Source organism: Gopherus flavomarginatus, chromosome 11 (genome assembly GCF_025201925.1).
Source record: "Gopherus flavomarginatus isolate rGopFla2 chromosome 11, rGopFla2.mat.asm, whole genome shotgun sequence".
Taxonomy (NCBI): domain Eukaryota; kingdom Metazoa; phylum Chordata; order Testudines; family Testudinidae; genus Gopherus; species Gopherus flavomarginatus.
In genome coordinates this window covers 19,998,558-20,067,564 of record NC_066627.1, presented here as the reverse complement: position 1 = coordinate 20,067,564, position 69,007 = coordinate 19,998,558, and the positions used below count along the sequence as shown (strand labels likewise).

The window sequence follows — 69,007 nt, the reverse complement described above, 5'->3', positions numbered from 1 at the left end:
GTGGACGGTTCAGGAACAGGAATGGGTCTGGAAGCTTGCCTGGTTTGGCTACGTGTAACCATTCCCACTCTCTTGGCCCGCCTCACCTGGTTGGCCAAGTCTTCCCCCAGTAGCATGGGGATAGGATAATTGTCATAGACTGCAAAAGTCCACATTCCTGACCAGCCTTTGTACTGGACAGGCAGTTGAGCTGTAGGCAAGTCTACAGCTTGTGACATGAAGGGGTAAATTGTAACTTTGGCCTTTGGGTTGATGAATTTGGGGTCGACGAAGGATTGGTGGATAGCTGACACTTGTGCCCCCGTGTCTCTCCATGCAGTAACCTTCTTTTCGCCCACTCTCAAATTTTCCCTTCGCTCCAAGGGTATTTGAGAGGCATCCGGGCCTGGGGATCTTTGGTGTGATGGTGGTGTAATGAATTGCACTCGCATGGTGTTCTTGGGACACTTGGCCTTGATATGTCCCAGTTCATTACACTTAAAGCATCTTCCATCTGATGGGTCACTGGGCCGAGGTGAGTTACTGGAGACTGGTGAGGTTGAAGGGTAGGGTATCTGTGGCTTTACTTGGGTGGTATGTGGGGTCTTTGGCTGTCCTCGGTTGTAGGGTTTATGGTCTGTGTGCCCCCTGGGGTAATCGTTCCCCTTGACAGTAGCTTTCTTGCTTTCTGCCAGTTCCATCCATTTGGCTCCAATCTCCCCCGCCTCAGCGATATCTTTGGGATTTCCATCTTGTATGTACCGTGTGATGTCTTCAGGAACACCATCCAAGAACTGCTCCATTTGTATGAGGAGGTTCAGTTCTTCCAAGGTTTGAATGTTGTTTCCTGTTATCCAGGCCTCATAGTTTTTTGCAATGTAGTAGGCGTGTTTGGGAAATGACACCTCTGGTTTCCACTTTTGGGTTCTGAAGCGCCGACGGGCATGATCTGGGGTTATCCCCATCCTGTATCTGGCCTTGGTTTGAAAAAGTTTATAGTCATTCATTTGCTGCTTAGGCATTTCAGCTGCCACCTCTGCTAAAGGTCCACTGAGTTGTGGCCTTAATTCTACCATGTACTGGTCTTCGGGGATGCTGTACCCAAGACAGGCTCTTTCAAAATTTTCCAAGAAGGCCTCGGTGTCATCACCTGCCTTGTAGGTGGGAAATTTCCTGTGCTGTGGAGCAATAGTTGGCGCCGGGTTGTTAGGGTTGGCTGGCACATGCAGCCCAGCTTTTGCCAAGTCCAGTTCATGTTTTTTCTGTTTTTCCTTCTCTTCATTTTCTTTTTGTTGTTTTTCCATTTCTTTTTGTTGTTTTTTCCATTTCTTTTTGGTGTTTTTCCATGTCTCGGCGGTGGGCCGCCTCTTCTTCTTCTTGCTTCCTTCTGTGGGCCAACTCATCTTCTGCTTGTTTCCTTCGGTAGGCCACCTCTTCTTCTTCTAGTTTTCTTTTGTGTGCTGCCTGTTTGATATGTTCTTCTCTTTCTTTCATCTCCATCTCTTTTTGTTTTATTTCCAGTTGTCGCCTGTGTTCAGCTTCTTTGAATTGGTCTTCGGCATCCATTTTTGTCTTGGTAGACATGGTTCCTGTTTTCTTGTGTTGGGGTGCCCTCCGGTGTTTCTCTTCTGAACTGCAGGCTCTCTGTTGCCTCCTGAAGTCTGCCTAGCAACAGTGCCTTTAGCTAATCTTCAATGTTAAGTAAACCTGAAAAACCACTTTATTTGCATTCATATAGTGCTGGTATGACTCTCAATGGGAGTGCTATTGTGTGACAAAAGACTGTTAATAGTCTGGTAATGGCTTCTTGCTTACCATGCAAGCCACAAACTGCCAGAGAGAGCAGAAAAAAAAAAATTCTCTCTGGTTCCCTTTTAAAACCAAACTGTTCCTCTCTGCTAAAAAGCCCTTAGCAGAGAAGAGAAAAATATAATATTCCTACTGGCTTCTGGATTCTGTCTAATCCCACCTCTGCCACCATATCATAACCTTAGTCCCAGATTTGGACCTTAGCGTCCAAAATATGGGGGTTAGTACGAAAACCTCCAAGCTTAGTTACCAGCTTGGACCTGGTACCTGCTGCCACCACCCAAAAAATTAGAGTGTTTTGGGGCACTCTGGTCCCTCTGAAAAACCTTCCCTGGGGACCCCAAGACCCAAATCCCTTGAGTCTCACAACAAAGGGAAATAATCCTTTTTCCCTTCCCCCCTCCAGGTGCTCCTGGAGAGATACACAGACACAAGCTCTGTGAAACTACACAGAGAGACTCTCCCTCTCTGTTCCCAATCCTGGAAACAAAAAGTACTTTCCTATTCCCCCAGAGGGAATGCAAAATTAGGCTAGCAATCCAACACACAGATCTCCCCTTGACTTTTTTCTCCCACCAATTCCCTGGTGAGTACAGACTCAATTTCCCTGAAGTAAAGAAAAACTCCAACAGGTCTTAAAAGAAAGCTTTATATAAAAAGAAAGAAAAATACAAATGGGCTCTCTGTATTAAGATGATACAACACAGGGTAAATTGCTTAAAAGAATATTGAATAAACAGCCTTATTCAAAAAGAATACAAATCAAAGCACTCCAGCACTTATATTCATGCAAATACCAAAGAAAAGAAACCATAGAACTTACTATCTGATCTTTTGGTCCTTACACTTAGAAACAGAAGATTAGAAAACAGAACTACTTCTCCAAAGCTCAGAGAAAGCAGCCAGACAACAAAGACCCCAGACACACAATTCCCTCCACCCAAAGTTGAAAAAATCTGGTTTCCTGATTGGTCCTCTGGTCAGGTGTTTTAGGTGAAAGAGACATTAACCCTTAGCTATCTGTTTATGACACCATGGCTGCATGCAAGCCGAATTCTGCTGCCCGGACCTGCGTCTGTGATCTCTAACACTAAAGCCGCAGGCACTCAATATTAAGATCCAAAATGCGACCTTGTACTGAAATCACATGTGCAATGTAATGTGAATAGTATTGTTCACCATAAAAGAGTGTAGCCATTGTTCTGTAAAATGTATCTTTTTAAATATTTCTCTCCCTTTTTTCCCTCCCTCCTGCAGCTGCAAATTTTTCAAGCCTCCCTACTCCATCTCGAAGGCTATCTCAGATAAGGCGGTGGGAAAAAAAAGACGCGAGACAAAATGTTCTCGGAAATCATGGAAGTGACCTGCAATGAAAGAGCTCATCTGAATGAGTGGAAGGACGTGGTATCAAAGTACAGGAAGAATGCCAGTGACCATGAGGGCAAGAGGGATGAACGTGAGGGCAGGAGGGATGCTCGAGAGGAGAGGTGACGGCACGAAGATCAAAGGAGGCAGGATGCAATGCTGGGGCTGCTGCGTGATCAAACTGACATACTCCGTCATCTGGTGGAGCTTCAGGAACGGCAGCAGGATCACAGAGTGCTACTGCAGCCCCTGTATTATCACCCTCCCTCCTCACCATGTTCCTTAGCCTCCTCACCTACCAGACGTGTAAGAACGTGTGGGGGGAGGCTCCGTGCACCCGCCCACTCCACCCCCGTGGACAGCCCAACCAAAAGGCTCTCATTATTTTTGAAATTTTTTGTAGTGACTTTTCCTTCCCTCCTATCCTCCTCCCAAACCCCACCCGGGCTACGTTGTCAGTTCTCTCCCGCTTTTTATAATCAGTTAATAAAGAATACATGATTTTTAAATGATAGTGACTTTATTTCCTTGGAAAGCAAGTTGTAAACGAAGCAGGAGGGTGGCTTACAGGGAATGAGTCAATCAAGGGGGCGGATTTTCATCAAGGAGAAAAACACAACAGTCACATCGTACCCTGGCGAGTGATTAAACTGGTTTTCAAAGCTTCTCTGATGCGCACCACTTCCTGGTGTGCTCTTCTAATCGCCCTGGTGTCTGGCTGTGCGTAATCAGCGGCCAGGTGATTTGCCTCAGCCTCCCACTCTGCCATAAAGGACTCCCCCTTACTCTCACAGAGATTGTGGAGCACACAGCAAGCAGCAATAACAAAGGGGACATTGGTTTGGCTGAGGTCTGAGCGAGTTAGTAACATGCGCCAGCGTCCCTTTAAACGTCCAAATGCACATTCTACCACCATTCTGCACTTGCTCAGCCTGTAGTTGAACAGCTCCTGACTACTGTCCAGGCTGCCTGTGTATGGCTTCATGAGCCATGGCATCAAGGGATAGGCTGGGTCCCCCAGGATAACTACGGGCATTTCAACATCCCCAACTGTTGTTTTGTGATCTGAGAAGTAATTCCATTTCTGCAGCCGTTTAAACAGAGTAGTGTTCCTGAGGACGCGAGCGTCATGAACTCTTCCTGGCCATCCCACGTTGATGTTGGTGAAACGTCCCTTGTGATCTACCAGTGCACACCATTGAAAAGTACCCCTTGTGATTTATGTACTGGATGGCCTGGTGCTCCGGTGCCAAAATAGGGATATGGGTTCCAGCTATTGCCCCACCACAGTTAGTTAATCCCATTGCAGCAAAGCCATCCACTATGACCTGCATATTTCCCAGAGTCACTATCTTTCGTAGCAGCAGCTTAGTGATTACTTTGGCTACTTGCACCACAGCAGCCCCCACAGTAGATTTGCCCACTCCAAATTGATTCCCGACTGACTGGTAGTTGTCTGGTGTTGCAAGCTTCCAGAGGGCTATTGCCACTCGCTTCTCAACTGTCAAGGCAGCTCTCATCTTGGTATTCTGGTGCTTCAGGGCAGGGGAAAGCAAGTCACAAAGTTCCATGAAAGTGGCCTTATGCATGTGAAAGTTTCACAGCCACTGGGAATCATTCCACACCTGCAACACTATACGGTCCCACCAGTCTGTGCTTGTTTCCTGGGCCCAAAATCGGTGTTCAATGGCTAGAACCTGCCCCATTACCAGCAGGATCTCCAATGCGCCAGGGCCTGTGGTTTGAGAGAATTCTGTGTCCATGTCCTCATCACTCTCGTTGCCACTCTGCCGTAGCCGCCGCCTCCTTGCCTGGTTTTGCAGGTCCTGGTTCAGCATAGACTGCACGAGAATGCGTGAGGTGTTTACAACGTCCATGATTGCTGTCTTGAGCTGAGCAGGCTCCATGCTTGCTGTGGTATGGCATCTGCACAGTTCACCCAGGAAAAAAGGCGCAAAATGATTGTCTGCTGCTGCTTTCACGGAGGGAGGGGTGAGGCTGTACCCAGAACCACCAGCAACGATGTTTTTTGCACCATCGGGCACTGGGATCTCAACTCAGAATTCCAATGGACAGGGGAGACTGTGGGAACTATTTGATAGCTATGGGATAGCTACCCACAGTGCAGCGCTCCGCAAATCAACGCTAGCCTCGGTACATGGACGGACACCGCCGAATTAATGTGCTTAGTGTGGCCACGTGCTCTCGACTTTATATAATCTGTTTCAAAAAACCGGTTTCTGTAAAATCAGAGTAATCCCGTAGTGTAGACATACCCTGAGTGACTAGGCAACAAAATGGCAAATGAAATTCAGTGTTGATAGTGCCAGGGAATGCACAGTGGAAGACTTGATCCCAATGATAAATACAAACTGATGGGATTTAAATTCAGCTATTACTGCTCAAGAAAGAGATCTTGGAGTCATCATTGATAGTTCTCTGAAATCATCCGCTCAATGTGCGGCAGAAGTCAAAAGAAGCTAACAGAAGTAGGAAATGGATAGGTAAGACAGGAAATTTCACAGTGCCACAGTATAAATCCATGGTACGCCCACATTCTGAATACTGTAGTGTGTGCAGTTCTGATCTCAAAAAAGATATATTAGAATTGGAAAAGGTATAGAGAAGGGCAACAGAAATGATTAGGGGTATGGAACGGCTTCCATACAAGGAGAGATTCAGTTCCAGCTGAATAAAGTGTGTTAAATTACTGAGCAAGCAATGGGATTACAGGTATAATTGGCGTACACAGGGCATTTGCTCTTGCACCTTGTGCAATTCTAAGTTAAAGGTTGATCATGTTGGAATGTACCTGTCTTCTGAGATGGTGTGATACGATGTATCCTGGGTGTCTGGAGCATATGAGGCTTTGTCTTCTATCTCTTCAACTGAAGCCATACTTATTATTTTTTGCCTCTGGAGTGCATCGTACTTTTGCACAATAGCTGAATGAGGTCAAGGTTAGTGAATGTAGAAAGCTCTATTATAGTCAATTTACCTGTTGCTTTACTGAAAACTGGACTGCTTGACTTCAGAATTTTTGTACCTTGGCAGGAAAGTGAGTCAGGAATCTCCTTCAAGGAACCATTCTTTGATGTTCCAGGCAGCATTTGAGGCTGGGACTGGTACCTATTATTACTCTCCTAGTAGCAGACCATAATGGTAGCTTGAACACAGGGCCGGCTCTACCATTTTTGCTGCCCCAAGCAAAAACAACCACCACCACAGTGCTGCTTGAACTGCCGAAGCGCAAAAAAAACAAAAAAACAAAAAAACGCTTTGACTGTGTTGCCCCAAGAATGGACAGAAGGCCGCCCCTTAGCATGTGCTGCCCTGGGCTCGTGTTTCTTCTGCTGGTGCCTGGAGCCGGCCCTGCTTGAACAGCACCTTTGCCATCTACGGTATCTTCAAAGAAGTCTAAGGGTATGTCTACAGTACGAAATTTATTTGAACTTATTCTATTCGAATTTTCAGAAGCGATTTTATACATTCGGTGTTGTGTCCCCACTAAAGTGCGTGATTTGGGCGGAGTGCATCCACAGCACTGAGGCTAGCATCGAATGTCGGAGCGGTGCACTGTGGAAGCTGTCCCACAGTTCCTTCAGTCCCCGCCACCCACTGGAATTCTGGGTTAAGCTCCCAGTTCATGATGGGGCAAAAACATTCTAGCGTGTGTTTCTGGGTGTGTGCCGTCACTCACTCCTCCCTCCGTGAAAGCTACGGCGGACGCCATACTGCCAGCAGACGGTGCACTGCCTGTCTCCTGGTACTATGAGTCCACCTCGCACGTCCTCTCTTCTTTCTATCTACTCTTTTATCTAACCATTTCCCGCCTTTTTTTGGCTACTGTAAACCAAGCAACACAGCTTCCGCTGCAAACTCTGCTGTCCCGCTCTTGCAGCACTAGCTAATTTCTCCATGTTGTCTGTCCTGGGCTCCCGTGGAAGCTACAGAAGGCAACAGTTCCCCACCGTTTTTTGGCCATCGTGAACTGAGCTGCACAGCTTCCGCCACAAACTCTGCTCTCCCGCTCTTGCAGCTCTAGCAAGTTTCCCAACTCCGTGAATGTTACAGAAGACAATCATTTACCGCCTTTTATGGGCCATCTTGAACCGAACAGCTCTCCTACCTTTCGCGCCCTTTTTCCAGGATTACCCGTGCAGGCACCATAGAGCAGCAAGCATGGAGCCCGCTCAGATCTCCGCTGCAGTTTTGACCATTGTAAATACCTTGCGCATTATCCATCAGTATGTGCAGTACCTGTAAAACCGGACAAGGAAGCGGCAACAGTGCGATTACTATACTGATGAGGACATGGACACAGACGTTCCTAGAAGCACGGCATGTGGAAATGGGAGATCATGGTGGCATTTGGCCAGGTTCATGCCATGGAATGCTGATTCTGTGCCCGGGAAACAAGCACAGGCTGGTGGGACTGCATAGTGTTGCAGGTCTGGGATGATTCCCAGTGGCTGTGAAACTTTCGTATGCGTAGGGCCACTTTCATGGAACTTTGTGACTTGCTGTTCACTGCCCTGAAGCGCAAAGACACCAAAATAAGAGCAGCCTTCACAGTTGAGAAGTGAGTGGCCATAGCCCTGTGGAAGCTTGCAACACTCGACAGCTACCGGTCAGTCAGGAATCAGTTTGGAGTGGGCAAATCTACTGTGGGGGCTGCTGTGCTGCAAGTAGCCAACGCAATCATTGACCAGCTGCTATCAAGGATAGTGACTCTGGGAAATGTGCAGACCATTGTGGGTGGCTTTAATGCACTAGGGTTCCCTAACTGTGGCAGGGTGATAGACGGAACGCATATCCCTATCTTGGCCCCAGCACACTGGGGCAGCCAGTACATAAACCACAAGGGGTACTTTTCCATGGTGCTGCAAGGACTGGTGGATCAGAAAGGACATTTCACTGACATCAACGTGGGAGGCCGGGAAAGGTGCAGGACGCTTACATCTTCAGGAACTCTGGTCTGTTTGCAGGAAGGGACTTTCTCCCCAGACCAGAAAATTGCTGTTGGGGATGTTGAAATAGTTATCCTTGGGGACCCAGCCTACTCCTTAATGCCATGGCTTATGAAGCCATACACGGGCACCCTGGACAGTAGTAAGGAACAGTTCAACTATAGGCTGAGCGAGTGCAGAATGGTAGTAGAATGTGCTTTTGGATGTTTACTAATTCGGTTAGATCTCAGCACAACTAATATTCCAATTGTAATTGCTGCTTGTTATGTGCTCCACAATCTCTGTGAGAATGAGGGGGAGACGTTTATGGTGGGGTGGGAGGTTGAGGCAGCTCACCTGGCGGCCAATTTTGCACAGCCAGACAACAGGGCGATTAGAAGAGCGCAGCAGGGCGTGCTGCGCATCAGAGAAACTTTGAAAGCCAGTTTCATGACAGGCCAGGGTACAGTGTGACAGTTGTGTTTGTTTCTCTTGAAGTTACCTGCCCCCTATATATATGAAAGGAAATAAAGTCTAAATTGTTTAAAAACTGTTCTTTATTATTTGTTGCACAACACAGTGAGAGAAATCAGAAGGTAGACCGGGGGAGGGGAGGGGAGGGGTATTGGGTTAAGGGGGAGGAGGAGGAGGGAAGGACACATCCAGAAACCAAATCAGAAGTTTGCATATGCCAGCTTTCTGCTGCTTGGGCGATCCTCTGGGGTTGAGTGTAAGGGTCCCCATATCCTCCCCGCTCGTGTTCTTGGGCATTTGGGTGAGGAGGTATGGAACTTGGGGAGGAGGGAGGGCGGTTATACATGGGCTGCAATGGCAGTCTGTGGTCTTGCTGCCTTTCCCGCATTAGTTCCACCATACAGCAGAGCATGTCAGTTTGCTCCCCCGTGAGCTTAACCATAGTGTCCTGCCTGTTCTCATCATGCGCATCCCTCCTCTCTTTGTGTTCCCGTAATGCTTTACGGGACTCCACAATTGTTTGCCTCCAGGCATTCAGCTGGGTCCTATCAGTACGGGAAGACTGCATGAGCTCGGCAAACATGTTGTCCCAAGTTCGTTTTTTTCTGCCTTCTAATCTGGACCAGCCTCTGGGACGGAGTATATAGGGGCTGTGTTGAAACATTTGCACCTGCAGGAGGAGAAAAAGGGAGAGTAGTATTTTAAGATACATTTCAGAGAACAAAGGGGACACTCCTCAGTGAAACAGGCAAATCATAGTATACAGCACATGTTCTTTCTGTACAACTTAGCATTTTGCTTCTTATACGGAAGTGCCTGCCACTTTGGTGTGAGTAAGCCATCACGCACAGCTGGGCAACAGAATTCAGCTTGCAGGCAGCCTAGGGGCACACAGGGTTCTGCTTCTTCTACATTCATTTCAATGCTTTCAAACTGCTGGGCCCCCTTTCCCATAGCAAAATATGCCTGGTGGGTTTGCCATATAAAAGGAGGGCCTGCGGGCTCTCTAGGATGATTGCTTGACACAGCACTCCCCCCACCGTGTGGCTCCGATCAGGCTCTGAGCTGGGATGAGCCCTTTAAACTAAACGGAAACAGCCCAGCGTGGCTGGGTTTCCGCCCCCACCCCCGGCTCTAATCAGTCTCTCACTCACCAGAAGTACCTTTTAACCAGTTACCAATCCATGAGAGAACCTTCCCTCTTATCCCATGACTGCTTATTTTGCTTAAGAGCCTTTGGTGAGGGACCTTGTCAAAGGCTTTCTGAAAAATCTAAATACACTATATCCACTAGATCTCCTTTGTCTGCATGCTTGTTGACCTCCTCAGAGAATTCTAGTAGATTGGTGAAGCATGATTTCCCTTTACAAAAAACACGTTGACTGTTTCCCAACAAATTATGTTCATCTATGTGTCTGACAGTTTTTTTCTTTACAATAGTTTCAACCAGTTTGCCAGATACTGAAGTGAGGCTTACCAGCCTGTAACTGCTGGGCTCACCTCTGGAGCCCTTTTTAAAAATTGGTATCACATCAGCTATCCTCCAATCATTTAGTACAGAAGCTGATTTAAATGACAGGTTACAGATGACAGTAGTCCTGCAATTGCATATTTGAATTCCTTCAGAACTCTTGGGAGAATACCATCAGGTCCTGGAGGTTTATTACTGTTTAGTTTATCAATTTGTTCCAAAACCTCTCCTAAGGACACCTCAATTTGGGACAGTTCCTCAGATCTGTCACCCCAAAAGAATGGCTCAGGTTTGGGAATCTCCCTCACATCCTCAGCAGTGAAGTCCGATTACTTGATATGAAGACTAAGGCCCAGACAGCTACGTGATACCCGCACCGGTATCTCTGCCTGCATAGAGAGCAAACAGCCCCCTTCCGCTCACTGGGTAACAATGCACAACTAAGGCAGAAACAGGACTCATACAAAATTTACAAAATATTCCCACGTTGTCACATTTCCGTAACACTTACGTCTCCATTGTCAACAGGCCTGCTTGGGCTCAGGCTCTTTCTGGGTTGTCCCTGGACAGGGCTGCTCTAAAGGGACTGACCACTGCCACACAGACGCCATAAGCTGTTTACTGATTCAAATCACAGACCGGGCCAAACTCAGAGGCGAAGCACAAACAGCTTCAGTTGGACCCCTGTCCCTCAGTAGGGTGCCTCTGCCTTTCTCACCCAGAGTGCCTGGGGTGGGAGCAAGTCCCAGGTGATGTATTTCACACTAGCAAGAACCTGGAAGTGGTGTCCAACAGCATTGAACAGGAAACTACTTTAGCTGACACTTCCTTACACCTGCCACTTCAAACAAAACTCTTGCTGCTCTCCTCACTTGTAGTTTATTCCAGATTATTTCCCCTCTGAGGTCTGAGCTATGTTGTCTCCTGCTTGGGGTGAAGGTCCCTGGGGGAGACAGGTCCCAGCTGTGGGCAAACCCTGGGCAAACATTCCCTGGCAACGTTTTCTGGTAGGCCCAGAGAATAGATCATGCTTTTTTTACAGATGCATGAAACGGGGGAGGGGGGGTCAGGGTGTGATAGAAAGAGAAGCGGGGGTGGGGGCTGAGAATTCCTACTCTGGGGTGGGGGGAGACCCCTAGGCTGGGTGTAGTGTGCGTGGGAATCCCTGGTCAGGGCAGGGTGAGTGTGTGTGCGGGGGAGGGGGGGAGGGAATGTCCCTGGATAGGACGGGTGGGTGGGGGTCCCTGGATCGGGCAAGGTCTATGTGGTGACAGGGAGGATGAGGGACTACCCACAGGTAGGGGATCCTCTTGTGGGGCTGATGTTGAGGATTTCCCCAGGGTGGTGGTATGGGGCCTCCATGCAGGGCTGTAGGGGGGGAAGTGTTGGGGGCTCCCCAGGTGGAGTTAGGGCTGGAGGTTCCTGGCTTGGGGTGCATTGGGGGTGCGGAGGCGGAATCAGGGTTATTCCCGGGGCAGGGATGCCTGGAGGCGCCGATCGGGGTCCGGAGGACCCCAGGCCAGGTTAGGGGTGTCCCGGGCAGATTGGGGCTCTGCGGGGGTCCCGGTCCGGACATGCCTCGGTCGCGCGGGGCTCGGCTCCGCTGCCGGCACCGCCCGGCTCCGCCTGCGTCTCGGCGTCCCCCTTAGCGGGGCCCCGTCCTGCGTGAGCGGCTCCAGTCCAGGCCGGTGGCCGGAGGCGTCTAGCGGGACCGAGTCGCTGCGGCCCATGGGGGGCCGAGCCCCAGCGCCCGGCACGGGGAGCAGCCCGAGTCCGAGCGCGGAGAGCGCACGGGGCGCGCCATGGTCAGTATCGCCGCCCGGCCAGGGCCCCCGGGTACCGCCCATCCAACTTAACCTGGTCAGGGCCCCCCGGGTACCCCCCATCCAGCCCCTGCCCGGCCAGGGCCCCCGGGTACCGCCCATCCAACTTAACCTGGTCAGGGCCCCCGGGTACCCCCCATCCAGCCCCCGCCCGGCCAGGGCCCCCGGGTACCGCCCATCCAACTTAACCTGGTCAGGGTCCCCCGGGTACCCCCCATCCAGCCCCCGCCCGGCCAGGGCCCCCGGGTACCGCCCATCCAACTTAACCTGGTCAGGGTCCCCCGGGTACCCCCCATCCAGCCCCCGCCCGGCCAGGGCCCCCGGGTACCGCCCATCCAACTTAACCTGGTCAGGGCCCCCCGGGTACCCCCCATCCAGCCCCCGCCCGGCCAGGGCCCCCGGGTACCGCCCATCCAACTTAACCTGGTCAGGGCCCCCCGGGTACCCCCCATCCAGCCCCTGCCCGGCCAGGGCCCCCGGGTACCCCCCATCCAACTTAACCTGGTCAGGGCCCCCCGGGTACCCCCCATCCAGCCCCTGCCCGGCCAGGGCCCCTGGGTACCGCCCATCCAACTTAACCTGGTCAGGGTCCCCCGGGTACCCCCCATCCAGCCCCCGCCCGGCCAGGGCCCCCGGGTACCGCCCATCCAACTTAACCTGGTCAGGGCCCCCCGGGTACCCCCCATCCAGCCCCCGCCCGGCCAGGGCCCCCGGGTACCGCCCATCCAACTTAACCTGGTCAGGGCCCCCCGGGTACCCCCCATCCAGCCCCTGCCCGGCCAGGGCCCCCGGGTACCGCCCATCCAACTTAACCTGGTCAGGGCCCCCCGGGTACCCCCCATCCAGCCCCTGCCCGGCCAGGGCCCCCGGGTACCGCCCATCCAACTTAACCTGGTCAGGGCCCCCCGGGTACTCCCCATCCAGCCCCCGCCTGGCCAGGGCCCCCGGGTACCCCCCATCCAACTTATCCTGGTCAGGGACCCCCTTACCCAACTCCTGCCTGGCCAGGGTCCCCCGGGTACCCTCCATCCAACTTAACCTGGCCAGGGCCCCCGGGTACCCCCCATCCAACTTAACCTGGTCAGGGCCCCCCGGGTACTCCCCATCCAGCCCCCGCCTGGCCAGGGCCCCCGGGTACCCCCCATCCAACTTAACCTGGTCAGGGACCCCCTTACCCAGCCCCTGCCTGGCCAGGGTCCCCCAGGTACCCTCCATCCAACTTACCCTGGTCAGGGCCCCCTGGGTACCCCCCATCCAGCCCCTGCCTGGCCAGGGCCCCCCGGGTACCCTCCATCCAACAGAACCTGATCAGGGCCCCCCAGGGAACTCCTCATCCAGCCCCCACCTGGCCAGGGCCCCCGGGTACCCCCCATCCAACTTAACCTGGTCAGGGCCCCCTGGGTACCCCCTTCCCAGCCCCTGCCCGGCCAGAGCCCCCATATAGCCCCCCATCCAACTTAATCTGGTCAGGGCCCCTTGGTTATCCCTCACCCAGTCCCTGCCCAGCCAGTGCCCCCGGGTAACCCCCACCCATTGTCCTTCCCCGACAAGGTCCCCCTGAGTACCCCCATCCTTCCCCCAGTCAGGTCCCCCTGGGTACTCCCCACCCAGCCCCTACCCAGCCAGGGCCCCCAGATAGCCCCCATCCAACTTAACCTGGTCAGGGCCCCTTGGATATCCTCCACCCAACCCCCCTACCTAGCCATGGGCCCCCGGGTATCACCCATCCAGTCCCCTCTCGGCCAAGGCTCACTGGGTGCCCACCCCTCCATCCCTTCGGCCTGGCCAGGGTTTCCCGGGAGCCTCCCTCCATAGGTGCTGGAACTAGGGGTTCTGTGGATGCTGCCACACCCTCTGGCTTGAAGAGGTTTCCCTTATATACTGGGTTTACAGTTTGGTTAAATGGCTCTCAGCACCTCCACTATAAAAATTGTTCCAGCACCCCTGCCCCCTCCACTCCTTCTGCCTGGCCAGGGCTCTGTAGGTACCGCCCATCCACCTCTCTTCTCGCTAGGACTCTCCAGCTATCAGGGGTCCACCTGCCTCCCCCCAACCTCCCCCCGGCCCCATCTATCCCAGGATTTCACTCTATTCTCTGGTTGTCCTTGCTCCTGTCCCACACACAGGGAATGTCAAGTGTTGGGAGGAGACACTCCTGTGAGCTGTGTTTGTATAGGAGATGGATGCGGGGCACTGGAAGGGGTTCATCTGTCTGGCTGATAGTGAGTCACTCTGGTGGGGGCTGGGTGGTGGGGTTCACCCTGGGGCCGGGGTCCCTGGCTGGGCACTGTCAAGGGGAAGCTTGCAGTACAGGGGTCCCCATCTGGGCCCTGTGTGGGGAAGCCCGCGTCACCTGGAGTTCCCATCTGAGCACTATCACAAGGAAGCTCGCAGCACTGGGAAGTTGCGTGTCTCCATCTACAGTAAAGATTTCCTTCTCCAATTGCCCCACTCATGGCCAGCGCTGTGGGAAGCAGGGGGCTGGGGCACTGTGGGGCTGTCCTGAGTGGGTTATGGCGATGGGGCTAGATGGCCAGGGGCCAGTTCTCCAACTCTAACTAGTGCCTGCCCTGTGGGGGACAGAGGACTGAGGTGATGTCTAGGCGGGGCAGACTCCCTCTGAGTTGGATATGGACTTAGGGATAGATGCCGAGTGCTGGTCCCTGCCCTTATGGGGCACTGGTGCCGGCTAGTGGGGTGTGAGGAGCAGAGTCTAGACAGAGCTCTCCCCTCCCCGTGGCAGTTTCCTGGCCCTGTGCGCTGCGGAAGGAATGAGCTCAGTGCTGTTAATGGCTTGCAGCTGGTGCGGGGGCCTGAGCTCGGCTCCCAGCCCCCTGGCCCAGCCCAGCACAGCTGCGCTCTTGCGGTCGCTAGCTCGGACTGGGCTTGGCACCCCTGCGTGGGCAGGGCCCTGGCCCATAACAGGAGCTGTGCTGCTTAGTACTGGCTGCACAATGCTGTCCCATGCCTCAGGGCCTCAGCTGGGCCAGGTCTGGGAAGGGAGCTGTGCACCAGGACTCCTGGGTTCTCTCTCTGAGCTGAGAGGCGGTGGGGGCTAGTGGGTTAGAGCTGGGGGTCTGGGAGCTGTGCACCAGGACTCCTGGGTTCTCTCTCTGAGCTGAGAGGCGGTGGGTTCTGGTGGGTTAGAGCTGGGGGTCTGGGAGCTGTGCACCAGGACTCCTGGGTTCTATCTCTGAGCTGGGAGGGGAGTGTGGCAAGTCTTTAGGGCAGTGCTGTGTCGCCCTTCCCCACAGGAGCCCGAGCCAGTGGAGGACTGTGTGCAGAACACGCTCTCAGCCCTGTACCCACCCTTTGTGGCCACAGCACCCACGCTGCTGGGGCAGGTGTTCGAGGTAGTGGAGCGGACGTACCGGGAGGATGCCCTGCGCTACACCATTGAGTTCCTCATACCTGCCAAGCACATCCTGGCACGCATTCAACAGGAGGCCTGTGTGAGTCTGTCTGTGCCTCCATCTGTCCATCCATATGTATGTGTGTGCACAGATGTGTGTCTGGCACGGTACAGGAAGGTGGGGGTGTCTGTGGGCCCGGCGTGTTGAGGGACATGTGTCTGCGGGTTGGGCCCGGTGCATGAAGGGATGTGTGTCTGTCTGCAGGCCTGATTCGTGGGGGTGTCTGTCCGCGGGCCCGGCTGCTGGAGGAGGCGGGCGGGTGTCCGTCCGTGGGCCCGGCGGGTGGAGCGGGCGGGTGTCCGTCCGTGGACCCGGTGGGTGGAGGGGGTGGGCGTCCGTCCGCGGGCCCGGCGGGTGGAGGGGGCGGGCGGCTACAGGCCCGGCACCTAGCTGCAGGCCCAGTGCATAAAGAGGTGCATTTGGCCTCGCAGGCACAGGACCAAGTGCCCCAGGTTGTGCTCCCCCCTGACTCTGTCTCTCTCTCCTGTCAGGCCCAGTACAGCGGGTTTGTGTTCTATCATGAGGGCTGGCCGCTCTGTCTGCACGAGAAGGTGGTGGTGCAGCTCAGCTCCCTGCCCTGGCAGCAGCTGTGTCCTGGTGACTTCTACCTGCAGGTGACCCCCTACCTGTCCCGCGCCCCCCGCCTGGTGCTCAAGTGCCTGTCGCCAGACGGGCGCAGCGTGCAGGAGCTGCCGGTGCTGCCTGACGCCTACCCCTTCCTCTTCACTGCTGAGTGGCTGAACGGCATCAACAAAGACCGGCGGGCCGGGCGGCTGGAGCATTGCCTGCTGGCAGCTGAAGAGCGGATTCTGCGCCTGCCCTGGACTGAACTCATCTGCCCGCAGTTCGTGCACCAGGGCAGCTTCATGGTGGGGCGGCGTTGCCTGCCGGGACCCAGCCCTGAGGTGCTGGGGGCTCGCAGCCCTGGGGACGGGCGCCACTCAGGCGGGGAGAGCCAGGAGGCAGAGGGTGGGGGCCTGGAGGGGGAGTACGTGCAGCTCCTGGAAATCAGCCCGCCCCGGCACAACGCCCCCTCAACCCCAGTGTCCCCCAGTTCCCAGAGCCGTACCCTGCCTACCCGCAAGGGCCAGGGCAAGGGCCGCAACCGGCGCCACCGTGCCTGGCTACACCACAAGCCCAGCCGGGAGGAGACTCTGCCCAGGAACCGGCCCCGCAGAACCTGGGAAGGGGGGCGGCCAGGGGCGGATCCCGGCCAAGCAGGGCTCCTTCGGGGCTGGGACCTACAGAGGCCATACGGGGAGACTGGAGGGCTGAGGGCCAGCCAGGGGGATGGGCAGGATCGGGGAGGCCCTGTACACAAAGTGGCAGCACAGAGTCAGGGCAAAGAGGGGCGTCTCCCTAGGGAGAGATGGTGGGGAAGAGGCACTGGGGAGAGGGCAGGGGATCCCACCCTGGGGGATGAGCAGCAGGGTGGGGACCCTCCGGAGGGGTGGCGGGGAGGGGATCCCAGCCTCAAGAAGGAGAAGTGGGGCAGAGACTCTGAGGTGAAGAAGCGGGATGGGGTCCCTGGGGAGAGGCAGCAAGGAGGGGATTGCAGCCTTGGGGAGGTGCAGCGGAGCAGGGACCCTGAGGAGAAGCAGCGAGATGGAGTCCCTGGGGAGAGGCAGCAAGGAGGGGATTGCAGCCTTGGGGAGGTGCAGCGGAGCAGGGACCCTGAGGAGAAGCAGCGAGATGGAGTCCCTGGGGAGAGGCAGCAAGGAGGGGATTGCAGCCTTGCGGAGGTGCAGCGGAGCAGGGACCCTGAGGAGAAGCAGCGAGATGGAGTCCCTGGGGAGAGGGAGCAAGGAGGGGATTGCAGCCCAGGGGAGGTACAGCGGAACGGGGACCCTGGCCCCCCAGCCATCTCTCCCCAGCCCAGCACTGTGGCTGAGGTGCAGGGGCTCAGTGAGGGAGTGGGGCAGGCGGCAGGGCGAGCTGCATGGCCTAACCCCAGGCAACGGGAACAGAGCCAAGGCCTTCCAAGGCCGAGCAGCCCCCAGCCCGAGGCTCTCAGCCTGGACCTGAGTCCAGCCAGAGCAGAGCCACCAGGAGCCAGGACTAGCCCCCAGCAAGGAGCCGTTGGGGACTCTGCTCCAGGGCTGCCACACCGGTCTGCCAAGGGCAATCGCAGGAGGAGAAAGTGGGGAGGGAGTGGCTGCCCCACCAGTGTGGATTGGAAGGAGCCTGGGTCTCCTGGGGCAGGGGTGGAGGACTCCCCGGCTGGCACCAAAGAGGTGGGTATCCCTGCTGGCACTGGACTCCCTGTTGTCCCCACCCCAGGAGAGGGGGGTGTCCCCCCCAGCACCAAAGAAGAAGGCAGCCCCTCTGGCACCAAACAGCCTGTTGCCACCACCCCAGGAGAAGCGACTGTTCTCCCCAACAGCACAGAGGGGGGCAATGCCTCTGGCACTGGACTCCCCATTGCCCGCACCCCAGGAGAAGGGGCCATCCCCCCCAGCAGCATGGAGCCAGACAGCCCCTCTGGCACCAGACTCTCCGTTGCCCCCACCCCAGGAGAGGGGGCCATCCCCCCCAGCAGCACAGAGCCGGACAGCCCCTCTGGCACCAGACTCTCCATTGCCCCTACCCCAGGAGAGGGGGCCATCCCCCCCAGCAGCACGGAGCCAGACAGCCCCTCTGGCACCAGACTCTCTGTTTACCCCACCCCAGGAGAGGGGGCCATCCCCCCCAGCAGCACGGAGCCAGACAGCCCCTCTGGCACCGGACTCCCCATTGCCCCCATCCCAGGAGAGGGGGCCACCCCCCCCAGCAGCACAGAGCCAGACAGCCCCTCTGGCACCAGACTCTCCGTTGCCCCCACCCCAGGAGAGGGGGCCATCCCCCCAAGCCCAGAGGAAGAGACTTGTGCTGACTGCCCTGGGCTGGGGGCCCTCACAGCTGCCCTGGCAGAGGCTGCTGTCCCCACTGGCGCAGAGGAACAGGTTGCCCCCGAATCCCTGGAGAGGACGGAGGCTGTTGGTGCTGGTGCAGTCCCATTTGTGGAGAGTGCTTTGCCCCTCACAGGGGGTGCAAGAACCAGCTGCCCCGTGGAATCCCTGCCCCCCACCTCGGCCCCTGTGGGGCAAGATGTAGACTGGGAGCTTTTGCGCTCAGGCATCTTCCAGCTGACAGGTGAGTGCCTGGGCCTAAGCTGGTTAGCGGCTAGGTACATGGACGGGGGAGGGCTGGCACCCTGGAGCCTGGTGTAGCAGCACTGCCACCCTCATGTCCTTCCTGTCGCCTTGAAGCGGGTCACTCTCCTCCTCTGCTTGGGCCTGGTGCCCTGTCAGCCTAAGTGCACTGAGGGAGCTGCCTGGGCCCTGGACAAACCCGGCGTCCTGGAGCCGGCCAGGCCAAGGACAGCCCAGCGCTCGTGCGGTGCTGATGGCCGGATGGACTGGGGCCCAGCAGAGAGGGCGCTGGCTGGCAGCTAGGAGGTCCTGGGGTCTGGAGCTGCTTTGGTCTTGGGCAAAATGTGCCCAAGGGGCCTGGAGTCCCTTGGCTTGGGCTCCTGAGTTGCACCCTTGTGCTTCTTGTTCATTCTTTCCGTCCCTTCCCAGGCAGCCTGGCCTCAGGCCCTCCTTTACAGGCAGATACAGTAATGTGGGTGCAGCCCATGGGGCACAGGTCAGAGCTCGGCGCTCAGCTACTGGGGCAGTTGAACAGAGCATGCGAGCCCTGTGTGCCACGCTGTGCTGGCCATGCCCCTCTGCCCAGTGCCCCACGTGGCATGGGGCTGGCAGCCTTGGAGAGCTGTGACACGGGAAGGAGGCCGTGGCTGCCTGAGGGAAAGAATGCTCCTGGGTTCAGTGCAGTGGCCTGGCTGTCTGGGGCAGGGGTTTTCTACAGCTGGGCATCTCCCAAGGGGCAGAGCTAGAGTGCCTGGCACCGCAGGGGAACAGAGCAAGGGCGGGGGGGGGGGAATGGGGGCTCCTGCTGGGTGGGGAGTGGAGAGTCCAGTACAGCAGGGAGGGGTCCTGTAGGGATCATGGAGGAGCATTTTCCTCTGGGATCCTCTGTTCCCCTTTGTGGGGTGGTGGGGGGAGAGAGACTCCCCTTCTGCCACCTGCTAGCTCACACCAAGCACAGGGGAAGACCCCAAGCAGCCGCTCTCCTTGCTTGGCCCAGCTTCTGGGAGCACAGAATAGAACTGCTCACTCCCACCGCCCTAGGGCTGCCCTACAGCTGTCTTCCCTCTGCCTGCTCCTGGGGTGTGTGTGTGTGTTTGTGTCATGGGCCCTGCCCCGGCTCACGGCCTCCTTCAGCCTACCTTGCCCCTGCAGGCGGAGTAGACCGGATGGGAAGGGCCTTGCTGACTGTCACCCCCCAGCCCCCAGGGGAGCCGGCCCCAGCCCAGGGGGAACTGAGCCAGGCCCTGCGGTACCTGCATTCACTGCTCAGGTAATGCCAGCACCAGGGAGACCCCAGTCCTCCCACATCCATCCCCCTCCATCCCTACACCACCTCCCCCATGTATCCCTGCCAACCCCTCCCAGTGCAGGGGGAGCTGAGCCAGGCCCTGCGATACCTGCATTTGCTGCTCAGGTAACACCGACAGGGAGACCCCAGCCCTCCCACATACATCCCCTCCACTTTTAATGTCTTCCCCCACACTAGCTCTTTCCACACAGCCCGCACTCCTCCTTCCCCCACAGACTCATCCCCACGTCTCACACCGTCCTCCCTACATAAACCCCCATGCTCCCTACACCAACCCCACAACTGCCCCATGCTGCACACCTCACCCCGTCCCCTACTGGGGGTGAGAGCTGTCACCCCATTAACCCCTCACTGTCCTCTCCCCTGTAGGAAGGAGCAGCAGGAGCTGGGGCTGACGGTGCTGCTGGATCTGCGGCAAGGGGGGGCTCTGCCCCCCCACCCCCCTGCACTGCTGCCAGCCCTGCAGGAGCTGCAGGTACTGCCCCAGACAGACCCCCCAGCATTGCCACCTCCACCTGCACAGTCCCCTTCCTACCCCCTCTAATGGTTCTCTGGTTCTCCCCTCCACTGACCCCCAGTTCCCCCGCGGAGCCCAGCCCTGCCTCACCACCTCCTGCACGGCTGCCAATCCTGCAAGCACCCAACACAGCCACCCAGCTTCCCCTGCAATGACCCCTCCCCCCCTTGCTTGCCTCCCACATGGTACCATGCTGCTCCTCCTGCCCTGCCTCGCGGCGCATGGCTCCCTGCCTACAGCCTGCACTGCCCCGCACATGGCCCCATGCTGCCCCTTGCCCCACAGTAACTCCTCCCCCCCATGGTGCAAAGCTCCCCCCACTGCCTGCACTTTCTATGCATGGCCCCTCCCCAGCCCTGCAAGGACTCCAAGGAACACCTTTGCCCCCTGCCTGCCCCCCTCCCCTGCCCTGGGCACTGGGGTGGCAGCCTGATTTCTTCTCGCCTTGCAGGAGGCTTCACCAGCTCCTGTTAGCCGCCTGCTGGTGCTGGCCCCACCGGAGGGCGAGGAGCTGCCCCTCATTCAGGTAGAGGCATCAGGGTGGGGTAGAAAGGACTGACAGCACCTGAACTAGAGTGAGGGTGCTGGGAGGGTGTTGGAGGGATTCCCTGCCTGGAGGGGGAAGATAATGGGAGGGGTTTCCTGCCTGGCAGGAGCAGCTGGGAGGGTGTGTAGGGGGTTTCCTATGGGGGGATAATGGGAGGGGGATCCCTGGCCGGTAGCAGAGGGGTGGCAGGTTTTCCCCTAGCTGGGGGAGGCAGTGGGGATTCCCTGCTTGGTGACGCCCTGCTCCTTTCCCCAGGAGGCACTCGTGCTCTCCCCAGGCGACCTGCCCCAGTTTGTGGACCCGGAGCAGCTGCAAACGACTCTGGGCGGGACCCTGCAGCACTCGCAGACCCAGTGGGTAAAGATGTGCCAGGTGAGAACTAGGAGTGACCCCCATAGCCCTCCAGCACCCCTGCAGCACCCCAACACCTCCACAACCCCCACCCCCTGCAGCAAACTGTGTCACACAGCCTCCCATGTAACTAGGGGTGGCACATTTCCCCCCACAGTACCCCTGGCTGAACCCCAGTCCCCTTCCCGCTATCTCCTCCAGGGGTCTGTGTCCCCCTCGTTGCCCACTGTCTCTCCCTGCAGGCGCTGGAGCGGCTCTGCGGGCTCTGCCAGGGTGTGATCCAGTCGGTGCAAGTGGCCAGTGCTGAGTTGGAGGCATTGGAATTGGCCGAGAGTGACGAGGTACGTGACACCCCTATGCAGCTCACCTCCCCCACACTCTGGGTCCCCTTGCAGCTCGGTGCCGCTTGGCCCTCATAGAATATCAGGGTTGGAAGGGACCTCAGGAGGTCATCTAGTCCAACCCCCTGCTCAAAACAGGACCAATTGCCAACTAAATCATCCCATCCAGGGCTTTGTCAAGCCTGACCTTTAAAACCTCTAGAGATGGAGATTCCACCACCTCCCTAGGTAACCCATTCCAGTGCTTCACCACCCTCCTAGTGAAAAAGTTTTCCTAATATCCAACGAAAAAGTTTTCCTAGTATCCAACCTAAACCTCCCCCACTGCAACTTGAGACCATTACTCCTTGTTCTGTCATCTGGTACCACTGACAAGAGCCGAGCTCCATTCTCTGTGGAACCCCCTTTCAGGTAGTTGAAAGCAGCTATCAAATCCCCCCTCATTCTTCTCTTCTGCAGACTAAACAATCCCAGTTCCCTCAGCCTCTCCTCATAAGTCGTGTGCTCCAGCCCCCTAATCATTTTTGTTGTCCTCAGCTGGACTTTTTCCAATTTGTCCACATCCTTCTTGTAGTTTAGGGCCCAAAACTGGACACAGTGCTCCAGATGAGGCCTCACCAATGTCAAATAGAGTTGAATGATCACATCCCTCAATCTGCTGGCAATGCCCCTACTTAAACAGCCCAAAATGCCATTAGCCTTCTTGGCAACAAGGGCGCACTGTTGACTCATATCCAGCTTCTCGTCCACTGTAACCCCTAGGTCCTTTTCTGCAAAACTGCTGGCTACCCATTCGGTCCCTAGTCTGTAGCAGTGCATGGGATTCTTCTGTCCTAAGTGCAGGACTTTGCACTTGTCCTTGTTGAACCTTTTCAGATTTCTTTTGGCCCAATCCTCTAATTTGTCTAGGTCCCTCTGTATCCTGTTCCTACCCTCCAGCGTATCTACCGCTCCTCCCAGTTTAGTGTCATCTGCATACTTGCTGAGGATGCAGTCTACGCCATCGTCCAGATCATTAATGAAGATATTGAACAAAACTGGCCTCAGGACCGACACTTGGGGCACTCTGCTTGATACTGGCTGCCAACTAGACATCGAGCCATTGATCACTACCCGTTGAGCCCGATGATCTAGCCAGCTTTCTATCCACCTTATAGTCCAGTCATCCAGCCCATACTTCTTTAACTTGCTGGCAAGAATACTGTGGGAGATTGTATCAAAAGCTTTGCTAAAGTCAAGGAATAACACATCCACTGCTTTCCCCTCATCCACAGACCCAGTTATCTCGTCATATAAGGCAATTAGGTTAGTCAGGCATGACTTGCCCTTGGTGAATCCATGCTGACTGTTCCTGACCACTCTCCTCTCCTCTAAGTGCTTCAGAATTGATTCCTTGAGGTCCTGCTCCATGATTTTTCCAAGGATTGAGGTGAGGCTGACTGGCCTGTAGTTCCCTGGATCCTCCTCCTTCCCTTTTTTAAAGATGGGCACTACGTTAACCTTTTTCCAGTCATCTGCGACCTCCCCCGATCACCATGAGTTTTCAAAGATAATGGCCAATGACTCTGCAATCACATCCGCCAACTCATTTAGCACCCTTGGATACAGCGCATTCAGCCCCATGGACTTGTGCTCATCCAACTTTTCTGAATAGTCCTGAAGCACTTCTTTCTCCACAGAGGGCTGGTCACCTCCTCCCCATGCTCTGCTGTCCAATGCAGCAGTCTGGGAGCTGACCTTGTTCGTGAAGACAGAGGCAAAAAAAGCACTGAGTACATTAGCTTTTTGCACATCCTCTGTCACTAGGTTGCCTCCCTCATTCAATAAGAGGCCCACACTTTCCTTGACTTTCTTCTTGTTGCTAACATACCTGAAGAAACCCTTCTTCTTACTCTTAACATCTCTTGCTAGCTGCAACTCCAAGTGTGATTTGGCCTTCCTGATTTCACTCCTGCATGCCTGAGCAATATTTTTATACTCCTCCACGGTTATTTGTCCAATCTTCCACTTCTTGTAACTTCTTTTTTGTGTTTAAGATCAGCAAGGATTTCACTGTTAAGCCAAACTGGTCACCTGCCATATTTACTACTCTTGCTACACATCGGATGGTTAGTGCCTGCAATCTCAATAAGGATTCTTTAAAATACAGCCAGCTCTCCTGGACTCCTTTGCCTCTCATGTTATTCTGCCAGGGGATCCTGCCCTTCAGTTCCCTGAGGGAGTCACAGTCTGCTTTTCTGAAGTCCAGGGTCTATATTCTGCAGCTCTCCTTTCTTCCTTTTGTCAGGATCCTGAACTCGACCATCTTATGGTCACTGCTGCCCAGGTTGCTTCCCACTTCTACTTCCCCTTCCAATTCTTCCCTGTTTGTGAGCAGCAGGTCAAGAGGAACACAGCCCCTAGTTGGTTCCTCCAGCACTTGCACCAAGAAATTGTCCCCTACACTTCCCAAAAACTTCCTGGATTGTCTGTGCACCACTGTATTGCTCTCCCAGCAGATACCAGGGTGATTAAAGTCTCCCATGAGAACCAGGGCCTGCGATCTAGTAACTTCTGCTAGTTGCCGGAAGAAAGCCTCGTCTACCTCATCCCCCTGGTCTGGTGGTCTATAGCAGACTCCCCCCTTTACATAACCCTTGTTGCTCACACTTCTAAACTTAATCCAGAGACTCTCATGTTTTTCTGCAGTTTCACACGGGAGCTCTGAGCAGTCATACTGCTCTCTTACATACAATGCAACTCCTCCACCTTTTCTGCCCTGCCTGTCCTTCCTGAACAGTTTATATCCGTCTATGACAGTGCTCCAGTCATGTGAGTTATCCCACCAAGTCTCTGTTATTCCAGTCACATCATAGTTCCTTGACTGTGCCAGGACTTCCAGTTCTCCCTGCTTGTTTCCCAGGCTTCTTGCGTTTGTGTGTAGGCACTTAAGATAACTCGCTGATCATCCTGCTTTCTCAGTATGAGGCAGGAGTCCTCCCCTCTTGTGCTCTCCTGCTTGCGCTTCCTCACAGGATCCCACTTCCCCACTTACTTCAGGGCTTTGGTCTCCTTCCCACGGTGAACCTAGTTTAAAGCTCTCCTCACTAGGTTAGCCAGCCTGCTTGCGAAGATGCTCTTCCCTCTCTTTGTTAGGTGGAGACCATCTCTGCCTAGCACTTCCTGTGACTCCCTTGCTCCCCAGCCCCGCTACAACTGTCCTCTCCTCCCCTTATAGGTCTCCTGCCACCTTATATTCCCACACTGTCACGGAGTCCCCAGGCGATGCTCTGGAACTGCTCCCCACAAAGCCAGTCAGGACTCTGGGGAGCCTCCTCTCCCTTGGAACAGATTTTCCAGGGCAAGAAGCTCACACGTCTTCACCTCCTGGGTCTTTCCTTGGAGCATTCAGCATCCTCTGCCCCTCCGTGCGCTTCCCACAGCGAGCCCACCCAGGTGGGGTCCTGGGGAAGCTAGAGAGTCCTGCCCCCTCACTTTGCAGTCAGACGTGACGCTCAGCCAGCCAGTAACACAGAGGTTTATTAGATGACAGGAACACAGTCTAAAACAGAGCTTGTAGGTACCATGAACTGGGCCCCTCGGCCAGGTCCATTCTGGGGGCAGTGAGCCAGACCCCCACGTCTGCACTTCACTCCTCGTCCCCAGGCAGCTCCAAACTCCCAAAACCCCTCCAGCCCCACCTCCTTTCCCGGGCAAGGAGGTCACCTGACCTCTTTGTTCTCCCACACCTTTAGCATCCTCTTGCAGGGGGAAGGGCCTGGCCATTAGTTGCTAGGTGACAGAGGGTTGGCCAGGAACAGAGGCCCCCCCACAGTATTCAGAGGGAACGTTAAGAACATTCCTAGTTCGTCACATCTCTCCCCCCTTCGAGACCGAACTGAGTGAGGTCACTTCAGCCAGTGACCTGGGGAAGTTCGAACCCACCAACGTTCCCATGGATGCCCCAGCATCTCTCCCATTCCTTGGTGTGAGTTATACCAGGACAGTCCAGTTTTGCGCCCTCCCTTAGGTCAGGTGTGCTTGATGGCACTCGCAGGCCGCACGTGGGAAGGTTTATGCGGCCCAAACCCTTTTGCCACCCTATGTCCCTGGGGTTCAAACTGGGATTGGGTCTTTTCCCAGCACTCTGGGCTGCGATTCGGGCTCTCTTGGTTAAGAGCTCCCATCTTGGCCTTGGCCTTTTCTGGGCTTAGGCAGCTGCTCCCCACCTTGTGGCCCAGATACAACACCTCTGCCATCCCCACTTTACACTTTCCAGCTTTTACCGTCAGTCTCACCTCCTTGAGGCAGCCCAGCACCCTCTTCACCTGGGACACCTGTTCCTCCCAGGTCTGGCTAAAGATGCACATGTTATCAGTGTACCAGGGCCAAGTTCTCCACTCCCCTCAGCTTATCTAGAAACTCCTCAGGCGTAGGCATGGGGTAGGCATCGGACATCGTGATGGCTTTAAGCTTCAGAAGGTCCCCACTAAACCAGATCATCCCATCTTCCTGGGGGACCAGCCCCATGGGTGAGGCCCATGGGCTGTAAAACGGCTGGATCACATTTAAAGCCAGCAGGTCCTTGACCTCTCTCTTCAGGTTCTGGGCTGCTTTCCCAGTGACTCTGAATGGGGAACACCTGATGGGGAGATTGGCTCCCACCTCAGGGAAGAGATCCCCCAGGGGGTTGTGATGATGTGGTTCTGGCGGGACCCAACTGAGAGTGCCAATTCAGGATGAATTGCTCAAACAAGGCAGTCACAGCCTAAGGCTGGGGTCTTTCCACCTCTAAGGCAGACCAAACCAGCCAGACAAAAAGGACTTCGGTTTCACCCCACTGGCCAACCACAAGTCACACAAGCAATTTCCTTAGACACTCCAGTCTCCCAGTATCACCACCAGTCCCACTCGTCCTGGGGAAGAATGGTTATGAAAACCAACACCCCAATAAAAGAAAAAGGTTCTCTCAATTCCAAAGAATCAAGCCCCAGACCCAGGTCAATATACACATCAGATCTAACCCACAAATCATGCTGTTGCCGATCCTTTAGAATCTAAAATCTAAAGGTTTATTCATAAAGGGAAAAAGGTAGAGATGAGAGCTAGAATTGGTTAAATGGAATCAATTACATACAGTAATGGCAAAGTTCTTAGATCAGGTTTATAGCAGTGATGGAGTAAACTGCAGGTTCAAATCAAGTCTCTGGAGAACATCCCCAGCTGGGATGGGTCATCAGTCCCTTGTGTAGAGCTTCAGCTTGTAGCAAAGTCCCTCCAGAGGTAAGAAGCAGGATTGAAGACAAGATGGCGATGAGGCATCAGCCTTATATAGGCTTTTCCAGGTGTAAGAACACTTCTTTATTCTTACTGTGGAAAATTACAGCAAAATGGAGTCTGCAGTCACATGGGCAAGTTCCTGCACACCCTGCTGAGTTACAAGGCATATCTGCCTCCTCTCAATGGGTCAGTTGTGTAGCTGATGGTCCTTAATGGGCATCAAGCAGGCTAGGCAGAGCTAACACCAACTCTCTGGAATTTTTCCCAGAACTACAGCACAAATTTGAAATACAGACAGTATACAGCCAATACTCATAACTTCAACTACAAAATGATACAGACGTACAGATAGCATAATCATAACCAGCAACCCATAACCTGGTCTTAGACACCTTATATGTCCCCCTTTACATAAGATTTGGTGTCACTACAGGACCTTGGTTGCAAACCATGTTCTATATGGTCCCAGTTTATATCAATAACGTCACAGGGGTCTTCCCTCTTCTTCTCCCAATCTTCCCCTTTCAGGTCCAGCGTCCCCTCACTCTCCTCCCATCCAGCAGCATGAATGGGAAGAACCTTGTGGATTCCTGGGGCACCACCAGCTGCCTCCGGATTCCTCGCAGTTCTGCTTCCCCTTGGGGAGCTCATTCCCGGTACAGGAATCCCTTCTCCTGCAGGACTCTGTCGCTGCAGCCTTCCCCAAGGGGGTTTGCAGCGCTGTGGCCAGCAAGTTCCCTCAGCTTCTCCAAGGAGGGATCCTTGCGCAGCTCAGTCTGGAATTCAGCTGCTGGGGAAGGGAGTGGGACCTGCTCCCTCTCGCTGGCTGGGCCTGGGGTCACAGCCTCCCTGAGCCCTGTCCCTGGTAGCTCCCTCCCTGCTGTGTAATTACTTCCCAGAAGCACATCTGGACCAGGCAAACCTGGTTGGCAGCCAACCTGCCCTGCCTGGGTGTCCCCCCACTCAGCTGGGGTCTCAGCTCCCCCCGTGCTCAGCGCTGCCCTTGCTGTCCCAGTGGGGCAGGCAGCGAGCTCTCTGCTCTGGTCACAGCATCAGAGCCAGCGTCAGCTCCGGTGTGCAGAGGGGCAGGGAGCCTCTCTCTCTCCCGCTCCGCCCCAGGGGGCTGGTTACAGGTAGGCAGGTATCCTGAGCCCAGCAGCCCCTCCTCCCTGCCAGCCAGATCTTTTGCATTTTCACTGACCATTTCCATCCTAGCCAATTGGTTCTCTGGATTTAAATTCAAACCCTTGGCCGTTACAGGAGCAGGGCCTGGATCCTGTCCCAAAGAGACAGGGTCAGCCCCCAACTGGAGAACCCCAACGACCAGCCAGCCGGACCCCTCCTGGGTCTGCACAGGGATCCGGGCCATAGGCAGGGCGAGGGGCTTCACCCCAGGTCCCACAGCCCCTCAGCATCTGCGGCTGCACCACCACAGTTCTCTCTGTTCCAGGCTCTCGCCACCCCACGCATGTCTCCCCACTGACCCCTGGGAAGCCCCCATGCCTCTCCGCTCCACCATCACCAGTCCATGCTGTTGCTGCTTCTCCTGCAGCTTTTCCTCAGGCTCTCACTCTCTCGGGCTCTGCTCCAATCCCATCCTTCTCCGATCCCCTGATGGGGTACCCAGTCGTGAAGACCCTCATCTGGTTGGGGACCAGACTCTTGGGGATGCCTGGCTGCTGCTCCAGCTGCTCCCAGATCCTCTTGTGGCCCCATCTGGGTCAGGAATCTGCTCCTCAGAGCGGTCCTCCTCCTCAAACTGCATAATTAACTGTGCCTTGGTGAACTTCCCAATGCATAACCCTCTCTTTGTGCACAGGATCACAATGTCCTTCTTAAGGAGATGGTGATAGGCCATCACTTCACTGTTCCCAAGTTGCTCTGGACTCACAGGCCTGTGTGCTCTTGGCTCCTCCATGGTTTCCAAGAACCCCTGGTGTGCCAGCCCTTCTCGTGATCACCACCTCTTTGCCAAGGTCGAGCTGCAGACTCCTCCGCCCCGGGACTGTTCCTGCAATCCCCAGGGGAACCCTGCTACTGCAAAAATCCTTCTCTCTCCCAGGTTTGAGCGGCAAGCTCCTCCGCCCCTGAGACTGCTCGCTGCAGTCCTCAGGGGGACCCTGTTACTCCAACAGTCCTTCTCGCTGGTCACATACTCCCAGAGGTTAACCGCCCCCTGAAACTGTCTCTCTTTGAGCCTTCAGCACGCCTGGTTCTCATTATCCCCTCTTTGTTTTACTGCTCCCCAGTCACTTATTGCAAGAAGCGCCATTCACGGGGTGTAGCACATCTCACCTCTGCCACTAGTTGTCACGGAGTCCCCGGGCGATGCTCTGGAACTGCTCCCCACAAAGCCAGTCAGGACTCTCGGGAGCCTCCTCTCTCTTGGAGCAGACTTGTTCAGGGCAAGAAGCTCACACGTCTTCACCTCCTGGGTCTCTCCTTGGAGCATTCAGCATCCTCTGCCCCTCCGTGCACTTCCCACAGCGAGCCCACCCAGGTGGGGTCCTGGGGAAGCCAGAGGGTCCTGTCCCCCCACTTCGCAGTCAGACGTGACGCTCAGCCAGCCAGTAACACAGAGGTTTATTAGATGACAGGAACAGGGTCTAAAACAGAGCTTGTAGGTACCACGAACCGGACCCCTCAGCCGGGTTCATTCTGGGGGCAGTGAGCCAGACTCCCACGTCTGCTCTTCACTCCTCATCCCCAGGCAGCTCCAGACTCCCAAAACCCCTCCAGCCCCACCTCCTTTCCCGGGCCAGGAGGTCACCTGACCTCTTTGTTCTCCCACACCTTTAGCATCCCCTTGCAGGGGGAAGGGCCTGGCCATTAGTTGCTAGGTGACAGAGAGTTGGCCAGGAACAGAGACCCCCCCACAGTATTCAGAGGGAACGTTAAGAACATTCCTAGTTCATCACACAGGTAGCCCTCCAGACCTCCCTGGCTCTCCCCTGTGACTCTCCTGCCCCTGCAGGGCCCCCTTGAGCTTCCTGCGGAGGCTCTGGGCTGGGCCAGCTGGGTGGGGGGCTCTAGGCTTAGTCAGCAAAGCAGGGGCCTCTGGGCCAAGCTGGCTGTTCAGGGGGGCTCTGCCCTGAGCTGGGCTGGCTGGGCGGGGGGCTTTGGGCTGGCTGTTTGTGGGGGCTCTGGACCAGTCCATGATGGCTGGGCAGGGGCTCTGGACCAGACTGGCTGTTTGGGTGGCTCTGGGCCAGGCCAGGCTGGGCTGGAGGCTTTGGGCCAGGCCAGGCTGGCTGTGCGGGGGTGTGTTGTATTGCTCACTGTTATGTGCCCGCAGGCGCTTTCTGTGCAGATCTCTGGGCACAAGGATGCCATGCAGAAGCTGCTGTCAGACCCATGGCTGCTGGAGTTGCAGAGCACCGGGGGGGCCCTGCTGGCTCGACTTCCCCCACCAGGAACCTGCAGGTGACCCCTGTCCCACATTCCACACGGGAGGGGAGGGGAGACCAGGCCTAACAGTGGGAGGGGATTGGGCCCGACATGCGGGTTGTCCCCACAGCCTATGCTGGGGGATGGCCTCTGTGCCGGAGTTCACCCGTTGTAGTTGGGAGAGGTGGTCTCTGCCCCCTTTATGCACACACTGGCCTGAGAAGCTTCCCCATACCCTGTGGCCTGGCGGAGTGAGTAGGGGGTGACGAGGTTGGCGGCGTGGTGATGTGAGAGGCAGGGAGTGACATGCTATTTGCTGTCCCCAGGCCACAGTGTGGGGGGCTGGTGGGGCGGGGCGGTGGCTAGATGGAATTGGCAGCATGGGGGTGGCTGGGCAAGTGTGGGGTTGGCAGTGGGGGGGGTGCATGGGGTTGGGGGTCGGCGTGTGGGGCGGCGCATGGTGAAGCAGTATGGCATGAGGGGCAGCGCGTGGGGCAGTGCAAAGGGCAGCAGTACGGCATGAGGAGCGGCACGTGGGGCTGGGGGAACGGCACATGGGGCAGCGGTGTGGCACGAGGGGCTGCGTGTGGGGCGGCGCATGGGGCAGCGGTATGGCACAAGGGGCGGCACGTGGGGCAGGGAGAACGGTGCATGGGGCAGCGGTACGGTGCGAGGAGCGGCGCGTGGTACTAGGGGCGGCGCGTAGGGCAGCAGTACGGCATGAGGGGCGGCATGCGGGGCTGGGGGAATGGTGCATGGGGCAGCGGTGTGGCACGAGGGGCGGCACATGGGTCAGGGAGAACGGTGCATAGGGCAGCGGTACGGTGCGAGGGGCGGCGCGTGGGCAGCGGTATGGCACAAGGGGCGGCACGTGGGGCAGGGGGAACGGTGCATGAGGCAGCGGTACAGTGCGAGGGGCGGCACGTGGTACTGGGGGCAGCGCGTAGGGCAGCAGTACGGCATGAGGGGCGGCACGTGGGGCAGGGGGAACAGTGCATGGGGCAGTGCTATGGTGCGAGGGGTGGCGTGGGGCAGCGGTATGGCACAAAGGGCAGCACGTGGGGCAGGGGCTGATGTCCTTTCCCGTCCCCAGTGCCCAGGCCGCGAGGGCTGCCAGCTTGTATCAGGAGGTGGACGATGCCATTCATAGGCTGGTGCAGCTCAGCAATCGGCGCCTGGGGCAGCTGGAGCAGGAGAGGGGCTGCCGGCAGCTGACACAGGTACTACCCCTCTGTTACCTTCCCCGGTGACCTTCCCCCCTCACTGCCCCCCCCACTGTGCTGCTGTGTGTTTCACCTTCCTCCCCACCCCGCGCCCAGAGCACTGACAGCCCCCCCCACCTGACAGCCCCCATACCTGCTGCATGCTGCCCCCACATGCCTCATCTACCCCATGCCTGGCACTTTGACACTTCCCCCATGTGCCCCTCCCTATCTGGCACCAAAACTTTTTCTGTCCTCTGCCACCCCTGTGCCTGGGGTTCTGTCTCCCCTCCCCAAGATCCCCTCCCAACTCCCGTGCCCAGCAGTCTGGCAGCCCCCATGTCCGCTGCCCCGCCATGCCTGGAGTGCTGACCCCCACATGCCTGCCCCCTTGCCCCTTCTTGTTGCTCTCACCCTCTGTCCTGGCAGGCTGTGGGCTGGCTGGCTGACCATGGGGAGCAGGCGCTGGCAGGTTTCACCCCCATGGAGGTGGGGGATTCGGTGTTGGTCGTGGAGGAGATGCTGATGAAGTTTGATGCTTTTCACACCCTCGCCAAGGTGAGACACATCTCTCACCCACTTGAGGGCTGCAGGGAGGGATCCTGAGGAGAAGAGTGTGGGTGGGGCGCTGCATACTGGGAGGGCACTGCCTGCTTCTGTGGGGCACTAAATATCAGGGGGTGCCAGCTCTGCAGGGCACTCTGTACCGGGGGGCTGGCATAGGTTCTGCAGGGCAGTATGTACCGGGGGGCTGGCATTGGCTCTGAGGGGCGCTCTGTACTGGGGGGCTGGCATTGGCTCTGAGGGGCGCTCTGTACTGGGGGGCTGGAATAGGCTCTGCGGGGCGCTCTGTACTGGGGGGCTGGAATAGGCTCTGTGGGGCGCTCTGTACTGGGGGGCTGGAATAGGCTCTGTGGGGCGCTCTCTACTGAGGGGGCTGGAATAGGCTCTGTGGGGCGCTCTGTACTGGGGGGCTGGAATAGGCTCTGTGGGGCGCTCTGTACTGGGGGGCTGGAATAGGCTCTGCGGGGCGCTCTGTACCGGGGGGCTGACATAGGCTCTGTGGGGCGCTCTGTACTGGGGGGCTGGAATAGGCTCTGCGGGGCGCTCTGTACTGGGGGGCTGACATAGGCTCTGTGGGGCGCTCCATATTGGGAAGCTGCATTGGCTCTGTGGGATGCTCTGTACTGGGGGGCGGTATTGGCTTTGTGGAGTGCTCTGTACTAGGGGTCTGGCATAGGCACATTGGCTCTGAGGGGCGCGCCATAGTGAGGGTGGGGGGATTGTGTGGGTCTGCGGGGTGCACTATACACAGGTGGGAGGGTGGGGGCGCGTTGGCTTTGAGAGACATGCCATACTGAGAGTGGGGGGATTGCATGGCTCTGCGGGGTGAGCTATACTGGGGGGGCGCGCGTTGGCTCTGAAGAGCGTGCCATACTGAGCGGGGGGAGTGCATTGGCTCTGCAGGGTGAGCTATACTGAGGGGGAGGCAGGTTGGCTCTGAGGGGTGTGCCATACTGAGTGGGGGGAGTGCGTTGGCTCTGCGGGGTGCACTATACCGAGGGTGGGAGGGTGAGGGGTGCGTTGGCTCTGAGAGGTGTGCCATACTGAGTGGGGGGAGTGCGTTGGCTCTGCGGGGTGAGCTATACTGAGTGGGGGGAGTGCGTTGGCTCTGCGGGGTGAGCTATACTGGGGGGGGGCGTTGGCTCTGAGGGGTGTGCCATACTGAGGATGGGGGAGTGCGCTGGCTCTGAGGGGTGCACTATACCGAGGGTGAGGGGTGCGTTGGCTCTGAGGGGTGCACTATACCGAGGGTGAGGGGTGCGTTGGCTCTGAGGGGTGCACTATACCGAGGGTGAGGGGTGCGTTGGCTCTGAGGGGTGCACTATACCGAGGGTGAGGGGTGCGCTGGCTCTGAGGGGTGCACTATACCGAGGGTGGGAGGGTGAGGGGTGTGCTGGCTCTGAGGGGTGCACTATACCGAGGGTGGGAGGGTGAGGGGTGCGCTGGCTCTGAGGGGTGCACTATACCGAGGGTGGGAGGGTGAGGGGTGCGTTGGCTCTGAGGGGTGCACTATACCGAGGGTGGGAGGGTGAGGGGCGCTTTGGCTCTGAAGGGCGCGCCATACTGAGGGGAGGCACTTTGGCTCTGAGGGGAGCACCATACTGAGAGTGGGGGGCTTGTGTGGCTCTGCGGGGTGCACTATACTGAGGGTGGGAGGGTGAGGGGCGCGTTGGCAATGAGGGGACGCACCATACTGAGGGTGGGGGGCACGTTAGCTTTGAGGGGTGCGCTATACTAAGTGTGTGTGGGGTGTTGGCTCTGTGGGGCGTGCCATACTGAGGGTGGGGGAGTTGCGTTGGCTCTGTGGGGCGTGCTATACTGAGAGTGGGGGAGTTGCGTTGGCTCTGTGGGGCGTGCCATACTGAGGGTGGGGGAGTTGCGTTGGCTCTGTGGGGCGTGCTATACTGAGGGTGGGGGAGTTGCGTTGGCTCTGTGGGGCGTGCTATACTGAGGGTGGGGGAGTTGCGTTGGCTCTGTGGGGCGTGCCATACTGAGGGTGGGGGAATTGCGTTGGCTCTGTGGGGCGTGCTATACTGAGGGTGGGGGAGTTGCGTTGGCTCTGTGGGGCGTGCTATACTGAGGGTGGGGGAGTTGCGTTGGCTCTGTGGGGCGTGCCATACTGAGGGTGGGGGAGTTGCGTTGGCTCTGTGGGGCGTGCCATACTGAGGGTGGGGCTTGCGTTGGTTCTCTGGGGTGAGCTGTATTGAGGGTGGGAGAGTCCAGTAGCTCTGCAGGGCGTGCCATAGCGAAGACGGGGGTGGGGGCGGCTGCATCGGCTCTGCAGGATACACCATGCTGAAGCTGGGGGGCACACCATACTAAGGGGGGGGCTCTGAGAGGCACGCCATACTGAGGGTGGGAGAGCATGTTGGCTCCGAGGGGCGCGCCATACTGAGGGGGGGCACGTTGGTTCTGCGGGGTGCGCCATACTGAGGGTAGGGGGTTCATTGGCTCTGCGGGGCACGCCATACTGAGGATGGGGGGTACATTGGCTCTGAGGGGTGCACCATACTGAGGGTGGGGGGGCGCATTGGCTCTGCGGGGCCCACCGTACTGATGGGGGGTGGTGCGTCGGCTCTGCGGGGCACATTGTTTTTGGGGGAATCGGCTCTGCAGGGTGTGACATACTGAGGGTGAGCAGGCATTTTGCTCTCCTGTTGCTCTATGCTGTGGGGTGTGTATTTGGGTCTGTGGGCTCCCTGTATTGGGGTGGGTAATGGGTCTCTGCCGGGCACTCTGTACTGAGGGGATATCTGCTCTGCAGGCAATATCTTACTAAGGGTGGATGGGAGCTGGCTCTATGCTGTGGGGTGTGCATTGGGTCTGTAGGGGGCTCTATAGTGGGGGAGACATGGGCTCTGCAGGGTGCTCCATATGGGGTTGAGGGGGTGCATTGACTCCGTATGGGGGTAAGGGGGTGCACTGACTCTGCAGGATGCACCATACTGAGAGTGGGAGAACACTGGCTCTATGCTGTGGGGTGTGCATTGGGTCTGCGGGGACTCTATACTGGGGGGACGTGCTCTATGGGGTGCTCCGTATGGGAGTGGGTGGGAGTTGCGTCTGTGGTGCGTCAGCTCCGTGGGGCACTCTGTGCTGGCGGGTGTCTGGAGTGTAGGAGGGACAGCACTGCCCGATCTCCTCCTCTCTCTCCCAGGAATGGCTGGCCCGGGGGCACGAGGCTCTGCATCTGGCTGGTGACAGGGACCTGGCAGCTGAGGGGCAGCAGCTGGAGAGCTTTGAGCGCCGGCTGGAGAGCTGTGCGCACACCATGCACAATGCCCTGCGGCTGCACCGCTTCCTGCAGCAGGTGCCAGCCGCTCAGGCATGCCCCCTCTGTCTGTCTGTGCCTGCCCCCTCTGTCTGTCTGTGCCTGCCCTGTCCCTCCTTTCCCCTTTAGCATCCAGCTTAGTTCAGCCCAGGAGGTGTTCCTGGCAGAGGGAGCAGACCCCACATCACAGGCAGCCCAACCCCACTATCCATGCCAGAGGCGGGTGTGGATGCCCCCAGGGCAGCGTCACACATTGGAGTGGGGGTGATTTCCTGGGTCCGTTTGTTGTTCCTGCCCATTTCCATTGCAGGGCTGTCCCCGGCTCCCCATCCCCCCCTGTCCTCGACTCCCCATCCCCCCATGGCCTGCATCACTCTGACCCCAGCGCCCTGTCCTTCCTGGCCTATGTCACTCTGACCCCATCTCTCCCACTGTCTCTCGTAGGCTCAGGACTGGGCCCTGGAGGGCGTCCGGCGCCTGTCGGCCATTGAGGACAGCGCAGGGCCAGAGATGGTGCTGGGGACGCTGGGCCGGTACTGCCAGCAGCATGGCGAGATCTCGGACAGCGCCTTCCAGGAGATGCATGGGCTGGCAGTGCAGAGTCCCTGGGCACTGCGGGAGTTGGGGCGCTGCCGGGCCCGCTGCCAGGAGCTGGGGCGCCTCCTGCAGCGGCGGCTGGAAGTGGCATTGCAGTCTGGACCCCAGCCCCGGCGCCGGGCTGACAGCACCAGCGCCTCCTGCTCACCGCAGCGCCCCATGAGGGGCCTGGGCACCGGCCTGGGCTCCTCCCGCAGCCTGAGCTGCTTGCTGCCTCCACCGGGCAGCCTCTCCCCTGGCCTATGTGAGGTGCCCTCTTGCCACTCACTAGCATCCTCCAGGGGCCCCATGGAGAACAGTGATGAAGAACGAAGCCCCCCTCCCACCAGCTCCTCCACCGCTGCCTTCTTTCAGGCACCCACGCTGCCTCTGGGCACACTGCCCCCCTGCCAGCATCCTGCAAAGGGTCCCCCCAGCACGCAGAGGGCACTGAGCGAGCCCGGCCCTCCCCGCCCCAGCGTCCTCATTCGTGGACTGGAAGTGAGCAGCCAGGAGGTAGTGGACCGGACCTGCTCGCCCCGGGAGCACGTGATGCTGGTTCGCAGCAGCGCCCAGAGAGCCGAAGCGCCGTGGGGGGGCACGCCCAGCACTGAGCGGAAACACCGCCTGGGGTGAGTTGCTCTGGAGGAGAGGTATTTGCACTAGACCAGGACCCTAGGGTTCTGGGCACTGCCCCCTCCCACGACTGCCACCCCACATACGCACTGGGACCCAAATACCCCACACATCGGGACCCATTGCCCCATCTGAGAGAAGTGCGCCCTGGCACCACCTGTTGGTGCCCATAGAGTGGAGGGCCCATTGGCACCTGTGAGGGTGTGGGGGCACTGGGGCGCAAGGCCCCTCAGTACCCATGGGAGGGCTATCGATGCCCATGGGATTGAGGGGAGTACCGGGCTGGGTGACCCATGGGTGGCACATAGGGGAGCCCCAGGGCGGGAGGCTCGTCAGCACCCACAGGGTAGGGCACAGGGCCCCTCACTGATGCCCATCCCCTCTCCTGCCCAGCGCCCAGCAGCGGCTGGTGGCAGAGCTGATTGCGTCGGAGCAGGAGTATCTAGGCTGCCTGGCTGAGTTGCTGCCCCAGGAGTCGGGGTGCCAGGAGCTACCCCCCGAGCTGAAACGCGAGTGCGGTGCCTTGGAGGGCACCCGTGACCGGCTGCTGGGCTTCCACCGGACCTACTTCCTGAAGGAGCTGCAGGGCTGCGCCAGCCATCCTCTCCGTGCAGGGGGCTGCTTCCTGCGATATGTGAGTGTCCAGCCCCGTGACCCATCTGGGGACCCACACTCTCCCCCCGGAACTCCCCTCTCCCAGGCACCTCCCCGCACCAAGGCATGAGTGCTGCTCGCTGGCACCCCCGTCGTCTCCCCAGGAGATGCCCGCAGACCCTTGCAGGGGCCCATAGCCCATCTGCCCTGGGATGCTGCTCTAATTGCATTTGCCCTGCCCTTCTGTGTCTCCCCCGTGTGCCCTGTGCTGTGGGGAGGTGGTGACATTGAAGTTGGCTCTAATTCCCCTGTCACTCTCTGCGCCAGGCGGACCAGTTCAGTCTCTATGCCCTCTACGTGAAGAACCGGCAGAAGCTCGATGCAGCACTGGCCTCTCAGCAAGCTGCCCACAAGGTACTGTGCTGCTTGCGTGTACCCATGGAGAAGCTCAGAGCTCTGGGAGGGGAGTGGGGTTTAGTGGTTAGGCAAGGCAGGGCTGGGAGTTTAGGACTCTTGGATTCTATCCTGTCAAATGTAAAAGTGTAATTGGACAGGCCAAAAAGGAATTTGAAGAGCAACTTGCAAAAGACACACAAACGAACAGCAAATCTTTTTTTAAGTCCATCAGATGCAGGAAGCCTGCCAAACAATCAATGGACAATTGAGGTGCTAAAGGAGTGCTCAAGGCAGATGAGGTTTCAGAAAAGCTAAACAAATCCTTTGCATTGGTCTTCGCTGCAAAGCATGTGAGGAAGATTCCCACACCTGAGCCATTCTTTGTAGGTGACCAATCTGAGGAACTGTCCCAGGTTGAGGTGTGAGTAAAGGGGGTTTTCATAGAATCATAGAAGACTAGGGTTGGAAGAGACCTCACGAGGTCATCTAGTCCAATCGCCTGCTCAAAGCAGGACCAACCCCAACTAAATCATCCCAGCCAGGGCTTTGTCAAGATGGGCCTTTAAAACCTCTAAGGAAGGAGATTCCACCACCTCCCTAGGTAACCCATTCCAGTGCTTCACCACCCTCCTAGTGAAATAGTTTTTCCTAATATCCAACCTAGACCTCCCCCACTGCAACTTGAGACCATTGTTCCTTGTTCTGCCATCTGCCATCAATGAGAACAGCCGAGCTCCATCCTCTTTGAAACCCCTCTTCAGGTAGTTGAAGGATGCTATCAAATCCCCCCTCACTCTTCTCTTCTGCAGACTAAATAAGCCCAGTTCCCTCAGCCTCTCCTCATAAATCATGTGCCCCAACCCCCTAATCATTTTCGTTGCCCTCCACTGGACTGTTTCCAATTTGTCCACATCTTTTCTGTAGTGGGGGGCCCCAAACTGGACACAGTGCTCCAGATGTAGCTTCACCAGTGCCGAATACAGGGGAATAATCACTTCCTCGATCTGCTGGCAATGCTCCTACTTATGCAGCCCAATATGCCGTTAGCCTTCTTGGCAACAAGGGCACACTATTGATTCATATCCAGCTTTTTGTCTACTGTAATCCCCAGGTCCCTTTCTGTGGAACTGCTGCTTAGCCAGTCGGTCTCCAGCCTGTAGCAGTGCAGTTTTGAAACAAATTGATAAATTAAACAGCAATAAGTCCCCAGGACCAGCTGGTATTCATCCAAGAGTTCTGAAGGAACTCAAATGTGAAATTGTAGAACTACTAACTGTGGTTTGTAACCTATCGTTTCAATCAGCTTCCATACCAGACAGCTGCAGAGTAGCTAATGTATCACCAATTTTTAAAAGAGAGGCTGCAGAGGCAATCCTGGCAATTACAGGCCGGTAAGCCTGACTTCAGTACCGGGCAAACTGGTTGAAACTGTAGTAAAGGACAGAATTATCAGACACATGGATGGACATGACTTGTTGGGGAAGAGTTGTTGGACATGTTTTTGTATAGAGAAATCATGCCTCACCAATCTACTAGAATTCTCTGAAAAGGGGCAGAACCATGTGGAAAAAGCGTGATCCAGTGGATATATTGTACTTGGCCTTTCAGAATGCCTTTGACAAGGTCCCTCACCAAAGGCTGTTATGCAAAGTAAACTGTCATGTGGTAAGAGGGGAGGTCCTCTTATGGATCAATAACTGGTTAAAAGAAAGGGAACAAAGGATAGGAATAAATGTTCAGTTTTCACTGTGGAGAGAGGTAAATAGCAGCGTTCCTCAAGGATCTATACTGGGATCAGGGCTGTTTAACATATTCATAAATGATCTGGAAAAAAGGATAAACAGTAAGGTGCCAAAATTTGCAGATGATACAGAACTACTCAAGATAGCTAAGTCTAACACTGACTGTGAAGAGTTACAAAGGGATCTCACAAAACTGGGTGACTGGGCAACAAAATGGCAGATGAAATTCAGCATTGATAAATACAAAGTAATGCACATTGGAAAACATAATCCCAACTATACATACAAAATGATGGGGTCTAAATTAGCTGTTACTACTCAAGAAAGAGATCTTGGAGTCATTCTGGATAGTTCTCTGAAATCATCCACTCAATGTGCAGCGGCAGTCAAAAAAGCAAACTATTAGGAAAGAGATAGAAAATATAATATCATAATGCTACTATATAAATCCAGGGTACACCCACATCTTGAATACTGCGTGCAGTTCTGGTTGCCCCATGTCAAAAAAAGATATATTGGAATTGGAAAAGGTACAGAGAAGGGCAACAAAAATGACTAGAGGTAATGAACAACTTCCATATGGGGAGAGATTAGAAAGACTGGTACTGTTCAGTTTAGAAGAGTGATGACTAAGAGAGGATATGATTGAGGTCTATATAATCACGAATGGTGTGGAGAAAGTGAATAGGGAAGTGTTATTTACTCCTTCACATAACACAAGAAGTAGGGGTCACCTGATGAAATTAATAGGCAGCAGTTTTCAGACAAACAGACTAGAGTAATTATTCCCACTGTGCATAGTCAACCTGTGGAACTTGTTGCCAGGGGATGTTGTGAAGGCCTAAATATATCTGGGTTAAAAAAAGAATATCCTCCATGAACTTATCTATCAATGACTATTAGCCACGGTGGTCAGGGATGCAACCCCATTCTCTCAGTGTCCCTAACAGAGAGTCTCTGACTGCCAGTAGCTGGGACTGAGTGACAGGCGATGGATCACTCAATAACATTCCTTCTGAAGCACCTGGCACTGGCGCCTTTCAGAAGACAGGATATTGGACTAGAGGGACCATTGGTTTGACACACTGTGACCCTTCTTATGTCCTTATCCTCAGCTCTGGGATTTAGGAGTGGGATTTAGTGGTTAGAGTGAGGGGGTCTGTGAGCCAGCACTCCAGGGTTCTAGCCCTGATGCTAGGAGGGGAGTGGTGCTAGTGGTTAGAGCTGGGATCTGGGAGCCAGCACGCCTGGGTTCTAGCCCTGGTGTTAGGAAGGGAGTGGGTCTAGTGGTTAGAGCTGGGGTCTGGGAGCTAGGATTTATGGGTTCTGTTCCTTGGTCTGGGCAGCTGTTGGGATCTGGAATCCCCAGTGATGGTGCAGTAGCCTGGCTTGTGGGCTCCATGCTCAGCTCCTCTCCTCCCCCCAGACAGTACACAGCAGCCTAGAAGGTCCCTGGGAGGACACAGCGCTGGCAAGTGCCCTGCAGAGGCCCCTGGAGCAGCTGGAACGCTATGGGCGCTTTCTGGAGGAGCTGCTGCAGGAGACGGACCAGGAGCAGGCGTCAGAGCGCGAGGCCTTGCGGGCAGCGCAGCAGCTGCTGGAGTCCCAGGTGCAGCATGGCAGGAACCTGCTGGCCATGGAGCAGATCCGGGGCTGTGAGGTGAGTATAGGCAAGGGCCATCCCAGCATGCACTGCTGTGTCTCCGGGGGGATGGGACCCTGGGGGCGTGCTCAGCATGTACTACTCCATCCCTAACTGAGCAGATGGCTGGGGGCTCTCCCAGCATGCACTGCTCCATCCGTACCCGAGGGGGCGGCAAGGAGCTCTCCCAGCATGCACTGCTCTGTCCCTGGGGGGTGGCGAGCCTGGCCCAGGAGAGGTTGCCCATTGCCCGCGGTGTCTCCTTTCCCTGCAGCTGGAGTTGAAGGCGCAGGGGCAGCTGTTGCACCGGGACGAGTTCACTGTGCTGCGTGGGCGCCGCAAGTGCCATCGGCATGTCTTCCTCTTCGAGCAGCTGCTGCTCTTCAGCAAGCGCAAGGGTACCGAGGGTGGCTTGGACGTCTATGTCTACAAGCAGGCCTACAAGGTGCGCTGCCTTCCCCTGTGGGATCCCCTGCCCCTGCCTTGTTCCCCCCACCCCACCCCACCCCATGGAATCCCCTCCCCCTGCCTTGCCCTGCCCCATGGATCCCTTCCCCCTGCCATGTTCACCCCGCTCCACCCTGCCCCATGGGATCCCCTCCCCCTGCCTTCATTCCCTCATTCTGCCCTGCCCCATGGGATCCCTGCCCTATCCCACCCTGCTCCACTCCAGGGGATCGTCCCCGCTGCAAAAGGCCTTCAAGGTGTGCTAGCTCATCCCACCCTGCCCCGGGGGACCACCTCCCCTGCCCCATAGGATTCTTCCCCTAGCACTACCTCCCCCATGGGTCCCCCTCTGCACTGCAAACAGGCCTTCAAGGTATGTCTCATCTCCTGGCCATGTTGTCTGCCCCCCAGACAGCAGATATGGGGCTGACGGAGAACATCGGGGAGAGCGGGCTGCGATTTGAGCTCTGGTTCCGGCGTCGCAAGCTCCGTGAGGCCTACACGCTGCAGGCCTCCTCACCCGAGGTGAAGCACAAGTGGACCAGTGCCGTGGCCCAGCTGCTGTGGAGGCAGGCCACGCTCAGCAAGGGTAGGTGGGGATGGTATGGGGGGACATAGGATGAGATCCAGGGCTGCAGTGAGATGGGGCGTGAGGGATGAGGTTGTTGGGTTAGTACCTGGGCCCTGGCATGTCAGGATGGGGGCAAGGGGTAACCTTCATTGTGATGGGTTGTGGGAAGCAAGAGGACACGGACACTAGCGTAGCAAGATGAGGAGGTGGGATCGGTGGGGGGACATGGCTCTTGGTGTAACGCATGAGGACATCTGTGGGCCTTGTGACAAGGTAGGGGAGAGGATGCGAGGCATGGGCCCTGCTGAGATGACCCTTTTGGGACTGCCATCTGATGTGCCTAGACTACCTCTAAGCCCATTTTCCCTGCCAGCTTGGGACTTCACTACCTTGCCTTGTTTGAGCCAGACACGCTTGCCTGCTGCAAACACTGATCCAAGTCTGAACCACGTCCCCCACAAGCTGCAGGCTTAACTGAAAACAGCTTAAGAAGTGCTCCTGTCTTCAGCACCCAGATACCCAGCTCCCAATGGGATCCAAACCCCAAATAAATCCCTTTTACCCTGTATAAAGCTTATACAGGGTAAACTCATAAATTGTTCACCCTCTATAACACTGATAGATAGATATGCACAGCTGACCTGCCCCCCGCACCCAGGTATTAATACATACTCTGGGTTAATTAATAAGTAAAAAGTGATTTTATTAAATACAGAGAGTAGGATTTAAGTGGTTCCAAGTAATAACAGAGAGAACAAAGTGAATTAGCAAACAAAATAAAATAAAACACGCACGACTAAGCCTAACATAATAGGAAACTGAATGCAGGTAAATCTCACCCTCAGAGATGTTCCAATAAGCTTCTTTGACAGATTAACCTCCTTCTAGTCTGGGTCCAGCAATCACTCACACCCCTGTAGTTACTAGCCTTTGTTCCAGTTTCTCTCAGGCATCCTTTGGGGTGGAGAGGCCATCTCTTGAGCCAGCTGGAGACAAAATGGAGGGGTTTCCCAGGGGCTTATATAGCCTCCCTCTTGTGGGTGGAAACCCCTCTCTTCCCCTATGTAGAATTACAGCTACAAGATGGAGTTTTGGAGTCACATGGGCAAGTCACATGTCTATGCATGACTTCATTCTTTATAGGCCAATGCCATGTTAGCCCGAATGTTCCCAGGAAAGCTCAGATGTGGATTGGCGTCTACCAAGGTCCGTTGCTGGCCAAGTACTCCCAATTACTTGAATAAACCCTTCACACTATGTTGACCAAATCTACCTTAGGTGCTTTCTACAGCAAACACTTTAAACACAAGCATAGAGCCAACGCTCATAACTTCAAATATAAAAATGATCCATGCATACAAATAGGATGAATGCATTCGGTAGAACATAACCTTTGCAAAGATATGTTACATGGCATATGTAGCATGAAACATATTCCAGTTATGTCATGTTTACATTCATAAGCATATTTCTATAAAGCATTATAGGGTGCAGCGTCACAGGGTGGGGAGGAAGGAGGAGGATGGGACGGAGGAAGTGGCCCCGGCAGGATGGGATCTGGGGGGAGTGGGCCCCATTGAGATGGGGTGGGGAAGGAGGAAGGGGATGGGATGGAGGATGTGGCTACTGGTGGGATGGGATGCGGGGGTGAGCCCCATTGTGATGGAGTGGAGAAGGAGGAGGGGGATGGGACACGAGTGGCCCCAGTGGGATGGGATTGGGGGGTGGGCCCCGTTGTGATGGGGTGGGGAAGGAGGGGGATGGGATGGGGAGTGGCCCCGGCGGGATGGGATTGCGGGGTGGGCCCTGTTGTGATGGGGTGGGGAAGGAGGGGGATGGGATGGGGAGTGGCCCTGGCAGGATGGGATTGGGGGGTGGGCCCTGCTGTGATGGGGTGGGGAAGGAAGGGGATGGGACAGAGAGTGGCCCCAGCAGGGTGAGATTGGGGGATTTGACCCATTGTGTGTGGCCGTGTTGTGACATCTCTCTCTGTGTCCTGCCCAGAACTGCGCACACAGGAGATGGTCTCCATGGGCATCGGGGACAAGCCCTTTGTCAGTGTCCAGGGCCCCAGCCAGGCCCTGCTGAGCAACCTGCTCACAGGCAGAGGTAAGGGGGGCTGGGTCACTGGGGTGCCATGGGCTGTGGGGCTGTCATCATGGCAGGGTCACTCTGGGGGGGTCTTGGGGGCATGGCAGGGAGTCTCCCGGGGGGGTGTCTCTGAGAGCAGCAGGGGCGATGGGGGTCTCCTGGAAAGGGGAGGGGTTCTTAGGCTGTCTCTCTGGGGGCAGGGTTGGGAACAGTCTCTCCCTGGGGAGCTGTCTGTCTCTGGCGGTAGAGAGGTGTCTCCTTTGTGGGCCTGGGGGATCTCTCCCCTGGTGCTTTCTCATCCCCTCTCTCTGCAGCTACCCGCACCCGTGCCTCGGTGGCCCTCTCTTCCTTCAGCCCCTGGGTCGGGGCTCCATGCTCCCCGCCAGCTGCCACGTCATCCCCCCGCCCTGGCCCTGCCCCCCTGGGCCTGTTCTGCGATGCCAGCCCTGTGCCCCCTACGGCAGGGCGCTCCCCTGGGGCCTGCTCGCTGCCAGGGCACCTGGAGGAGGAGGAGTGGGAGCTGGACGTCAAGCACATCCCCCGCGGTGAGCCTGCAAGACGAGGGGGGTTGCGGGGGTGGTGTCTCTGGGGAGCTCGGTGGAACCGTGGGGGGCAGCTGGCTCCATGGGGAGGGTACATGTTGCTGGCACCTGGCATTCAGGGAGGCGTGACTGCTTCAAAGGGGCAGCTGGGCTTGGGGCTCTGTGGGGCCAGTGCGTGGTGGGCTGGCTTTGTGGGAGACACATGGGGGGTCTCTGCCTCTCCCCCGCACTGAGGCTGCTGGAGCAACGCTGGTCCCTGTTGTTGACACATGGCTCCGTGGTCTGTAGCCCAGTCACTGTGGTGATGCCCAGCAATGCGTGTGGGCGGGCACAGGCATGGGTCCCTGGGCCTCACCCCCCACCCCGGTTCTCTTGCAGCGTCCGAGACAGCCGCTGGCTCAGGAGCCGCTCTGGCTCTGGGGGAGCCGTCCCCCAGGGGGGCAGAGTCGCCAGGGGGCACTGCCCCAGTGCAACGCCGGCCAGTGAGTACCGGGGGGAAGAGCAGGGGCTGTGGGGCAGGCGTATGTCTTTGTCTCTATCCCCATCTCAGCTGTCGGGGCTCCAGAGGGCTCAGCTGTCACCTAACTTTGCCCACTCAGAGCTGCCTGGGGTTGGGGCTGTCCTACAGAGCGGGGTCTGGCCGGCCGTCTGTCTGTCTGTCCATCGGTCGTGGATGTTGCTGGCTGTGTGTGTGTGTCTCTCTGGCTCAGTCTGTCGCTGGTGGGCTGTCTGTCTGTCTGTGCGTAGCTGGCTGTCTCTGGCTCTCTGTGTGTCTGTCTGTGCATGGGTGGCTGGTGGGTGAGTGTCTCTGTCTATCTAGCTGTGCGTCTGCCTTGTGGGCTGTCTCTCTCTGTGTCTCTGTCTGTCTGTGCTGTCTGGGAGGGGCTGGCATCTTTCCTGGGAGCACTGGGAGCATTTGAATTCACAGGAGTGCGGGGCGGAACGCACGACATAAGGTGTGTTGTGGGGGGGACATTACTGTCTTGCTTGGTAAGTGGCCATGGATGGACAGCACTGTAGGCAGGGCACTGCAGGGCCCCAGGCTGGTTACTGTTTCCCCCCTTCCCTCCTCGGCCCTGCCCTGCCCCAAGCCTGGGCACTGCAGGTCCCCAGGCCTGCTGGCTCCTAGGAGGGGCTGCCCTGGGGCTTTCTGCCACCATCTGTGTCCCCCGCATGGGACCAGGGCACCCCCAACCTTCCCACCCCCGCCCTGCTGCCCATACCCTTGCCCTTAGCTCCACCCTCCACACTGGCCCACAGATACCCCCTCTCCTCCCCAGCTCCCTCTCCCTGCTCCACTCCAAGGTCTCCTCCCCTGAGATCCTCCCGCTCCAACCCTGCCCACCACTCACGTTCCCAGCCCCATTCCCTCCCCCTCCCCACAGTAATCCTGGCACCCTCACAAATGGTGTTTTATTTGTTTGCCAGAGAGACGGCCACACACACCCCGACTTGGCGACCCCGCTCTGACCCTGGCACCGAGGTACAGTGGCTGGGACGCCCCCTGGGCACCTATCAGTCTGTGTGTCCGTCTGCCCTGCTTCAGCATACGGGCAGGGCGCCCACCCCTCCCACACTGCCTCTGTCTGTCTGTCTAGTCCCCCTCCCCCACTCTGTGTCCGTCTGCCCCCCACTGTCCCTGTCCCTGTCCATCTGTACCTCTCCATGTGTCTGTCTGCCCCTCCCCCAGCATTCACCCTGCTCTCTCTCTCCCCCAGAGCTGGGTCTGGAGCCTGCACAGGAAGCTGTTTGCCTCGCATGGCCGCGTGGGGCAGGATCGGAGCCCTGGGGCCGCCAGGAATAGGACAGTCTGAGCCCCTGGCAGACTCCTGGCACCGCACCGCACAGGCTTATCCCCACGGATCCTCCCCTTCCCACCCACTGCATGGAGCCACCAGACGACCTCCAGCCACTGCCCCATGGGTCCTCCCCTCACCCTTTATGGGACTACTAGGGCCCTGTAGCTACCATGTGGGCTGGGGGATGGGTATCAGTGGAGGGCGCAGCGCCCCATGGCCTGGGAGGGGAAGGACAGTGATGATGTGGGCAGGAAACCCATCTGGCCTGGGCGTCAGAGCACTGGGGCTGGCTTGCACCCTGGGTCTGGCCTGGGACTGCCCCAGCACCTGAATGGCATGAGGACCCCACTCTCATAGACTCCGAGTGTGCCCACCTCTGGCCCTGCACACTCACCGAGCCCTACGCGCACGTGCAGAGCAGAGCCCCCATGAGGATTGGCACATACGTGCATACTGATCCTTGTCTCACCCAGCTGTGCCTCCACGTGCAACGACCCCTTCACGTGCACACGCCCACGCACACACAGATCCCTGTCTCACCCAGCCCTGCCTCCACGTGCAACGACCCCTTGACGTGCACACGCACACACTGATCCTTGTCTCACCCAGCTGTGCCTCCACATGCAACGACCCCTTCACGTGCACACGCCCACGCACACACAGATCCCTGTCTCACCCAGCCCTGCTTCCACGTGCAACGACCCCTTGACGTGCACACGCACACACTGATCCTTGTCTCACCCAGCTGTGCCTCCACATGCAACGACCCCTTCACGTGCAAACGCCCACGCACACACAGATCCCTGTCTCACCCAGCCTTGCCTCCACGTGCAACAGCCCCTTCACGTGCACACGCACACACTGATCCCTGTCTCACCCAGCTGTGCCTCCACGTGCAACAACCCCTTCACATGCACACGCCCATGCGCACACAGATCCCTGTCTCACCCAACCGTGTCTCCACGTGTAACGACCCCTTCACATGCACATGCCCACGCCCACTCTCATCCATCTCACCCAGTTGTGCCTCCACATGCAACGACCCCTTCACTTGCACACGCCCATGCACACACAGATCCCTGTCTCACCTAGCCGTGTCTCCACGTGCAACAACCCCTTCACACGCCCATGCACCTAGCTATGCCTGCCTATGTAATGACCTCTCCATACAACCACACTGATCCCTGTCTCCACATTGGCCCACGGGTACCCCCTCTCTTCGTCCAACGACCCCGTCACGTGCACATGCCCCTGCACACACTGATCCCTGTCTCACCCACACTTGACTCCATGTGCAACGGTCCCTTCACATGCACACGCACACACTGATCCCTGTATCACCCAGCAGTGCCGCCACATGCAATGACCCCTTCACATGCACATGCCCATGCACACACTGATCTGTCACCCAGCCAGGCCTGCCCATGTAATGACCTCTCCATACAACCACACTGATCCCTGTCTCAGCCAGCCATGCCTCCATGTGCAATGACCCCTTCACGTGCCCATGCCCACAGTGATCCCTGTCTCACCCAGCCGTGCATCCATGTGCCACAACCCTTGACGTGCACATGCCCACACACACACTGATCCTTGTCTCACCCAGCCGTGTCTCCACGTGCAACGACCCCTGCACATGCCCATGCCCACACTCATCCATTTCACCCAGTTGTGCCTCCACATGCAACAACCCCTTCATGTGCACACACACACACACTGATTCCTGTCACCTAGCTATGCCTGCCTATGTAATGACCTCTCCATACAACCACACTGATCCCTGTCTCCACACTGGCCCACGGGTACCCCCTCTCCTCATCCAGTGACCCCATCACATGCACACGCCCACGCACACACTGATCCCTGTCTCACCCACACTTGACTCCATGTGCAATGGTCCCTTCACACGCCCATGCACACAATGATCCCTGTCTCACCTACACTTGACTCCGTGTGCAATCGTCCCTTCACGTGCCCATGCCCACACTGATCTCTGTTTCACCCAGCCATGCCTGCCCATGTAATGACCTCTCCATACAACCACACTGATCCCTGTCTCAGCCAGCTGTACCTGTACATGTAATGACTCATCCACACGCACATGAACACCCACTGCATGGAGCAGTGTGCTGAGATCCCTGTGTCACTAGTCAGACATGTCTGCCCATGGAATGATTCTGGCACATGTGCACATGCACACACATAGGCCCCTTTTGCACCCACAGCCAGCCTGCACATGTCCATTTGTGCTTCTGGGTCGACCCACACCCGTGCACACGTGTGTGTGCCTGTTCCACTCTACTCCTGGAGCAGCTGCAGCCACCAAGGTTACTGCAAGGCAGCCACAAAGGCACTGGGTGGCGCAGCCCCATCAGCCGGGGGCAGGAGCATCATGGGAAGTCTTTGTGTGGCAGACCGGAGCATCATAGGACATTCCCTCCTGGGGAGATTGGAGAACTGTGGGAAATTCAGTGGCTGGTGGACTGGAGCATTGTGAAACACTGTGCTGGGAATGACTGGAGGATCATGGGAAATTCTGTGCTTGGTGGACTGGAGCATCCTAGGACATTCCCTCCTGGGGATACTGGAGCATCATTGGACATTCTGTGCTGGGGGACTAGAGCATTGTGGGAAATTCTCTGCCTGACAGACTGGAGCATCATGAGGATTCAGCTCTTTGGGCTGGAGCTTTATACAAGTACTAAGGAGTGTATAATATACAATATATTTACTGAGGAAGCTGGGCCGGCAGGAGTGGGGGTGCAGCTGCCAGGGAAGCAGGAGCCTGTGGGACCTGGCCTAGGAGCGAGAGGTGGACTGGAAGGCTGCTGCCTCATGCCCTCAGGACCTGGCACCGAGGGCTCCCCCTGACTGGGGGGAGTAGGGGCTGGGGTGGCTGCATTTGGAGCCAGGAAGCCAGTCACTGTACAGACTCCTGGCCATTTATATCCTGCATATTAATAAAGCTGTACCGGCAGCTGTCTCTGTCTCTGTTCCCGTGCTGTGGCCAGTCCCACTGCAGGACCCAGCTGTGTGCCAGCACCTCCCTCGCTTGGTTTGTCCAAGTGTCCAGCCTCCACTGAGAACGGAGCCTGGAGAAACCCCAGCACTGGGCCGCTCCTTGTCAGGATGGAGCAGTGCAGGGCCCGTGACACCCCAGGAACGCCAGAGCCAGAGCCGCCCCATCCTCCATAAAAGACTGGAAGGGACCGTGAAAGGTTGTCTAGTCCAGTCCCCTGTGCTCCTGGCAGGACTAAGTATTATCTAGACCAGCCCTGACAGGGCGTTTGTCTAACCTGCCCTTAAACATCCCCAATGATGGAGATTCCACAACCTCCCCAGGCAATTTATTCCAGTGCTTAACCACCCTGACAGGGTTTCCTAATGTCCAACCTAAACCTCCCTTGCTGCAATTTAAGCCCATTGCTCTTTGTCCTGTCCTCAGAGGTTAATTTTTCTCCCTGTAACAACCATTTATGTTATGTTCCTTCAGTCTTCTCTAGACTACACAAAGCCAGTGTTTTCAGTCTTCCCTCACAGCTCATGTTTTCTAAAGCTTTTGTCATTTTTGTTGCTTTTCTCTGGACTTTCTCCAATTTGTCCACATCTTTCCTGAAATGTGGTGCCCAGAAAAGGACTCAATACTCCAGGTAAGGCCTAATCAGCACGGAGTAGAGTGGAATCACTTCTCATGTCTTGCTTACAACACTCCTGTTAAAACATCCCAGAATGAGGTTTGCTTTTTTTGTCACAACGTTACACTGTTGACTCATATTTAGCTTGGTCCTGCTAACGAAGGCAGGGGGCTGGACTTGATGACCTTTCAAGATCCCTTCCAGCTCTATGAGATAGGTATATCTCAAATTATTATTTATTATTAGCTTGGGATCCACTATGACCCCCAAATCCCTTTCCGCAGCACTCTTTCCTAGGCAGTCACTTCCAATTTTGTATGTGTGCAACTGATTGTTCCTTCCCTGGGGCTGTGGACCCCCCCCCCCCACAGGAGAGACAGGCCCAGAGACCCCAGCCCTGGGACTGTGACCCCCCCCCCACAGGAGAGAGAGGCCCAGAGACCCCCAGCCCTGGGGCTGTGACCCCCAGGGGCAGCTCTCGACATTTTGCCGCCCTAAGCAGGGCGGCATGTTGCGGGGGGCGCTCTGCCGGTCGCCTGTCCCGCAGCTCCGGTGGACCTCCCGCAGGCGTGCCTGCAGAGGGTCCACTGGTCCCGGCAACGGGCAGAGTGCCTCCTGCGGCATGCCACCCCAAGCACGCACTTGGTGTGCTGGGGCCTGGAGCCACCCCTGGTGACCCCCATGGGAGAGACAGGCCCAGAGACCCCCAGACTCCACAGGAGAGACAGGCCCGTAGACCCTAGGCCCCATGGGAGAGACCAGCTGAGAGCAGCCCCTCCCCCCCCAGCCCTGGGGCTATGACCCCCACAGGAGAGAGAGACCCAAAGACCTCCAGCCCTGGAGCGGTGACCCCCACAGGAGAGACAGACCTAGGGACCCTCATCCTCCATGCTGGGGTTGTGCTCCCCATAAGCAAAACAGACCCAGAGCTCCTTCAAACCCACTTGCATTGGGGCCATGACCCCACAGGAGAGAGAGGCCTAGAGTCCCCTCTGACCACCTGTGCTGTCCTGTGATCCCACAGGACAGATGGGTCCTACCCCTGCCCCACAATCCTTCACTGAGTTCCTTCACCCACCCTGCACCCTGTCCCTGGGCTAATAGCCCCACCATGTGCCCCATCCGGGCTCCTGCCTCATCGCTGAGCTCCTACCCCCCACCCCTGTGCTCCATCCCTGAGCTCCTACCCCCTGCCCTGCAGCCTGGCTCCTACCCCCACCTGCGCCCTGTCTCTGGGCTGCTCTGTCTCTCTCCCAGTCACTGTCTCTTTAATGTTGTGATCAATAACCAGGACTCTACCAAATGTCACCGTCTAAACAAAGAAAAGAGGGGGATTGTTAAAGGCCCTTGTCTCCCCCCATGCCTGGCAGCGCGGCCTGTGTGGGACACCCCCCTCCCCAGCCCTGCCACCATTTTGAGCTGGGCGGCGAGAGGGGGAGAAAACTCCCGGCGCTGCCTGTGCAGTGATGAAAAGCTTAAAAAATGCAAATTGCTGCATGCATGCCTGCTCCATACAATGAGGGGGGAGGCCGGCCGCTTGCCGCTCTGCTCTGCTCAGTCAGCCCCAGCCCAGCGCTGGCGCGGGGGGCTCCCCAGCTGTCGCCTCGCCCGGCCCGTGAGTAGCTGTGCCGCGCGGCCCACGCCAGCGCCCCCGCTGCCCCATGGCTGGGCACCGTCCCTGGCTCCAACTTGGGAGCAGGTGCCGTGCAGATGGGGGAGGGGGTGCCCGGTCAGGGGAAACTAAGTCAACTTTTGCTGTGGCTCTCCCGCTGGCCAGGGAGGTGGCGGGGAAGAGGGGGTGCTGCTGGCCTGCGTGGCACAGTGGGCCTGCTCCCCGGGGCAGCCCTTTGTACTGCAGACGCGAGCCGGGGCCTAGGGGGGAGGGCTCAGTTTCTCGGGGGTTGGGGGATAAAAGATGCTTGGGGGCTGGGGCGCTCCCAGCCAGGGTGGGGGCACAGGGGCCAGGCGAGCTGGAATGTGCTGTTTTGCATGAGCACAAGTGGCACAAAGGAGTCAGGCAGGCGCTGCTGCTGCTCCGGCTCCGGCTCCTTTTGTTCTCCCCGGCTGGGGGAAGGGGCCAGCGGGGACAATCCCGTACTTGTCTGGGCTCCCCAGCTTGGGCGGGGGGGGGGGGCACTTGCCCAACTTTGGGAGCTGCTGGCTGCAGGGCAAGGCAGGGAAGCGGTCCCCGGTGCGGCCTGGGGGAGCTGGGGTGCAGGGCGGCCGCTCTCCCAGCGGCAGGGGGGAGATGGACCTTAATCCTTTTTCTTTGGGCTCCTTTCATGGAGGCCCCAGAAGTTTGTGCAGACGGATGGGCGGGCAGGCGGGGGAGGGGATGCCTTGGGATAAAGCCCTTTCGCAGGGCCGGCTCCCTCCCCCGCCCCTTGCCGGGACAGGTGCACACTGGCGAGCAGACCGAGCTGGGAGCTGCTCCCCTCCTCTGCCCACGCTGGGCTGGCTGGCTGGGACTCGGGGGTTCCCTGAGGTCTGGCGCTCCCCTCTTCCCTGGGCCTTACTCTGGGGAGCTCCCCCTCTCCCGGCTGGGCCGGCCCCATCACAGGCGGCAGGGCCCCTTCCCTGAGATGGCAGCTCCCTCAGAGGGAAGGGTGGAAAGGCGCTGCCGCAGGGCTGCCTGTGGAGGGGAAAGGAGGAGGCAGGGGGTCACTGAGGGCAAAGGCAAACACCTAAGAGGTCAGGGTTAGGGTTAACCCAGCCGCCTCCCAGGGGCTGCCATGCACCATGGAGATGAGTCAGTCCAGGGGCCAAGAACTCGGCCGTCTCCATGCAGGGCTCAGGATGCGGTGACGGGATAGTGACCTAAGCCTGGGGCCTACACCCTGCACATTACCTGAGGCAGGGCCCTGTGGAGAGAGCATGGGTGTGAGGGCAGCCCCAGGCCAGGCACAGAGAGCAGGGTGTGTGGAGCCTCCATTCTCTGTGGCTTTGCCCCTTGACTAACTTCCTTCTGGCAGGGCTCTGTGCAGGGAATCACAGCATAGTTAATATTGGGGGTGGAGAATCACAGCAAATGTCACAAAGCTGCTTTATAAATCCATGGGATGGCCCCCTCTGGACACTGTGCAGTGCTGGGCACCCCGTCCCAGAGACTAGTGCATATTAGCAGTACAGCTAGAATTAGGAGGGGCTGGAAAAACTTCTCTGGAGAGAGATGGAAACAAGGTGGATTGCTAAGAGACGACAGGACCCGGGTCTATATAATACCGACTGGTCTGGAGAAGGGGGGGGGGTATCCCTTCTGACAGCATAAGGACAGGGGCTGGTCAATTAGATTAAAAGGGGGAATTGAAAACTGATCAAAAGAAATGCTTTTTCACACACAGGGAGTGACGAGCCGGTGGAACTCTCTGCCACAGGGTGTCACTGAGGCCGAGAGCTGCACCCGCTTATAAAGATGCACAGGCAGCTTCTCTGCAGTACAAGCATGTCCAGGGTTATAACAGTTCATGCCAACAAGGAGATTATTCCTGCTTTGGGACTTAAGGCATTAGCGAGCAGGATGAGATCTCCTGGGGCTGGGGGGGGCAGGTTACCACACACTGCTACCACACAGGTCCTACCCCTGCCTCTGCAGCATCTGGTGCTGGTCACTGTTGGAGAGAACATCTGGGCTAGAGGGGCCGCAGCATGGCCCCAGCTGGTGATGCCTGTGTTCCCGGGGGCTCACAACCAAGGTCAATAGGTCACTTGGATCCCAGTGGGGTCTGGGCATGTAAGGGCTAGCATGGACCAGAGCACTAGCTGGGGTGCTCTCCATGCAAAGTGGGTTTTCCCTCCAGGCTGTATGCATGGGAGCCCCTGGACGGGCAGAGGCATGAGGGAGAGCACTGAGTACAGACAGTCACTAAATCCCTGCCCATGTCCACTGGGAATTCCCCCCCCACAAACATACACACAGGCTGGGGGGCTTCGTACCACTGCCCATCTCCGGTGGGAGTCCCTCCCCTCTGCCCTGCGGCACAGCCTGAGTGGGTGTGAAGGGCTACGGGCCGCTCCTCTTCACTAGGACAACCTTCACCCCCACAGAAAACTGATTTTTTTTCTTTTTAGTGGCAAAATACATTTGTATTTTTTCAACAGTGTCAGAATTTTCTGGGAAAACATCTCCCCATTTTCTGACCAGCTTGAAGTGAAACGTGTGGGTGCTGTTTGCTCAGTGCGTTACTGTTGCATTCAGTGGGAATCCCCACCAGCCTTTCAGGCCATCTTTTCGATCCCCTCCTCCTCCTCCTCTCCTTGTGTCCTGGCTGTGCCTTCCCACTGCCTGCCCACCATTGTCCCCAGTCCAGATCAGCACTGAAATGATTAATGTGCACAATGCAGCCACCACTGGGCATGGCACTGAGTCTGCAATGAGCCCATGGGGGTCAGAGGAGTTGTCTCCCAGTAAGTGTGGCTTCAGGCTCTCTGCAAAAACAGGCAGCCACCACAGCATCTGGGGGCACACTTCATGTCTGAGAGCTCTGTTTGCTTTGTGGGCGACCAATGGCTGTAAATTCCAACTGGGAACAACATGGAAATGCTTAATAAGGAGGGGAATTGATGTTAGAGCAACTCACAGGGTGGATTCTCCATCACTAATCAAAGACTGAGGATCTCCTTCTAGCAACTCCACTCTCAGTCAGCCTGACATAATGCAGGACTCACTCAATTACCTGACTTAGACCAAAGCATGTCAGTCCTTAGAGACTAAATGGTTATGTGCCAGAGGCAGAGAATGGGAGACTGTGGCACACCAATGCCCGGCCCCTGCAATGGCAGGGAACTGAGGTGGTGGGACATGCCCAGGTGCTCCCAGCAGGTGACCCATGCCCCATGCTGCAGAGGAAGGTGAGACACATCCCGCCCCCTGGGTCCCTGCCAATCTGAGGGGGAAATTCCTCCCCAATCCCAAATCTGACAATTGGTTTGACCCTGAGCAAGACCCACCAGCCAAGTATCTAAGGCAGAATTCTCTGGATCAGCTCACAGCAGCCACATCCAGTATTTCCTTCCAGCTGTGGATGATCCCTGATGCTTCAGAGGAAGGTGACCCCACCTTCACTGCCTCAATCCATCTGGCAGCTGTGCATGGGGCGGGAACATTCTTCCTGACTCTGCAGGACTTGCAGCCCTGAAGCATGACATTGGGTGATAGTCATTATCATTATAGTCATAGTCCCAGTTCAGAGCTGCAAGTGCTCTGAGCAGTGTGGCACTGACTCCTTGGTCCCCTGGTCTGTGGCCCTTTTCAGCCGGGGTCCCAGCAGGCCCAAGGAATCAGAGACAAGGCTGAGAAACATCCTTTCAGGTTCGATCCCTTAAGGATGCACTCATACCCCCTTGCCTGTTCCCCACGTGAGGCCGAGCTATGCTGGGCAAGGCCCAGTGGCCATCTGGCATCGTCCTAGTGACAATGCATAGTCAGTGGGCCAGGGAGAGCATGAGACTGAGTCGATAGCCTGGGGCTTGGAGCAGGCACTGTACACAGTGGAACAGCTCCAACAGCTCCCTCCTGCAAAGGGGGAGACCCAGGTCAAGTCCCTCCTTCCTATCAGCACAGGGGAACTGAACCTGGGAAGTGCTGTGACTGCTGGGCTGAAGGTGAGACTGGGGGGCTCTGCTAGGCCTGGACAAAGGCCTGAACCAGTCCAGTCTGGGTTACATGTTTGGCTCAACCAGAAATGGATTGTTTTGTGTTGCAGAAAATTTTCAAAATGTTGGGATTTGGTTCAGCCCAAACCTGTCAGTGACCCAAACACGCAGCTGTTCACCCAGCCCATGGCTGCACCAGCCCCTGGTACCACATGGAGGCTGGGCAGGGGACTCTGGCTTTGGGTCTGGACTGGCTGGGCAGAGGGCTATGCCCTGGGCAGGGGTGGCTGTGCAGAGCACTCTGGGCCAAGCCAGGCTGGGCAGAGGGCTATGCCCTGGGCGGGGGTGGCTGTGCAGAGCACTCTGGGCCAGGCCAGGCTGGCTGTGGAGGTGAGCATGGGTTTAAAGGTAGGGTTGCCAGGCGTCTGTTTTTTTGACTGGAACGCCGAGTCGAAAAGGGAACCTGGCAGCTTCGGTTGGCCCTGCTGACCGGGCCCTTAAAAGTCCAGGTGGCAGCACAGTGGGGGCCTGGGGCTAAGGTGGGCTCCCTGCCTGTCCTGGCTCTGTGCAGCTCCCGGAAGCGGCCGCTAGACCCATAAGTACATGGGTGGCCAGGGAGGCTCTGTGCACTGCCCCGCCCCGAGTGCCAGCTCCGCAGCTCCCATTGGCTGGAAACCGATGGGAGCTGCGGGGGCGTTGCCTGCAAGCACGAGGGCAGCGCATGGAGCCTCTCTAGCCACCTAGGGGCTGCAGGGACATGGCAGCCACTTCCTGGGAGCCGCGGTAAGCACCACCGGGACCCCGAACCACCTCCCACCCCCACCTCCCTGCCTCAGCCCAGTGAAAGTGAGTGAGGGTGGGGGAGAGCGAGTGATGGAGGGAGGGGGGATGGAGCAAGCAGGGGTGGGGCCTCGGAGAAGGGGTGGGGCAGAGGTGGGACCTCATGGAAGGGGCGAGGAAGGGGTGTTCGGGTTTGTGCGATTAGAAAGTTGGCAACCGTTGTGATGCTGGTTTTGGGGGTGGGGTGAATTCCAGTGTGATGCTGGTGTGTGTGAAACTGACATCTCATAGACTCTAAGGGCTGAATGAACCATCATGTTCATCTCGTTCTGACCCCCTGCACATCACCGGTCACAGAACCTCACCCACCCACTCCAGTAACAGATCCCAACCTCTGGCTGAGTTACTGATATCCTCAAATGTTGGTTTAAAGACTTCAAGTTACAGAGAATGCACCCTTTGCTCTAGTTCAAAACAGGAAGTGACCTGTGCCCCATGCTGCAGAGGAAGAGAAAATGCCCCAGGGTCTCTGCCAGTCTGACTCAGGGTAAAATTCCTTCCCAGTATCAGGTATGGCAATCGGTTAGACCCTGAGCATGTGGGTGAGACCCACCAGCCAGACCCCTGGGAGAGGATACTCTGTCGTAACTCAGAGCCCTCCCCACCTAGTGCCCAGTCACTGGCCGCTGGGAGTATTGGGCCATATGCCAGGCAGGCAGTCCCATCATAACATCCCCTGCAGACACTTACCAAGCTCAGACACTGCTCCCCTTGGGAGGGTGTTCCAGAATTTCACTCCTCTGATGCTTAGAAACCTTTGCCTAATTTCAAGGCTAACTTTGTTGATGGTCAGGAGAGCTGGGGGTGCTGCTGCACCCCCTGGCTTGAAGTAGTATAATAACTGAAATACATGGTTTCCGCCGTCAGCACCCCCACTGAAAATGTTTTCCCAGCACCCCTGCAAAGAGGTGGCTTTCTTTGCTGATCTATCCCTTGTAGGCTTTCAGCTTTCTCTCACTAGCCTGTTTGAGATGCTTATTCATCCAGCTTGGCCTGCAACCCTCTCTACAAATTTTTCCCTTGCTTGGGATGCCGACTTCACATAGCTTTGACTGACATTAATTCCAAGCCTCCTCCACATTCAGATCCTTGAGTTCCTCAGTTCAGTCCACTTCCATACTAAGTCTCTTAATTTTGTGAAGTTTGCTCTTTGGAAATCAAGGACCCCAGTGCAGACCTATTTTTGCTCCTCCTTCAGTTTAGTTTAAACTGAATTAACTCATGATCACTCAAACAAAAGTTGTCCTCTACAACCAGTTCTTTCATGCCGTCCTTGCTTCTTACCAGCACTAGATCTAAAATGGCATTACTTCTTGTTGGTTCAGCAACTATTTGGTGAAGAAATCTGTCAGCTCTCACACCCAGAGACATCTGGGCCCTACTATTATTAGTAGCACTTGTCCTCCCTCCTATATCTGGGAAGTTAAAGTCTCCCATAATCACATAAATCCCAGCAGTATTTCTTTCATTAAAAACCTTAACGAGGGCTCTCTCCCTATTCAGATCAGATCCTGGGGGGTCTGTAGCATACCCTGAGCACTGCCCCAAGGGAGTCTCTGTTACCTTTCTTCCCCAAAGTGATTTTGACCCAGATTCCCTTTTATCCATTCCATCACCTCTAATTTCTTTACAATCTACCTCATCGTAAACATATAATGCTGCTCCACCACCTTTACCTTTATTTCTGCCTTTGAAGAGCACAGACCCTTCAATACTCATGCTCCTGCCATAACTGCTCTATCACCATGTTTTTGTTATCCCTGTAATAGCTGGTTTCACTTCCTGCACCAGCCATTCTAGCTCCTCCGTTTTGTTACCCAGGCTCCTTGCATTGGTGTACAGACATCTTAGCTGTTTCTGCTTGGCTTGGCACAGATTTCTCACCCATTAGGTACAGTCATTATACTACCAGCATCACCTAAGACTGTTAGTGTCATTGGTTCTGGCTCCGTCTTTCCTCTTGTTGTCCATTCTCCTACCTTCTGCTGTTCCTGTCTCCATTGCTCTATCCTCTTGTACTTGATTTTCCACCCGCTCAGTGTTAGAATCAGGCATGGAGATTACATGAGCATCGCCCAACCATCTTCCCCCCGTTCCTAGTTTAAAGCTCTTTTACTGAGTTGAGCCAACCTCCAGGCCAAAAGTCTATTTCCCTCCCTACTCAGGTGGAGTCCATCCCATGAGAACAGGCCTCCCTCCGTGAATTGCCTCCCGGTGGTCAACATCCCAAAGTCCCCCTTATAGCACCACAGCCTGAGCCATCTGCTGATGATCATAATCTTGTCTCACCTTTACTCTACTCCTCTAGGGACAGGCAGAATCCCATAGAAGATCCCCTGATCCTCCATTTCTTTAAATGTCTTCCCCAGCCTGGTATATTCTCCCTTGAATCTAGCTGTATCATTTGTTCCCACGTGAAGGACAGTCAGTAGGTTGTTTCCTGCTCCAATCAGTATCCTCTTCAGCCTCAGGTCCCCATCCCGTATCTTAGCTCCCGGCAGACAGCACCCCCAGCTGTTCTCCTGATCAGCTCTGGTGACAGACCAGTCTGTTCTTCTTAGCCCTGGTCTATACTACGACTTCAGGGCGAATTTAGCAGCATTAGATTGATTTAACCCTGCACCCGTCCACACGACGAAGCCATTTTTGTCAACTTAAAGGGCTCTTAAAATCGATTTCTGTACTCCTCCTGGAGGAGGGGGTTAGCGCTGAAATCAACCCTTCTGGGTCGAATTTGGGATAGTGGGGACACAATTTGACGGTATTGGCCTCTGGGAGCTATCCCAGAGTGCCCCATTGTGACCGCTCTGGACAGCACTCTCAACTCAGATGCACTGGCCAGGTAGACAGGAAAAGCCCTGAGAACTTTTGAATTTCATTTCCTGTTTGGCCACCATGGCGAGCTGATCAGCAGAGGTGACCACGCAGAGCTCATCAGCGGAGGTGACCATGGAGGAGGAGGGATGCACAGGGGTGGGGTAGTTGTAGGGGCACCCCCTAGAATGACAGCAGCTCATCATAGAAGCAGGATGTTTGGGGCTGTGACCCAGAGCAGCCGTTTGCCTCTCTGGTTCTTTAGTAGGCTTGCCTGATATTCCAGGCAGGACTGAATCTCCATTAGATGAAACTTCAAGAAGGGAATGACCTGGACCAGGTCATTCCCATTTATGTCCAGGCGCCCCCGACCGACCTCACCGAGGCCGGCCAGGAGCCCACATGTCTGCCCAGGCACCCCGACCGACCTCACTGAGGCTGGCCAGGAGGAACCAGGAGACAGCAGCAGATGGTACAATACGGCTCCTAATCATCTTTGCTAACTTGCAAAGGCAAGGAGCTGCTGCTGTGTAGCACTGCAGTACTGTGTCTGCCAGCAGCACCCAGGAGACGTACGGTGACAGTGAGTTGAGCGGGCTCCAGTTTTCCATGGTATGTTGTCTGCATGGGTAACCCAGGAAAAAAGGCAAGAAACTATTTTTTGCTGTTGCTTTCACGGGGGGGGGGGGGGGAGGTTGACGACACGTACCCAGAACCACCCGCGACAATGTTTTTGCCCCAACTGGCATTGGGAGCTCAACCCAGAATTCCAATGGGCAGCGGAGAGTGCGGGAACTGTGGGATAGCTCATGCTACCACAGTGCAACATTCCGAAAGTCGACGCTAGCCTTGGTACTGTTAATGGTCTTAAATGGGGACACACACAATCAACTGTATCAAATCAATTTCTAACAAAATGACATATTAAATCGACCTAATTTCATAGTGTAGACATACCCTTAGTAGGGAATCCCCCATCATGGAGACTTGCCTTTTCCAAGGGATGGTGCAATTCTCCACCCTCCTGCCCTCTGTTTTTTCTGGCTGTGTCTTCTTGTCTTCTACTCTCACATGCGGTCCTCAGCATGTCATCCTCTCCTGTCCTCCTGGGGCTCTGAACTCTGGATCTCCGTTGCCTCTTCCCCTCTTCTTGTAGAACTAGCTGCTCTTCTCTTCTTCCTTACCCTCCCAACTTCTGTCACTGCCTGCTGCACCCCTTCCTTTTCCAGCTCAGCAAACCTTTTCCTCAGTTCTACTCTTCACTAGCCGGGTCTTTTCTTCTGCTTGGATCTATGCTTCCACTGTACACTTACCCAATCTGGCAGGCTAACCTCGCAGCTCTCCTGTCTAGCCAGCATCTGCAAGTCTGGAGGTTTCCCTTCAGTTGCTTCCCTTCATCAGCCATTCAAATCCCCTTTGAAACACAACCAGACTTTCTAGCTGCATCTCCAGACCTTGGGTCATCTCTTCCATCAGCTGTATCAGGCAGCACTTCATCCAAAGGCAGCACCTTTCTGGGTCCCTCTCCAGAATAACGTACATCCTGCAGCTTCCACATCCAGTCCCCTTCATCGTCTCTGTCGTTCCTTGGGTCACTTGCACTGCTGCCTCTGGAGGAGTCAGAGCCTTCCCGCCTCAGCTCCTGTCATTGCCCCGAAGGAACATGGGCTTGTCTCCCTTCTCCCACACACCGCCATTCAAACTCCCGTTTTCAGCTCTGGCTGCTGTGCTACTGCTCCGGAGTCCCTGTGCAATGCTGGCATTGGGGGTGAATCCTACATTGTGGGTGTCCAGAGTGAATCCCTGGGTGATGAATTCTGAGCTCTTCTGATTTTTCTCTCGCAGCCCATGCCGCTGTCTGTTGGGTTTGAAGATGTGCCTGGCTCCATCCGTTCGGCTGCCCTGAAAGAGCAGGCCTGAAGCATGTGATCGCTGGCACCATGGAGGTGAGTGCTCTTCCATCCCACTGGGATCCCATTTCCTAGCCTTGGGCCTGGAGGCAGTGGCTGGGGGAGAGGGAGGCCCCCTGGAAAGGAGAACTGATGAGGGTGTAAACACAGACAGTGGGATTCCCTCACCCCGGCCAGGCAGGGGATTGGAGTTGCTGAGTTTCATGGAGCCATAGGGTCTGTGCTAGGCCCCAGCTTTTAACACTGTCCATCCTGGAGGAACCCATCAGTGGGCCAGAGCCCTAAGGGGTCCAATGCTTCCTTCAGGAGAGGCCTCGGGGCTCCAGCCATTCTGAGTCACTCCCTGAGCTGTGCTCAATGAGTCCAGCTGAGGGAGTCCAGCTCAGAGGCATCCTCCAGGTCAAATGTGCTCAGCAAATATTTACAGTGGCACCAGGCAGCATTTTCAAACCAGGCAATGGTTTATTGTCGCCTGGCACACAGCATTGGAGGGCTCAGGTTAGCACAGAGGTTAAGACGCAGTCCATCAGGTGAGAGCAGCCAACCTCTTCCAGAGGCCCACACTTTGTCCCCTGCTGGTCACCTCTCGTCCTTTGTGTCCAGGCAGGGCCCTGCTGAGTTCACAGCCCCACTGCCCGTGCTGTTGAGTGTTGATTGTTCAGTGCTTGGGGCTTCCTTTGTTTCTTTGGACCCTCTGTTGGGCTGAGTTGGTTTCAACCAGTTCCTTAATGACCCTATTCACTGCAGTACAGACAGCAAGGTGTCACCCACAACATGTGTCCTGCACTGCCCCCTTTTCCCTCCACTGAATAGCAATGCAAACTACAGAGGGAAACTGAGGCACATGTAGGCTTCATGCAAATATTACAGACAATTCCCACTTCGTCATATTGGACCCCTGGGTTAAAGGACCCATTCAGGGAAATTAGGGAATTGCTTTGCATCAGTTGTCACTGTGTGAAGATGCTACCAGGGTGGCACTGGAGAGGCAGCCAGAGCAGTGTCGTTCTGGAGGCCCCTCCAGACAGTGTAGCTGTGACGGTCTCACTAGGGGCAGCTTCCCCCTCTCACAGCGATGGGCTCAGGCTCTCTGCAGACTCAGGCATTGGTCACTTTAGGTCCAAAATCACAACTTTTTTCCTGACCTGGGAAATCCATTTCCAGCCCATCTCTCTCCCAATCTCCAACTACTGAGAGTTAGGAGAGGGCCTTTCCTGGCTGCTCTTTATTCCTCACTTGTCTTCCAGCTCCAGTGCTCCCCTTCCCTCTTGTCCCCTGCAGGAGGTGGACTCCCGGTCGCCGTCCCCACACAAGGCGGTGGACTCCAGCCCTGCCAGCTGCGCAGCCCTGCCGTCTCCCCCACTCCAGCAGGAGCCTCTGCCGTCCCCCCTGCCTGAGGAGCTGTCCCCTGGCGAGGGCGAAAACCCGGCCTTCAACGGAGAGCTGGACCTGCAGCGTTACTTCAATGGGCCAGGGCCTGCACGGGGGGTAGGCGGGGGGCGCAAAGCCCGGCCCTACCCCTGCGCCGTCTGTGGCAAGCGGTTCCGCTTCAACAGCATCCTAGCGCTGCACACGCGGATCCACGCCAGCGAGACCCCCTTCACCTGCCCCTACTGTGGGCACCGTGCTGCCCAGCGCGGCCTCCTGCGGCTCCACCTCCGCTCCCACCGCCCTGAGGCCTGCGCCCGCCTTAGCCACCAGAGCCGCCTGCTGCTGGAGCTGGAGGAGCGGGCACTGCTGCGGCGGGGCCCACCAGCCGCCAGCGAGGGGGAGGAAGAAGAGGAGGAAGAGGAGGAGGAGGAGCCCCCCCCGCTGCCTATCCCCCCGCCAGCCCCTCCCCCTGCCCCCCCGTCACCTCCACCGCCGCTGCCTCCCCCCAGCTTTCGCTGCCCCTTCTGCAAAGGCAAGTTCCGGACGGTGGGTGAGCGGGAGCGACACCTGCGGATCCTGCACCAGCCCTACAAGTGCGGGCAGTGCCCCTTTGCTGCCGCCCAGGAGGGGGAGCTGCAGCGGCACAGCCAGGAGGCCCACGCCCCCCCAGCGCCCCCAGCCCCAGCCGCGCCGCCCCCCGCCGAGTTCCGCTGCCACGTGTGCGGCCAGGCCTTCACCCAGTCCTGGTTCCTCAAGGGGCACATGCGCAAACACAAGGACTCCTTCGACCACAAGTGCCAGGTCTGCGGGCGCTGCTTCAAGGAGCCCTGGTTCCTCAAGAACCACATGAAAGTGCATCTCAGCAAGCTGGGGCTGAAGGGCGAGCGGGGTGCGGCCGTGCCGGCGGCTGGCGGGAAGCCCAAGGCGCCTCGGGGGCTGCTGCTGGGCTATGAGGCGCTGTTCCCTGCCTTCCTGCCGCCCCCGGACAAGGCCGAGCAGGGCTCCTTCCTGGGCTACCTGGAGCTGCGCCCGCCAGGAGACGCCAGCTGCGTCGAGCGGCTCCAGGCCACGGCCCGTGCAGTGGAGAGTGGGCAGGAGGCGGCTTCCCAGCTGTGGGGCGAGCGCCGGCGGCACAACAGGGTTGAGGAGGCCAGGGAGGAGGGTGGCGCCGGCGTGGGACAGCACCGCTGCCCCGACTGCGCCCGGGCCTTCGCTACCTACCAGCAGATGGCCGTGCACACTCGCAGCCACCGGCCCCAGGATGGTGATTGGGCCAGGGGCCGGGCCCTGGGGGCGCTGGCTTCGCTTCACGCAGCAGCGGGACACGGGCTGCCCACGGATGGCGGGGGCAGCTCCAACGCAGGCACCGGCTGGGGCACGGCCCTACCCAGCCCGGGGATACAGGGTGAGTATAGCCCCTCCACCCCCCCTCCTTAACCCACCTACATACCCCCAGCACCACGGCCCTGCCCAGCCCAGGCATACAGGGTGAATACGGCCCCCACAGCGCCCCCCCACCACAGCACCCCCCCCCATCCAACCTACATACCCATGGCACCACGGCCCTGCCCAAACCAGGGATACAGGGTGACTATGGACCCCACAGCTCCCACCCATCTTCTGCATTTCCCACCAACCACATGTCCCCCCAGTCCCAGAGGTCTGCACTCCCTGCCCTTCCCCCGAATCCCCATCTCCTGGGCTCATGCTGTCCCTCCTGTCTGTGCAGAGGAGAAGGGGCTGCGCAGCGGGGCCCTGCGTCCAGATGGGGGCCGCGGCACGTCAGGCAAAGACTGTCCGTACTGCGGGAAAACCTTCCGCTCCTCCCACCATCTCAAGGTGCATCTGCGTGTCCACACAGGTGAGCTGGGTGCTGGGGAGCCTGCAGGACAGAGCCCTCCCCAGGCTCTCTATGGCCCCTCTGGCTGGAGGGGAGAGGCAGAGGAGAGCCCATGCAATGCAGGGCACCTCAGGAGCTGCACTCAGACTGGCAGCCCCACAGCACCAGCATCCACCAGCCGTGCTGCCAGCAGGACTGCCTGTGCTGGCAGCAGCAGTAGGCTATTACCTTCCCTGTGACAAAGGGTTTCCTGAGACTCCCTAGCAGTGGGTTCCACCTTAGAGGTGGTTGCATCTGAGCAGGTCTCCAGATCACAAAGCCTGTGTCACATGGAGTGGACTTATGGTGGGGCAGCGGACTGGCTAGGGCAGGCGGTGCCCATAGCAGAAGGGGTATCCCTGGGTGAGTGTCTGCATCCTGGCCCATGCAGTGCGCTGCTCTGGATGGTCCTGATGGGCTCGCCTGGCCAGAGAGCCTGGCATGAGCTGGCTGCAAGGTCTTGACTGCATCAAAGAAAGTGGTTTTTGTGTGAAAACAAACATTTCACCCTAACATGAACTTTTTTTAGAATTTTCCAGGTGTGTTTAAAACCAAAAAATGGTGGGATTCCAGTGTTCCTCGCTTACTCCCCAAATGATATGGGGCAAAACCGGAAAAAGGGGAGATGGGGGATGGAAGCTGTTTGGTAAAAAGTGCTGTGCTGGAGTCCGAAATGGGCTCTGCTTGAAATGCCCCAAGGGAGCTAGGTTGACATGCCTGGATGTGTCTGTCTGTCTGTCTGCATCTGTGTCTGCACATCAGTGTCTGTGGCTGAGTCTCTGAATCTGTCTGTCCTGCTGGCACAGGGGAGTGAAGTGGTGTGATCTCTGCCGAACGAGCCCAGAGGGTACATGAAGTTAAACCAGCAAAGCTATTGTCTTACCAGTAATTCTTGGTTTGCGTGCGTGTGTGTGTTGTGTGCATGTATGTGTAGTGTGTGTGTGTGTGTGTGTGTGTGTGCGTGTGTGCATGTGGGTGGGTGGGTGTAGTGTGTGTGTGTAGTGTCCATGCATGTGTGTATGGGTGTTAAGTGTGTGTGGGTGTGTGGAATAAACTAGCCCAGTACTTGACCTGTCTTTGTGTCCGTCTGTGTCTCCCTATTTGCCTGTGTCCCTTTCTCCGCATCTGTCTTTGCCTGGGCTCCCCATTGTGGATCTGATGTCTCCCCTCTCCTCTGGCAGGCGAGCGCCCGTACAAGTGCCCACACTGCGACTACGCTGGCACCCAGTCTGGCTCTCTCAAGTACCACCTGCAGCGCCACCACCGCGAGCAGAAGAACGGCGCTGGCGCAGGCGCGGCCAGGGCCTTGGAGCCACGGAGCCGCACCACCCCCAGTGCCCCCCCCAAGCCACCCGCCTTCCCGCCGGAGCTGCTGCTGCAGGCAGCTGAGAAGTACCGCGGGGCCTTCCTGCCGCAGGCCTGGGGCACGGCCAGCCATGAGCCCCCAGCCCGGCCGTCCCGCCGCAAGCCGGCCTGCACTGGCCGAGCCCTACGCAATGGCCGGGCCGACTTCGAGCCGCTGGACCTGTCGCTGCGGCCGGCGCTAGAGGGGGTGCCGCCTGGTGAGCTCACCCTGCACCGATGCCTCTTCTGCCCCTTTGCCACTTCTGCGCCTGAGCTCATGGCCCTGCACCTGCAGGTCCACCACAGCCGCAAGGCCCGGGGGCGCCGCTCTGTCATGGCCCCCCCCGTACGACCCCACGCCTGCCTGGGGCAGGACGGGGAGCAGCCCCCACAGCACCCCCAGGACAAGGGGCCTGGAGTTGGGGAGGAGCCCCCCACCGCTGTGGCCCACATGTCCCAACGGCCCCCCGGAGCCCCCATGGACACGGAGCCGAGTGAGAGGCAAGGGGAGCTGGAGCTGGTGCTCGCTTGAGGCAGCAGAGCAGCCAGCCAGGGGCCCTGCTCTCCCCACGGGGCCTGGAGACCCCAGTGTCCAGGAGGGGCAAGGACATGATCCCCTAGTCCTCCCACTAGTGGGGCAAGGCCGACGCAGGGGCCTGTAGTGTAGACATGAAACACTAACACTGGGCGGGAGAACTCGCTAGAAAGTAGACTCATAGGGACAGTGAGCCAATCGGGGAGGGAAGCCAGGAGGGGACAGAGAGCCACTGATGAGGGATATGCCTGGTAAGGGCAGAGAGCCATGGGGAGTGGACAGCCCCTGCTGCTCTGCACCCACTCCAGCTCCACTGGCTGGCAGAGGGCTGTGGCTAGCAGGGCACTCTGGCTGAGTCGGGGTGCCCTGGCTGGCTGGGGACTGTGGTAGGGCACTCAGGGTGTAGTGGCATGCTCTGGCTGGCCGGGGGCTGAGTCAGGGTGCCCTGGCTGGCAGAGGGGCTGTAGTGGGGTGCTCTGGCTAACGGGGCTCTCTCCCCTGGGGTTGTGGTGGTAGTTTCCTAGTGTCTGTAGACGTCTCCGTTGTCGGTTCCAGTGTTGTCGTGCTAACAGAGGCCCCGGCGGAGGCTGTGGGTCTATGCAGCTCTGGGACACGGAGTGCTGCACAGGAAGCGGGCCGAGCAGAGACAGCTGTGTCCTGGGCAGGGCCATGTCCATGGAAGGGTCTCTGGGTGGGTGAGTGTCCACACCCTGGCCTTGTCTCCATGGGGACTCAAGCTGTAGTGTGGTCTCCGTGGTGATCGTTGTGTGGCCTCCCCCTGTGGCTGCCGGTATTGTGGCCTCGTCTCCATGGTGATTGGTGCCATGGCCTTGGCCCCGTGGTGATGGTTGCCGTGGCAGCTGGACGATCCGTAGAGTTCTCTATTTTTTTTATTCTTTTCTTGTAGAAAATTCAAAACTGGAAATAAAAAGAAAAAAGAACAAATAGACGTGCTCTCTGCCCTCGCTCCAGGAGGCTGGAGTGTGTATTTGATGGGAAACTCCCCCACAGGTCCCAGCCTGGTGCAGAACAGCTCTCCAACCTGGGACCAGTCCCCCCTCAAGCTCCCTGGGTCAGCTTCTCCCACGGGCTCTCCCAACCCCAGGTACGTAGGACAGTCAGCTGACCCCCTGGCAGCCAGGCTGGAGGGCTAGCTCCCCCCACAGCCCATCAGCTCTAAGCTGCACCCAACCCACCCATCCTGAGACTGTCCTCACCTCCCAGGAGTGTCCCCCTCCACATGACCCACACTCGCCCCCAGCCATATCAGCCCCAGCCACATCACCTCCCAACCAAGTCAGTCATCCACACACACCCATCCCATGTTACTCCGCAGCCATATCAGTCATCCACACACACACAGCCATGTCACCTCCCAGCCACATCAGTCACCAACACACACATCCAGCCACGTCAGTCAGACAACCCCAGCCACATCACTTCCCTCTCTACTCCCAGCCACATCACCCCCCAACACACCGCCAGCCACATCACACCCACACACACCCAGAGCCATGTCACCTCCCTGCCCTGTCAGTCATCCACACAGACCCAGCCACATCACCCTCCCAGCCACGTGAGTCATCCACACAACCCAGCTATATCACCCTCTCAGTCACATCACTCCTCTCCCCACTCCCAGCCCCCAGTCATGTCAGCCCCCAACACACCGCCAGCCACATCACAGCCAAACCTGCTCCCAGCTACGTCACCTCCCAGCCATGTCAGTCATCCACAGACACCCCAGTGTTATCACCGTCCCAGACACATCAGTCGTCCACCACCCCAGCCACATCACTCCACTCCCAGCCCCCAACCACGTCATCTCCCAACCATGTAACCCTCCCAGTCACATCAGTCCACACACTCCCAGCCACATCAGCCCCCTCCCCACTCCCAGGGGTGTAACTCCCCCACACTCCCAGCCATATCACCCCCCCAACACACGGCCAGCCCCATCACTCCCAAGATCCCCTAGCCACGTTACACCCCCCAGCCACATTACTCCCACCAAAACTCCCGAGCTGCATCAGCCCCTCTCAGCCCCCAGGGGTGTCACCTCCCCCCACACAACCAGACACGTAGCCCTCCAAACCCCCTAGGTGCTTCATCCCACAGTCCCAGACACATCACCCCACATATACCTTCAGCCCTTCATTGAACTCCCTAGCAGCTGCTGACTCTGCCTGGGAACCTGGCCCTGAGATCCAATGCCCCGGCCACCTGGGCAGCTCCCCAACCCCCACCAGTCAACCTTGCCTCAGAGATCCCAGCTAGGGTGACCAGATGTCCCCATTTTATAGGGACAGTCCCGATATTCATGGCTTTGTCTTATACAGGCACCTATTACCCCTGTGACAAAGTTCCTCCTTTACCTTGGTGGGTCCTGTGCTTATTGGCGGATTTGCTCACCTCAGTGATCTTCCCCACAGTCTGGGTCAGCTCCTCCTGTGTCTGATCAGGAGTTGCGAGGCTTGGGGGGAACCCGGGCCCGCCCTCTACTCCGGGTTCCAGCCCAGGGCCCTGTGGATTGCAGCTGTCTATAGTGCCTTGTGTAACAGCTGCGTGACTGCTACACCTCCCTGGGCTACTTCCCCATGGCCTCCTCCAAACACCTTCTTTATTCTCGCCACAGGACCTTCCTCCTGCTGTCTGATAATGCTTGATTGTCTGATAATTCCTCAATCCTCCAGCAGCACACCCTCTCAGTCCCAGCTCCTTGTGCCTCTTGCTCCCAGCTCCTCACACGCACTTCCTCTCCTCTGGCTCCTCCCCACCTGACTGGAGTGAGCTCCTTTTTAAACCCAGGTGCCCTGATTAGCCTGCCCTGATTGGCTGCAAGTGTTCTAATCAATGTAGCTATCTCCACTGCCTTCTAGAAAGATCTTA

The 69,007-nt window shown here is 57.2% G+C and overlaps 3 protein-coding genes across 4 annotated transcripts; all 3 read left to right on the top strand.

The window, feature by feature from the left end:
- Positions 1 to 11,795: 11,795 nt before the first annotated feature.
- LOC127030976 (rho guanine nucleotide exchange factor 40-like) lies at positions 11,796 to 16,632 on the top strand (the record flags this gene model as incomplete). The annotated part of the gene is made up of 3 exons (XM_050917655.1): positions 11,796 to 11,852; positions 15,125 to 15,322; positions 15,775 to 16,632. Coding segments are annotated over exons 1-3 (1,059 nt in total), but the record flags the coding sequence as incomplete, so codon positions are not given.
- Positions 16,633 to 18,010: 1,378 nt separating this feature from the next.
- On the top strand, positions 18,011 to 47,009 carry ARHGEF40 (Rho guanine nucleotide exchange factor 40). Of its 2 annotated transcripts, XM_050918608.1 has the most exons (20): positions 18,011 to 18,415; positions 19,567 to 19,684; positions 20,093 to 20,198; positions 20,692 to 20,766; positions 21,043 to 21,159; positions 21,381 to 21,479; positions 30,034 to 30,161; positions 31,219 to 31,345; positions 31,757 to 31,885; positions 35,049 to 35,201; positions 35,607 to 36,370; positions 36,768 to 37,008; positions 37,296 to 37,382; positions 40,533 to 40,766; positions 41,023 to 41,193; positions 41,607 to 41,784; positions 43,771 to 43,875; positions 44,172 to 44,402; positions 44,778 to 44,881; positions 46,118 to 47,009. In XM_050918608.1, exons 2-20 carry the CDS (start codon positions 19,581 to 19,583, stop codon positions 46,211 to 46,213), a joined length of 3,249 nt encoding a protein of 1,082 aa, XP_050774565.1. In that variant the 5' UTR covers positions 18,011 to 18,415; positions 19,567 to 19,580; the 3' UTR covers positions 46,214 to 47,009. The 2 variants fall into 2 exon arrangements, with proteins under 2 accessions (XP_050774565.1, XP_050774566.1); XM_050918609.1 differs by lacking the exons at positions 18,011 to 18,415; positions 20,093 to 20,198 and having other exon boundaries at positions 19,621 to 19,684.
- A 4,334-nt stretch (positions 47,010 to 51,343) lies between these two features.
- ZNF219 (zinc finger protein 219) lies at positions 51,344 to 67,033 on the top strand. Its single transcript, XM_050919037.1, has 5 exons — positions 51,344 to 51,448; positions 60,925 to 61,025; positions 62,271 to 63,765; positions 64,090 to 64,221; positions 65,421 to 67,033. Exons 2-5 carry the CDS (start codon positions 61,020 to 61,022, stop codon positions 66,113 to 66,115), a joined length of 2,328 nt encoding a protein of 775 aa, XP_050774994.1. The 5' UTR covers positions 51,344 to 51,448; positions 60,925 to 61,019; the 3' UTR covers positions 66,116 to 67,033.
- Positions 67,034 to 69,007: the final 1,974 nt, after the last annotated feature.

Coding starts and splice junctions, on each gene's coding strand:
- ARHGEF40 (XM_050918608.1), top strand. CDS start 19,581: ATGGGAAGGGCCTTGCTGACTGTCACCCCCCAGCCCCCAGGGGAGCCG. Junction 20,767..21,042: donor AGGAGCTGCCCCTCATTCAG/GTAGAGGCATCA, acceptor TCCTTTCCCCAG/GAGGCACTCGTGCTCTCCCC. Junction 41,785..43,770: donor GCAGGCCACGCTCAGCAAGG/GTAGGTGGGGAT, acceptor TGTCCTGCCCAG/AACTGCGCACACAGGAGATG.
- ZNF219 (XM_050919037.1), top strand. Junction 63,766..64,089: donor ACCCAGCCCGGGGATACAGG/GTGAGTATAGCC, acceptor CTGTCTGTGCAG/AGGAGAAGGGGCTGCGCAGC. Junction 64,222..65,420: donor GCATCTGCGTGTCCACACAG/GTGAGCTGGGTG, acceptor CTCCTCTGGCAG/GCGAGCGCCCGTACAAGTGC.